The sequence below is a fragment of the Hypomesus nipponensis genome, chromosome 23 (assembly GCF_054491055.1).
Source record: "Hypomesus nipponensis isolate SF chromosome 23, ASM5449105v1, whole genome shotgun sequence".
NCBI lineage: Eukaryota > Metazoa > Chordata > Actinopteri > Osmeriformes > Osmeridae > Hypomesus > Hypomesus nipponensis.
The window spans coordinates 7,767,071-7,839,159 of NC_140383.1; the positions used below are offsets into that span (position 1 = coordinate 7,767,071).

Consider the following 72,089-nt stretch of genomic DNA (forward strand, 5'->3'; position numbering starts at 1 on the left):
TTATTTGTGGTTTTTCTCCTTTTAAATGTCATGCATTCTAACAGTGGCAACATTTTCTAAAATAATATAAATTAGCAGTGAGGCTTTTTTTTATTTTATTGCCTTATTTAGGTTTTCAATTCTTAAATGACTTTCATTTTACAGCATTCAGATGTTCACATCAAAGAACCTTTATTGTCCAGCACTGTATCAATCGCCAAGACTATTACTTTCAGTGCTGCCTACCCAACTCAGTAATGGCCTCTGTACAACAGCAGTCACTTCTGATGCCCCTGGATCTCGATTAATGCCCGGGATCAAATAATTGACTTTCTATCAAACCCCAGAGGGCTTGTCATCCCTTTCTTAGGCTCTTTGGAGGTTTCCCCAGGCAGTTAGACACTATTCACTGATGAAAAAATTGTGACGTGGTTCCCCATTGTCACTATTCTGTAAACAAGCCAAACATGAAGTATGCATTGTGTAAATATGGAAGGAAGAAACAATTTTTTTTTCACATTTATGTACAGATTTAGTGTTTTTCTCTCTGTAGTGGAAGGGATTTGTATGTTGTGTGTCTGCTTTAAGGCAACGGTAACCAGAGTTGACCTCTTCAGCCGCGCCACAGTGGAGTGACCTCATCGTCCTCAACATCCTCATCCATCACCCGGGGAGTTGAAGTCCATCCCTCTCCCTCCCAACGCTCATGTCCCCTTGGGGCTGTCATCCACCCCTTTGAATCTGGCTCCTTCTCCCCAGCCTAGTCTCTGGACTGCTCCTCCTAACAGAAAGGGATGAACTGTGAATAAACTGGCCGATTTTCCGGAGTGCTCTACTGGAATAGACAAATGTTACTTTTCAATTGAAAATTCAATTAAAAGTTTATATGAATATTGGCTTGGCTCTTAATATATGTTTATGATATCCTTGAGCTAGATAGGTTGGCACTGACTCAGTGGTAATAGAAAGTGTGGCCAGATCTATTAGGGTGTAGTTGCTGATTTAGTGCTTAATGTACAGTAAAGACATCACCAGCATGGATGTTCAGTTGATGCCTGTAGGCAGACACAGAGGATTTATTGGTCTGCATAAGTGTGTGCTTTATTAGGTATGGATGTAAAGTGTGCAAGAGAATACCTGATATTTCTGTGTGTGGTCTGTCAGACACAAACATTTCTTGTCATCTGCAAGGTTGTTACTGTCAACTGTAAAAGTTGCTGGCTCAGTTCACACCAACACACACACACACGTTCCCAACTTGGGGGATGCTTCTTGTTTGAGGCCAGTGTTTAACACCCATAGCAGGGCTGTGGTGGATGGTAATCTTTTATAATCCATCACTAGTCCCTTAGCCGTTATCACTCCTGCTTGATAAATAGTATCCAACCCATTAGCCTTCTGGTTGAATAGTCTTACTTTAAGCAGTTATATATTTTGGTGATGTTGCAGATCTCTAAAATATCTGAAAGCCCCTTCATTCCATTGGCAAGAGATTCCCACTTAAAACCATGTCTATGTACTTACCGTCATAAACCACATGGGAGCAGCATTGTCCCTGATATTGTTCAGAGCACCCCGTCTGCGCTGCAGTAGGTTTCCCACCCTGTCACAGTCCCTTACTGTGTTACTGTCACTACCTTGATCTCTGGTGACTGGGCGGGTTAAAATGTCCATGTGCTCCTCCTCCATGTGCTTCTGCGTTCTGCAGCTAGGATCCCACTTGACCTTGAGGCTAATGAGTCCTTTAGTGCTGCCCAGGGGTTAAGAGGCACAAGCTGAGGGGTTATTGAGCCGGAGGAAGAGGAGGAGGAAGAGGAGGAGGAGTCGTATGGCGCCTGTGGGTGATGTGTTGTGACCAGCACTGACTTGGCCGTGGGCTACCTTGATGAAGCCTAACCAGCTACAAGGCCAGGAGGGTGTCATGGGAAGTTGTGGCACAGACACTAGAAAGGATTTATATTTATGATTTGGAATGTACATTGATAATAAACTGTATTTACATTCATGAAAAATAAAGTTATCTTGCAAACATTTACGAGGGCTTTTCACATTTGTGAAAAATAAATAAAACAACAACAGTATTCTGGAATGAATCCAAGAGACAGCCATCATGTAACCCGGTGTGGTTATCAATGTACACCATCAAGTATAAAAGGGAGAAAAAGAGAGAAAGAAAAAAAAAAGGTTATCCCAAAAAAGAAATGTTGATGGACAAAGCCTACAATTTGTGGGATCAGAGCATAAAGCAAACAAAAGGCAGCTTTTGTAAGGAGTAATGCCTGTCAGCCGTGTCCTCAGCCCACCACAGCTTTGAACACCGCTGGGGATGAACCTTCCTTGCCTGTGTATGTCGCACTGCTAAATAAAAGCCAGTGGCCTCAAAGAGAAAAGCCTCAACTATTCAACAGTGACTTGTGGGGCTCTAATTATGGGAAGTGCGGGCAGGAAAAGTGGCTTTGGGTTTTTCGATCCGGCGACTAAGCCCTTCTGTTATATAGGACGAGCTGCTGTTTATGCTGAATGCCTTTGGGTACTAAACACAGTCGGCTGTATGTATCTTTGTCTCTCCCACCTCAAACATTTATTTATTTCTGACCCAATTTTGTCGTCTAATGAGGCATTTTGTTGTTTAAAAGGGACTGTTGCCTCGCTGTGCTTCCCACATCCTCAGGAAGGGGTGGCTGGAGGCCAGAGTGAGACAAACAATGATGCAGACCACCTATCTTGAGGAAAAACAGAGTCATGGACAGCATGTCAGGCAATGTCAAGTCAGCAAAGCTATCGTCTCTTACGATGACTTCCAATCCATGTCCATACAAAACATGGCTGTTTAGCTCTTATTAGTCATAAAAGATCAATCTGACTTTCCCCGTCAATTTGCATATTGGACAGCAAACACACGAAACCCCCACCCGTTTACTGTCACTTGCCATCGTTGTCATGGTATTGGCAGCATCCCAGCAGGTCACTTCTGAAAATTCTCCAGCTGCCGGACCATATGAATGGGGCCATATTAGTACTGATTCAAAATTGTACGTGAATATGAAATGCTGTAAATATGGATGTAGGGTCTGGATGTGTGTGTGTGTGTGTGTGTGTGTGGGGGGGGTTATGATGCATATGAGTGGTGAAAGCAGTCTTTGTGTGTGAACGGAGCCCTCTGGCGGGCCCGCCCCTCCTGTCGGCGTGGGTGCGGGCCGGGGCCCTGTAGAGGAGGATCACAGTTAATAACTGTGCGGTGGGCTGTCAGGAGCACTTAGACTGACGCTGGGCAGGAGGGGCCCATGAACAGAGCCTCCTCTGGCCGCTCAAGCAGCCAGGCATGGAGAGGCATGGCAGAGACTGACCTGGGACCTGGCTGGACTTCGCAGGGACAGAGGAAGAGGGTAAAAGAACAAAGGTCAAAATGAGTTGATAGCTTTTTATCGATCTTTTTTATAAATGTTATGTCCGGTGTTGTGCCATTTTTGTTCATTAATTGACGTCATTTCTGAATGCATTGAATATGTAATATGTAATATATGTAATATATAATAAGTCAGCTTGACTGTTGCCCCTCCGCTCACCTGGATGTGAATCAGTGACTGGTCATACATAGTATCCTTTAAAAAGACTATTTGGCTTCCCCCACGGAATCACATCTGATGTGAGTGCAGCAGGGAACTTCCCCACCATAACCGTCTCAGACCATCAGTTCCAGACCCTAATTGACCTTTTTCAAAGCACCCACAGGGCCTATAATTAACCCTTATCTGTACCTTCTCATAAAGCCTGGCCCTCAAGATGGAGGATTGTCAGTGGATCCAACCAATGAAGAAGTCTCATCTTGAGTGGACTTTTATTTCCAGTTAAACAAGACCCATGGCATCAACCTGATCTCCTGTGTCTCAAAGTCCATCTCGGCCCTGTTGACTAGATTAGATAACCCTTTTTAAAAGCAAGGATCAGTGTGTTGACTCAGGCCATGAGCTCCACCCTAATAGCATCTGATCTAATGGGAGATTGCAGGGTGGTGATCTCTGGGCCTTGTTGACACGAGTTGACCAATATAAAGTGCCATGGCAATGGCAGTGCTTTCAACAACAATAGTCAACAAAGCCCAGATCTACCGAGAGGGAGAAGGGAAGAGAGAATGAGTGTGTGTGTGTCGATGAGGAAGAGAAAGAAAGAGAGAGAGAGAGAGAGAGAGAGAGAGAGAGAGAGAGAGAGAGAGAGAGAGAGAGACTGATTAATTGTTAACTGTGAGTGAATCTCTTTTTGTGTTGCACAAAATTGACGGATGTCAGTCAGGCACTAATAGCAGAAAATTAGACACTAAGTGGATGGGAGACGCCTAAGTGGGATGACGCAAAGCTTACCTTTTCCCTTAAACCCACACAGCGCTTTATTGCTGTTACGGTTTCAACCGTGAACGAGAGAACCCAGTTTGGCCAGTTCTGTTGCAGGCGTCTCTGGTGCTCTGTTTAAATCATCACTTCCTGCTCTCAATCCCCAAGTCTGCTTATCCCTCATTTCCACACTAGTGCACACATGCACACACACTCACCCACACGTACAGATACACACAAACTCCCTTGCCTGCCCCTGGCCAGGCTATGGAACTTCATCCAGAGAAGGGGTCTGTCTGCCGAGCGGGTGGGCGCCGTTCTGAGGGGCCCCAAGCTCCTATTCCAGCCTCCCATGGGAAGTGGGTGGGTGAAAGGGGCTTCTCCCTTAAGACCCCCATCAAATTAGGCCTAATCAGTTAGCCCAAGAGCAGAGGCTTGCAGGCAGACCCCCAGGCCAGTAGCCACAAGCCACCTTTGCCTGCAAACCCCCCCCCCTCCCCCCACCCCAGCCACCCGGTCTGTAGCTGGCCGCACAAAGCAAACCTAGCTTGGCCTTGTCCTTGACAAGACCCCCGCTCCCCACCGCCAATCCAGTACACACACTCTCACAGGCACACTGAAATAAACCAGGTGCAACTTTACTTAGAAAAAGTGTTGGCTGCTCTTATTCTTACCTTCAGGGTCTCACGTTCCCACTACTCTGCCTCTACATCCCCTTTCTCTCTCTCTCTCTCTCTCTCTCTCTCTCTCTCTCTCTCTCTCTCTCTCTCTCTCTCTCTCTCTTTCTGTTCCTTCCCCTTTCCCTTCTTTTACTCAGTGTGGTTTCACCCAAAGCCACCCTCAGACTTCTCAGAGTGTTGCTAGGTTGGTTAGCCTCTCTGAGGAGTGAAGCTGTTGGATCAGACAGGCCAGGAGAGGAAGAGAAGTTGTGGTTTGGAGGATGATGTTCCCTGGGGCTTGTTCTCTCCACAAAGGTTTGTTTTTTACAAGTTTGAAATCAGACAGTAAAAGAAGAGAGGGTTTTTTGTTCTATAAAGTCTCATTTCCCTCTCAAACATATCCTTTTGTGGAAGTTATTGCTATTATATCACATTTTATTTGGTTTCTTCAAAGCTTTTGTAAGCGTGATCACTCACCAATTCGTTGAGCTCATCAAACAGGTTGAAGTTCAGAAATACACACAGAATATCAATGGACATCATTGTCAGTCTTGCATACAAAAATGTCCAGTTCACAAAAAGCCCTTACCATTTAAGCTGCCTTTAAATTGTCTGTCATGAATCTAAACATTTGTGCCTCTCAAACCCTCCATTCATGACATGTCACCTCAATTAATACATTGCAACCTAGTTACCCATGAGCACATGTAGATTTCTAGAACACCTATTCCCTCACCAGTTCTCTTCCATAATTTACCTTGTGCTTCCCTCCTCCCCTCCATTTCTAAATTTCTCCAGACCAGACCTTGCACGATCATACTAATGCTTCTGTTCCTCTCTAAGTAGCTTCATCGATCATGTAATTTTACTCAGTCAGGATTGCCATTTGTTTTCATTTTACAAACTTCTTTCGACTCCCTGCTCCTGTTTCTCTATCCATCCATATACATACATCTCTCTCTCTCTCTCTCTCTCTCTCTCTCTCTCTCTCATTCTCCCTCCTACTCACTCACTAGTCATATACAGTCTGTTTCTCTGTTCCCTCTCTTTCTTCATTCATTATTTCTATCAATTTTGTCTCCATTCCTTTTTCCCCATCTCACCCCCTCAGGTGAGAACTATTGTTGATGTTTCATCATGTATTCCAAGTCAAGTCAAGTGAAATCAAGTGGTTTTATTTGTCATTTCAATCATATTTTGTTGTACACAATGATTTGCTGTTTGTTTTTGTTGTCTGGTGATGCTGAGAGGGACGAGGCGACGCAAGGATGGAGACAGGAGAGCAGAGGACCTGAGTAGTGAAGTGGGGAGGGTGGACAGAGGAAGACAAGATGGGAGGGGTGAGAGCTCTGATGAATATATCTGTATGTGATTATTTTGACAGCAGTTATAAACCCATAAGGCCTGGCTCCAGTTCCTGCTCATGTTGATTTAAACCTTCCAGTCCCATAAATAATGGCTGATTAAGTGGCTGTGCTTGGCCTCTCAGCCCGATCTGATGCCTGCCTGGCTGGTCTGGGCACTGGACGCCAATGTGTTCCATATTAGCAGGACCATGGAGGGCTTTGAAGAACGAGAGGTCGGGTGGTGGTGGGGGTTAGACTATCAGCAGACTCAAAAGAGTCCCCATGGCTGGAAGGAACCTTTACGCCTGACGCACACATACTAATCCTCTGACACTTTTTGCATACCTCTGCTGGCATGCTATGCTGTCGTTCATCTGACAGCTGCTCCAGATATCACAAGTATGCTTGGTGAGATGCAAGAGGTGCTCATATTTACTGAATTGTATATTTTAGAGGATATGTCAGTGGGTTGGCTGATCTGGAGTGCAGATCCATGAACAGTGGGGGATCAGGTCAATGTGTGGCAGGGTCTTTTCCTCCCTGTACTGGGATAACATTTCATCAGTTTAGATAAACTGCCCTAGGTCCTTTCAACAAAAATCTACTCCCCACTGTGTGTGTGTGTGTGTGTGTGTGTACTCTGTGAGCCACCAGGCAATGCTGTGTTAACCTGTCCAAGGGCAGCATAGCAATAACAAATACAAGATCACAGCGCTGCGGCCACCTCTGACCCTGGCTTCTCCACACAGCCAGATAGATTACTATCACAGTCGCACAGGAATCAGTCACAACACATACACTCCTTCTCTCTATCTCTGTCTCACACGGTTACGTCTACACGTTCTCACATGTCAGAGTGTGTTCAGGCTGTTTGGAACTACACTACGCTCCACCAATGACATAGTCTTGGCTGAAACTTGCAAGCTGAAATATTTTGATTCAAAGGGGTTGTCTCTTTGTCAAGGTATCTATTGATACAGCATTTCACAAAATAGGTTTCCTTCAGTATGCATTTAATGATTTACCCCTTTTAAACCAAATAAAAGGGACAACAGCTTCTTCCTTGGTATCTAATAGTCAATGATTGACATGCTTCAAGTCGGATCCACCCACTCACGGGGGATCCACAAAGTGAAACTTCTTCCTGTCGCCATTGTTTACCTTGAATCTCCCATTTGACTTTTGAGAAGCGGGACCACGAGACCTGAAGTTAAAGGACGTGGGTACTGGAAACTTGGAGGACCATGCAATCCCAGAAGCCTCCAGGAAGTGAGGTTGCTGATGGTAAGAAGACAAGTCAACTGAGTGTGTGAGTGTGGACCTTGACCTTTATCTGTCTCCCTCTGTTTAAATGCCAACAGCATCAGTAGCTACAGTAAAACCACATGCACTACTTTTCAAGCCACCACCTCCATTCTCTCCTTTTTTTCTCTATCCACTGCACATACATAGGGCTAACTTTGTAATGCAATTGAAATATTGTTAAATGAATGTTTATTAGAGGATGAGGGTGAGTGTGGGTTACTAGCAGCATTGATGGAACTTAACATACACCACTGGTTTGTCTTCTAGGTAGGCATGCATAATAGGCTTTTATTTTAGATGGTTCAGAAACCAGTTAGTCTCATTTTGTCAGTGATTTGTTGCACACCTGTATAAATGTAGGCTATTATCGGCAAGATTACTTGCCTTCTTAATTATTCAATAGAAAAAGAAAAGAAAAAAAAAAGTATATATATAGTACAGTTTAGTACAGTTTCAATACAGTTTGCTGGCAACCTTGGACATATTTTCATTGATTGAACTAGAACTGTATATATATATATATATATATATATATATATATATATATATATATATATATATATATATATATATATATATATATATATGTATTGAAACTGTACTAAATAGTTCAAACTCCATCCTCCCTCTTATATTTTCTAATTGTTGGAAGACGTTAGTGAGAATGGAAATGGCTGAGCTCTAAGTGATGAGCGGGACACGGGGCTGTTTTAGTAGGACAATCAGTGTGGCAGGTCAAGTAGGTTAGATTCTGGCCTTAACATTGGACATGCGCTCCAACCTCATTACGCTTTTAGTTGTTAAGTAGACCGATCAAATTCTTCAAGAAACCCCCGCCCTTTCAAACACGAATTGAATTTCTTTTCCGTCTGTTTATGTTATCATTTGTAAATCTTACCAGAAGTGGACCGTGAGGCACAAGGGGTAACTCATACACAGTTTAATGAAGTATTTACAGATAATTCCAACTGTCAAATACTTCTACCCTATGACATAGTGCAGAGTGCTGACGCTAACAACTCTTTTTCTCCCTCCAACTTTTCTCTCTCCATGTCTTAGGTCAGACGGATTTGATTTCAGGTAAATACTTATACTCGGGGAAAAGAGGCGGTGGGACTGCCAGGGGTGTGCCATTCACCCAATGGAAAACAATACTTTTTGTTTCATATCATATCTCTTAAAGGACTGCACTTCGAAACAAGCGTAAGAAGATTAGTGTTGGTTCTGATCAACTTGAAAATGCCGGAAGATGCCTAAAATATCGAAATTGTTTGGCTACAAATCTCACCTATTCCACAGAGATATAGATGAATACAATGCGCTGTAAAGACAGTTTGCGGGATTTAACATTTTTATAAATTCAGCCAAGCCTACAGGGCTCAACACAATCCTTTCTTTGCTGCGCCTTTTACTGAGTTTGATTTTTAAATCAGAATGACTAATGGTATATTATTTGAACGAACTGTTAATAATACAATTACCAATATAATAATATTCTAATAACAGGGATGTTAATAATAACAGTAGGCCTGTTATAGCCTACTATTAGAGATAGTCTAGCATTTATAATAGTAGGCCTTAGACTATGACAACATATATGTAACAATGACAGGGTATAATACTTTTCGACCTAAATTGCCTAATAAAAACAACAACAAAAACAATTAGCCTATATTATTATTGTTAAAAAAAGTATTATTATTATTGTTATTGTGTTTTAATTGTTTTATTAACATAATTTTTGCAATGCATATACAGCCTATGTTTTTATTTTCACCAATGCGTTCCATCCATTTCACGGTGGAAATGCCATCTTGACAGGAACGCTTGTCTAAAGTAAAAGCGATTAGTGAAAAATGGTGCAACGGAGCAATAATGAAGTCGTGACCTCTGAATGGAAGCAATTTAGAAATGGTTGAAGGTGCGCTCAAACTGCCACTGGGCCTATTAGAATATCGTTTAAAAGACAAATTAATCGTTACCCGCAACGAGATACATCTTTTAAAAACACATCATCTGACCGCACTCCTGGCAATGTTATTTTTAGTTTTCTTCGCGCTGTCTATTTCGTGAAGCCTATACGTCAGACCACTGTCCCATTTGACTAATGGTGTGCATGGTAGCCCATAGGCCGATTTATGACATACATGAGTACTAGATTTTATGTTTCAATGATATTGTTCATTTATCAATACATGGCACACGGAACTGTGCCATTAATCCGAACCATTTTATTTATAGGCTACGAGAGTAAATATGTCTTCTTGGGTCGTTTGGGGGCGAATAAAACTTAAGCCATACAGCTAACAAACTATACATGAATGTAGCCTATACCATTGACGTAAGTTAAAAATTTGGTGTAGGAAGAGTGGTCTTTTTGAAGAAAAAACAACAACAACAAAGGCCTATTTCGTTTTATTTCATAGAATTTGTCTGTTTTGTATTGTAAACGTCAAACATTTGTTATGCGTTAGTCTCAATCCGATTCAATTAAATGTGATTATAGACATGCCTCATCGACCACAAGGTTTGTTGATTGACAATTAACAAATTAATTTAACTTTTTCTTATTTCTGCATTTAAAATAGGCTATATGATAGAATAAATTGTTATAATGTTAATTATAATGGAAGTCTAAGAAGTAGGCTATAGATTACTTAAATAATGTTACAAACAGAAATACCAACAACAATATTAATACATAAATTAACAGAGATCATAGTAATAACAGTAGCCAATGGCCTTTCTCTTCAATGATTCCGTCTTCTTAAAACAGTGCAATGCTTCTGATCTAAACTACAGCCCATTTGTGGCTATTTTTTAGGGAATGGGTCTTTGTAAATGTGTCATTGGTTTGTTGCTATACCAACTAATCTCAATTTATCCGCGAACCTTCCCTTTGGTTTGGTCAATAATTACTTTTGTTTTGTTTTATTTTTGGGAGGGTGAGGGGTAATTGGGGAGGTTGTTTGTTTGCAATCGCAACAAACACATTGAATGGTAATATGCCAATACTCCCCAACGTCTAAACCGAGACAAGAACTATTATTGATGTAGGCTATAGAGCATATATACATAAAGTATTAAGATACATTTTTATAAGGCCACCTTATATGGTCTTGGGCTAATACAGCCTATTTCTAAAAAGTTAAACCATAAGTTGCGCGTTTATTTCTAAACCATACAGGCACGTATTAAGGGCGCGTGCTGTCCCACCAACCGCCACATAGTTGTGCTATTTCCACATGAAGTGATATCACCTGCCGAAGTGACAGCATCCCGACTGAAACCACACCGTATTTCGGCCAGCCCCGTTGAGCAAGTACCACCCCACACTGCCAACTATTGAATTCACATCATAAAGTTAGTCTAATATAGGCCTATGATCAGCAGTGTATTTGCAGTCTACATTATTGTCTCAACATATGTTGGGGCATGACTAAACAGTCATCCCATGTAGGCCTCTTAATTGGGCATTGAATTGATGCATTATCTACTTGCTTCTTGAATTTAAACGAGTTAGTGACAATTGGTCTGCGTAAAATCACCGGTTGAAGTCTTATACATGATCAAGGTCCTGGATATAAATAAAAGCACGTTATTCTAATTTGGGACTGAGTGAGGCAGGAGCCAGAGGGACTAGCGATGACATGCGGCAACTATTTAGCCTCTTAAAGGTCGCCAATAGCTCTGTCCTTTTTATGTAGGATACGCAGGCCTCCCAGCTTTCTCTCCTCTTATCACATTGCTTTGGCAACCCCCCAAAACGGCACAGACATGTTCCAACTTACCTGAGGATGTTGTGGTGGGCTCAATATTCTTAACTGCTTCATAATTACTATCTTGCTTTACAGGCTTTAGAGATATTCTTCATTTCAATTATTTACATGAGTCTTTCAATTTGTTTTCTAATGGGGCTATATTGTAAGGATAAATGTTTTATTGTTTCACGGCATTCTGAAGTTTCACGCTTGTACGAGTTCATGCGCGAAGTTCCTGCTATTTCCCTACTTGCATTTAAGCAGTCCCATAATTTAGATTTCCAGATTCCCAAGAAATTGAAAATAAATACGGGACTGAGAGCGACAGAGATGCAAAGGCAAAAGAGTCCCTGGCCAGCCGTGAATTATTAAAACGTACCCGAAAAGCTGAGGAATGCTTCCGCACGCTGAGGTGCAAACCACATCAGTTAGCACAACATTTCCTTGAATAAATACACTGTTCTGATGTTCAAAATCCACAAGACGCATAGTTTGTTTAGGACTTTAGCAGATTTATTTACTATTATAATACGAAACGGCAAAATCATTAAAATCCAGAAATGAATTACCTGCATGCATGATATAGACTATATTTATTGTCTAACATGTGATACAATTATATTGTTTGGACTTATGGACATTTACATTTCTGAAATATCGGCCAATTATAAACTCCATTATTGGATTTCGTAATTACACCTATTGAAAAAGAGTTGGCTATTTGGTGAATTGCAATATGAAAAATAACGACATACCGCACATTTGCTCAAATCATTATATTTGATGATATGATGACCAGTATATCAAGAAAGTTATTTCCTTGAAAAGAGTCAAAAAATCGAAGCAGTTATCTTTGCCTTCTGAGTCGGAAGAAATATTTGTCAATTTGTTCTGATTCATTGTGTTCTATGGCAATCAGTGTGGATAGATGGAAGCATGTCAAGCCAAACTTCTGTTTGGTTTGGTGCGAAAAATTACGCATTAGGCTACAGTCAAGGTTGATTTACAAATATGCGTCAAAACAACCAAGTATCTTACTTAATATTTACATACACATTTTAATATTGTTAATGTTAACCTATGGCCCCAATAAATCCGGTTTTGATTGCAATGTCTGGGCTACATAAAAAGGCATTTCGATTGCATTTGGCAAATATACCTATTTAAAATGTCCTATTGTTAAAATCTGATATTTTTTAGGAATTCAAGTGTTTGCCGCGATAGCAGGTCTAAATATTTGACATAGGAAATATAGGCCTATTGATGCGACTTGGCACTATGATATGCTTCTTGTTGCCAAATGTCTATTCAAGATATGCTTCTGGTTCCCCCCCCCCCCCCCCCCCCACACACACACACATTAAGCGCGCGCACACACACACACTCACACGTACACAATAATTCATTTAAAACATCACAGAATTGGACCATGCATAATGGCCATCCTAGGGACCGTAATCGTCAGAGCAGTCTGGTCGCCGAAGTAGCCAACTGTAGCTGCACACCGTCATCATTATCATATCTAATATTATTGACGAATGAGGTGCCCGGAGCAGACAGCGCTCCGCCACTGTCTCCTTTAGCACGCACGCACCTCAGAGCGTTTCTCATGCAGTAATTCTGAACACTGAGAACCGTCAATCGCCGAGCGTCCATCCGTTATAAAAGAGCCCTTCAACAGGGTAAGTTGCCTGAAAGCGGAGACCCGCACTGTTGCTTCTGAATAGCGAAATGTGTTCTCTAGAACGTCCTCGGTTTAACAAATTGTCTTAGTGAGAAGTCAAAATGTGTCATCTAAACAAGTTGTCTGATCTCCGGCATATATACAGACTGCAATCTGTCATAGTTCATTCATACTTCTTTCACTGTTGAAAAATGTATTCATGTGAACATTTAAGAACAGATTGCTTTTCAAAAGTAATCTAAAAAGAAGCGAATTAATGTTAACCGAACATACACGCGTTCTGTTCAAGAATAAGTTTGCTTCTTGCTGCGTGCGCCACAAAACGCATAGGCTACACAGGCTAACCAGCACGCATCTTGACAATTTGCGCTAACACAGGCACATGGACCGAATTTGGGTTTTTCAAAAATAATAGTCTATTCCCTCCGTTATTTGGTCTGTAACAACATTACGACAAAAGCGTCTGGACTGGGAACTAGCCTACATGCTTTACTTAGCCTACTCCACTAGTGAGCACTGTGGCATTCGTGGTGTTTTGGGGGTGTTTTTCAAAACATATAGCCCTGCCACAGTCCCTTTCCAAATGTTACAAAACGTTGCATGACATAATTCTGTTTACTTCAACTATCCTTTGACCCATGTTGCGCATGCTCGGGTCAGAAAAGGTGCATTTCAAAATGTCTTCGTTATTGTACTCAGAGAGGTTTTGGGGTTTGAAGTAGGCTACAGAGGCAGGCACATCTCGACATCTGGTATACTTTATCAACTGAAAAGAAAGTAGACGAACCAATACATTTTGTTCAGTAAGACATCAAGAACTAGCCTATGCTATCCTTGACAACTTTTTTCATATAGGCTATTTACGGTTCATGCTTTGTGTTCTTATTAGTCACATCAATGTAACACCATTTGACCTGTTAATTCAGACTTGGCCCCATTATTTATTAAAGGTCTGTGACATCTGTCTATCAAGAATGTAGTTTATCATTAACAGAATTCACCTGACAGTGCACTCCTGTTGTATTGACATAAGACATCTAGGCTAATAACACAGCCAGAGTTGCCAGCTCAGAGACAGCAACCGTTTATTAGGCTACTGATAAACGATCCGCTCTATCGCCACTGTCGTTTTTGAGTTTAGACTCAACACTTGGTGTTCTTATGTAGGTTATAACGGATACGTTGACCCAGCCACATCAACTTTTTGTCAATTATCGGGACACGCTTCTTAATAATACCAATAGAGATTTTAGAAAACCATAATTTACTCAAAGCATAATCAAGTTACTATCAGATTCAATCCATTGATTAGGAAATGCTACCCATTCAAAATCGATCTGACCAAAAGCGGTCAATTACTTTTGAAGCCCCCACCCACCCCCCCTCTTTTGCTTTCTTTTCTCTCCACCCCTATTTGCCTCTCGCCTCCCTCTCTCGTGAACTCACTGTCAGTCAACGCGCCCGTTGGCACGGGAGAGATTGAAAGTGACACACTCAGATTGTTCCCTGTGAGAGCTTACCGAAATATCATGATCACTCATGTTAGCATTGTCTAGTTGTCGAAGTCAGGCGTCGCCAATTCGGTCCACTCTTGTTTGAGGAACTAGATTTTAGTTCTTGGACATTTTCTTGGTAATGATGTGTAGGCTAATGCATCTTCTTTCTTTTCGCCGATGAAGCCCGGAGTTCAGCGGAGGACAGATTTTCATGCCAGTATTTGAACGAGACTACGGACCGAACGTGCAACCAAAAGACTCCATCAGCTGGTCCGCTGTCAAGTTTTTATTTTGCGTTGGAAACGCTGCGTCTAGTGCTCCGGCAGGATCCCCAAGCAAGCAAGCCCCGGCTAACTATTTCAGTGAAGACTCGATCTTTTCTTCTTCTCTCTACATATTACTTGCACAACTCACTCTCACAAAATCACCCTCTCCCTCACCTCAGCCTCCAACGAGAAGCACGTGCACGTATTATCTTTTCTACCATCGCTCTCTTTCTCTGACTCTGCCTCAACAACGCTTTGGGCAACGAACTCCTGTCAAGAACCGACTCCAGACGATTTCAGACAGTCCCGGAGCAGACGCAGCCTAGCCCTGGATTCAATACTTTTGATCAATGGACAGAGCCTCCTCAACGGTCAGCAGAGGTACAGACACGCCATAAGCAGTGAGTACATCAAGCCAGATAGCCTATGTCACCCATTTAAGCTCAAACTTTCAATGGAATTTGTCTACAAAATGAGGCATTGAGGCAGATATATAATTTCCACAAATACAACAGCAGCAAAGCAGTCAAGGTGTACAGAACTGACATTCATACATCACGTGTAGCCTATGAAAGTGAATATTGTCAAAAGGCCCATATAACTGTAAGGCTATGTAAGTCACTTTGTTGACGAAAAGTCTGCGATTGTGGATCATGAAACAACAATAGATTAATAAGGCAAACTAAACTGTGCTCAAGTTTGAGGTAGATAAATATCAAACTGAATTAATTGAATGGACAAAATATATCTAATAAAGCATTATAATATCGATATTATTATTACTGTAGGCTACTTATTGAATATTTGTAGCCTACATCATTATTAATTACGTAATTATTATGACTGTTAATCTATTTATATTAGTAGTCTACTAATAAAATTAAAGGCGTATTCATCCTGTTAGCCTTCTTTTTGCCTGCCTACTTAATCACATCTTAGTTATTTTAGCCTACTAATTATAGGATACTATAGCCTAGTATTATTCTTGATAATTGAGTTGACCTTAACATGAATATATACCTGTTATTTAATAAATACATCCCAATGAGTAACCCTTGAGTTTAAAGGACAACACATGTTTTATATTACTTTCTACATCTTATTATGGCAAAACTAACTACGTTTTTTATCTAAATTAAGACCACTTAGCCCATACGTCGATGTTAATTTAAAGACTGACACGTTTCATATAAGATATCTAATAAAAACAATTCCTGAAACATCAACACTCTAAACATTTATTAGTTTGTGAATATGATGTCCAAGAATTGAGTGGGCTCAAGTGGCCTTCTTTGGCGTCACGTCTTCGAGTTGCCTGTGGGCTATAGCCTACATTGTAACTTGTAAGTGTATGAAGATATTCAAATGTTCAAATATCACTTACAGATTGCTAGAGGCTGCTTCATTTTTAGATTGGGATTATTGTTATTATTTAGTATTAGAGTAGGCTTAGATCTCATGACTGGATAGCTTGAACAAAATTGGCAACAGCTAAACTTGCTGGTGCAGTCAATCGACCTTTAGATAGCTATAGTTCTAGTCCTTAGAAGATTGACCAAAAGCTTGTTTTTATACATGACCTGAGCAGGTTAAGGTCATGTTGGTTTATTTTGTATTTTTTTATGAACATTTACAGGGGGAACATCTCATACCGCGTGCGTCCTTTTGCACGTTCCCACTTCTTAGTCAAAATGTGTATTTTTTCTTTAATAATCTGGTTATGTTTAAATAACACACGTAGAAATATAATTACATAATACTTTATTTTTGATTGGTTTAAAATTAGTTTTTTTTAAAGCTGTTTACATTTGCAATGAAAGTAACAGCCAGCCTTTGCCATAATTAATTATGCGAATGTAGGCTATTCAGTTATATTCCTAGAGGCTACTTTTTGTTGTTGTTACAATACAACTTTCAAACGGTTTAATATAATATGGTAACATGACGTAACTTTTGGATTGAAATATGTTAAAGACATTAATTGCTAATAAACACATATTGACACAATTGAAAATAATTTATGTAGGTTGCGTTTTTAAGTTGACGTTTTTGCGGATTGTGAGGATTGGTTTTAATACACAAATTGGTTCATTATTTAGATCTTACATGCAGCCATGGGGGGTAATAGTGGGGGTTAGAGAAGTTTACAATAGGTTACTAAACTGAGCAATGGTCATTTCAGACCTCGTTTTTCATGATCAAAGATTATAGGCTTATTCAAAGCATCTAGACGTCTTTTTGTATGTGGTTTAACAGCCTACTTGACGGTTTAGGGTAGGACGAGAACTTAATTTGAAGTTTTGGTGGGGTGTGTATTAGATAAGTAGCGCATATAAATTGCAGCGTACTTAAAACTAGAGTTTAGACTTCATGGAACTAAAGTTTTGACGCACTCAAATCTAGGCAGGTATCGGAGACATCGTTCTCAGTGTGCCGCTCTCTTCATAAAATATCAGGAGCGAATCTGGCAAAATTCGAGGCCTCTATGTAGCCTATTGTAGGCTGTCTGCAACCATTATTTTATCGAAAATGCCATCAGCAACGTTACATAAACGCGTCTCTTTCTTTCTGTATGTGTTTGAATAAACAGTGCCCCTCGAAGAATTCCGAGCAAGTTGTGGAAGTTGGGCTATGCCAAGCCTAAGAAAAATGAATTTGTTTCAGGTCGTGTGATGGAGCCTCGTTTATACCAGATCTTGTTCTGATAAAATATTACCATAGTGCTGAGAGTTAGCACTTAGCGCTGTAGGGATTCACCTAACGGTTACATAAAAATAGTTGTTTTTCATGGTGATTATCTTTATTTTCCCAGTTGACTTACATTTTGCCCTCTGCAGTAGGCCTTTTTGTAATCAGTATTCCCCTATAAAGAATATGTTAGCTCCACATGACCATGTCTCTTCACAATGTCTATTTTAAAGCAATGACAAATATAAGTTTTTTCTTTTTGGATTAATTTAAGTATAGCACTCACAGCAATCTCAGCACACACTATGCTCAGGGTAATTATTCATTAGCCTTCAATAGGCTACCCTAAAATAGTGGGTAACAGGCTTTCCAGTTTACACTGGTAAGTTCATTACAATTTTAATTGGTGCCACAGAAAGCCTGTGATGACACAATGAGTCACGTGTCATAAGAAATGTTTAGCCTACAAGATTCTTGTGAAAGCCATGAATCTGAGACATCTGGTAGTCTGTCGATTCTCTACTTCTGTTGAATATTTCTGAGTTTTAGTCCCCTTTTTCCCCTTCACTCAAATGTTTTCTGTTGCTCTATCCTTATCACATTTGAATCAGAGATCAACCTAATTTGTGAATGAGCTCTCCAGTTAATCTTGTCTCTCAGAGCCCAAACATGCATCAATGTTCCCTCTCTTTGCTTCTCTCTGTATGTCTGTGCAGTCCCTTCACCTATCCTTTTTTACTTGTGTGAAGCAAGCTATCTGTGCGCACACATCAAGGGTGTGGCTGCCTTATTTAACAGCAGATCAGTGTGTGTGTGTGGGGGGGTCCTGCTCCAGTCCAGCTGGTGCTCATGGTTGGTCTATCTGTGCCACAGGTTCACAATCCGGTAAAGCTGGTGTGAGCTGTTGCAGACTGACTTGGCTAAAGATTTGGCATTGGTATGTGCCAGCCGGGGTTGATGTGGCAAACTTGTAACAGTATCGTTTATCTAGTGGCTGTTCCCATGTCTGAACTGCCAGGACGCGTTTGTGTGTTTTTTGTAAGACTTGTACGCATGGCTCAGAGTGCTTGGCTCTCATGTGTGTGACCAGGCTGTGAGTCAGTGTGTGGTCCCTGCAAGTGTCAGAGAAGCTAGTCTGAGAAGTTAGCTGGCTGTGGTTTTTGTGGTTGTGTGTGTGTGTGTGTGTGTGTGTATGCCTGTTTGCATGCATGTGTGCCCAAGCTTCAGGGGTGGGGTTACAAAGCCCTGTTGTTAACTCTTTATCTTTTATTATCAAATGAGATGTTTATGAGAGAGCTAAACATGTTCCCCAGAAGGTTCCTCGCCCCCTCTCCTCAACTTCACCCATTTGTACTACTCCACATCACTCCACAACTCTCGGTCTAACACATCATAAATACCTTGTGCAAGAAAATTCAATTATATAATCCTCCAGGGTATAATTCAAATACTTATTTATTGAACTCATTTGAATAATAGTTTTTGGTGGGGATTTCTGTTTGTTTGTGAAGGCTTTATTTGCGTGTATCAGTGTCTAGCTGTGTAGTACTGTATTGATGTGGTGTAGTCCAGTATAGAGAAGGACAGGCAGGAAGTGTTGTTAGGGAAAGCTATTATTTAATGTTCACTGATAAGCAGCTATCAGCCCATCCCTTCTCCACAGCAGATCTGTGTTCGTGAGTATATGTTTCTCAGTGTGTATGTCTGTGTACTTGTCTGTTGCATGCACAGTATGTGTGTTTGTAAGGTAAGAGAGAGTGCGTGTGGGCGTGTGTGTTTGAGACAGAGCAATATCAATTACTTCTAATGTATCTCTCCTTGCCCATCTTTTATCTGTGCTATGAGGTCAATATTAGCCAATATAGCAGAGATAATCCTGCAGTAAAAGTAAATCCTCAGCAGGAAACATTTCCCAGGCTGTGTTGTCTCCATGAGGCAACCCTCATATCATGGTCAATACTGTCCACACAGACACGACTGTGCATCTGTGGCATGTACAGTGCACAGTTATTGTACCAGACAGGTACAGGACAGGTACAGAGCAGTTACAAGACAGGTACATGGCAGTTACAGAACAGGTACAAAACAGTTAAAGGGCAGTTAAAGAGCAGTTACAGGACAGGCAAAGGGTTGTTACAAGCCAGGAACAGGGCCATTAGAGGGCTGTTACAGGGCAGTGAAATCGGCCCTTGAGATTTCCTACCATATTCTAAGTATACAGCACATAATTATACTGAATGAGTGACAGGGGTGAAACAGAGTGATTTGTGAAATACAGAGCATTTTGGAGTAGTGTAAATGTATGTGTGTTTACGTCTGTGTTTGATGGTGTTTAGCAGTATTTCTCTCAGGGTGTGTCTGTACTTTTCCTCAGCAGTGCTCTGCCTCTGTCTGAGCTTGTGTTGTGTCTTTATAATAGTGTGAAATTCAGATTGTACCTTGGCATCCAATATACATCAAAAGCAGTGAATGTCTTTCATTGTGGCCTTTTCAGCATTAAGTGCAGCAACATATTGAGAAATAGGGTCGCATCTATACATATAGTTAGTTCTCCAGGCTATTAACAGCCACTTCTATCTCTGAGCTTATCACTCAACACTATGAGAAAGTAGATGATGTCTTGTGAACTTGATAAGGCTCAGAGATTTACGTAGAACGAGTATCTGCTTTGTTAGATATATCACTTTATTGGCCATTACACTTGTTGATATGCCATTGTGTCATTAGATTAGCAATTAACTTTTGTTCACACATAAGTCTACACTCATGGTATGTGTCCTTGATAGCAAAAATTACAAATAGGTTATCAGCACAACAAGTAAGACAATCAGTGTACTGCTGGAGAACCAGAAGATGAGAAAAAGGTCTCATAAAAAATTTATACATTTATGATACAGTAAATCAAGTACTGGGTCTAGGCACCTGCACTGTGATATAATTTGGGCAAACTAAAGAATGCATTGACACATGGCAAAAAATCCCTGTCCAGACCACTTCAGTTGGCTTGCCACTCTAGTTAAAATGCTTTGGAGCCTTTAGCAAATTACTAGCTAACACTTCTGCTCTCCCAGACAAGTAGCCGTAGCTAGCGAATGCAACCCGGACTCCCAGTGACATCCAAGCCCAGGTTGTCCTGCGAGGAAGGAAGACAAGACTATAGAACAGGCCTCTGCACTGATTGTCTCCCTGCTCCACAGGCGTCTGGGACACAGCAGCTTGCTCAGAGGTTAATATTTCATATGACCGCCACATTCTTACAAGGTATCCATTATTCAGAGGGATAATGTTAAGATGCTTCACCTGATCTCTCGAGTTTGACTGAAAAGAGAATGCGGTGGTGTGAAGGAACAGAGAAAGGATTGTTGTACAGTGAACTGTCACCTGGAACCCACATTCTGTGCTGTGTGAATGTGTGTGCATGTATATCTTTGCATCTACGTATATCTGTGTTTCTGTGCATGCGCGTGTGTGAGTGTATGCCGGTCTCTGTGTGGGTATTATGTCTGTGTGTGTGCACGTGTGTGTGTGTGTGCCTGCGTGTGTGCTACATGTTGGCAGAGATGTGTGGTGAGATGTTGGTCTTGATTGGCATCGGCTGCAGTGGTAAGCCATCCTGGGGTCTGTGCCTGAGCATGTTGGAGGAAGAGATGGAAGGAGCCAGAGGCAGGGAGCAGAGGAAGAGAGGACATTGAGACTGAGCCCAGACAAGCATGGTTGGTTCTGGGTTCATGTTGTAAACTACTGTGACTCCCCTCCTCAAATATACACTGTTATCTGAGGCCAAGGTGGGGCCAATGTGGTTCAGGACTCTCTTGGCTGCATATAGGCTCTTTGGTAAATTAGCTGGCCTTTTTCCATTATTTAAATGCAGTCAAACTGATCATCACTGATAGGGATGAGAGACCATCCGACACAATACAGTTCACATTGATAGCATGCTGTGCAATGCTTCTTGCATATGTGTCTATTGTAATAGAACATACCGTTTGTTTGTTAGCACTTGCATTCTGCCTTGGTGAGCTGCACAGTGTTTTGAATTATGAGCCTTACTACCGCACTAGCACTTTAACACATCTCTTTCCACTTAAAGCTCGTTAACGTTTTAAGTTTTTGGTTTATTTTTAAGCTAGGCATATTAAACGTGTAGAATCCAGCCACTTGCTTTTGGCTCATGCTAGGTTCTTAATCACGCCAAGGCTAATGTTTTGAATTTATTATTTATTTCGAAATGTCACCCATCCTCGTAATTCCTCTCAGATCAGAGCTGGATGTGTTTTGTGTCTGTGGTGTTTTTCTTTTTAGAAGTATAGAAATGAGAGGCAAAATCCCGTGTGAGAGGAAGAGACGGGAGAAAAGAGGGTGAACGGAAGGAGGGGAGGAGGAAAGGGAAGAGAGAGACAGAAGTGTGGATTTGTCAGAATCACAGCAGTGACCAGGGAGGTCACAAACGATGAACCGAGGGCTTCGGCAGAGAGGATACGGGACTTGATTGCCTTTCTCAAACATGAATTACGCCCTTGCTCCCTTTGTGTCTGTTTATGTGTTTACGTGTCTGTTCGTTCGAGAAAGGTTTGTCTATCTTTTGATCTTTTGGTCAATAAAATGTCTTCCATGCTTTGAACATGAAAGAGGAAACTCTCCATACATAGGTGGTACTCAGTTGAACCCTCCTCATTCTCTCTTTCCTCCTCTGTCCATTATTTTACCCCCCTCTTTGTGTCTCTCAGACCCAGGTCACACACGTTAGCTGAGGGTACCGAGGGAGCAGCAATGCTGCCAGTTCATTTGGCTTTTGTGGGAGAGCTCTCTGCTCTTTGATACTTGGCAGTGCCTTCTGGCAGGGTAGCTTCTCTGATGGGCATTACCAATATTACAGCACCGGCTGGCAGGCGGTGAACAGAAGCAGTGCATCCCTGTCGCACGCAAACGTATGTGCCGGCCGGAGATGGTTCCGGAGTTGACATCGCAGACACTATGGTGGCCACCAACCACCACCTACCACCCCATTCTCCTAACCACACAGCCCAAGTTTACATACCCCACACTTTGGAGCAGAGAAAGCTCACTCTCCCTCCACCCCTCTCTTTCTCTCACTCCCTCTTTCTCTCTGTCTTACTCTCTCTCTCTCTCTCTCTCACTCTCCTCTTACTCTCATTTGCTCTCCTTTTCTCTCTGTTTCTCTTTCTCTGTCTCTCTTTCTCAGTTTTTCAAATTTTCTGTAAAGTTTTCTCACTCTATTTTCTTCTCATTTTCTCTCTCTCGCTCCCTGCACTAAACTTACTGTTTGTTGATTATGCAGATAAGTTGCCAGGCTTGTCAAAGACAAGATGGCGGAATCTGGAATATAAGAGTGTCCGTTGCACACGCACTGGTCTGTCCGTGGCTGTGGGTCTGTCAGAGCTATGTGAAAGAGTGCTGTGTGAAAGAGGGCATACTGACTGTGTGCCTATCTGAATATAGATGTTGTATTCCCTTTCTTGGCCATAGATTTTTTGGCTATTTGTATATCAATGTGGAAGGATACATTTTGTGCACAGTTTCACAGTTTTCTACCCCCCCCCCCTCTCTCTCTCTCTCTCTCTCTCTCTCTCTCTCTCTCTTTCTTCCTTTCTGTCAGACCCTTATCCTCTGACTGGAGTCATCCCAGGTGGTTGGAGGGGGATGGAGAGAGGCGGGGAGAGCCCCCGCATGCAGGACAGTCCTGAGAGGAGGGGGGCCAGCCCGGACCTCTGCGGACCCCCGCCCGGCAAGATAGGACGTCTGGAGCTCAATGGAAGTCCCCCCGGACCACGCCTCCGACTCAACGGCGCCCCCCAAAGGCCCCTGGCAGGTAGTGCACCCTAAAACCATTGTACACCCCCCCCCCCCCCCCAAATCATAGTATATGCTGTATGTATAGCATGTCATATGTTTTATGGTCCAGAACTCTGGACAACTTCACCCCCTCATTACACCCCCTCAGGAATCTCATGTACAGATGTATGTGTAGATTAACTGAGTCATTCAACAGCATCATTGCAACACTAGGAAACCCTGCAATGAGTGCGGTTAGGTTCACTTCGAGATTGTGGAACCATTGGCGTTTTAGTGTACACGCTAACATCTGAACGTTCTTTTTGTGTATTGTGGAACTCTGACAGTTGTAGTCAATTCTTATTGTATGTGTTTTATTTTGTATTTGTCTTTCTTTTGCTATGTTTCGTTAGCCTGACGTTGTCATACTCATAATTCTAGTCAGAATATGAGTCTGATACCGCTCCGTCGGGCTGTGAGTATGGGGCGTGTTTCAACCGAACCCGTAAAAAAATGCCTCTTCACTCAATTGGATAGACCTACAAACAATCAGAGCAACGTAGTCTGTTGTTTGTTGAAATTGAAATCAACCCAAGCGCTCTTTGGTGACTTGGTTGACTACGTTACTGTTTATCATCTGTCCATCATTGTATAAAGCCCACCCTGACAATTTGATTGGTCCGAACAGCTCTTGTTCGGACATAGTTTGTACCCAACCGAACGACCCCAGACCCATCTTCCCGACCACATTTTTGTGTGGGCGGGGCTAAGTTCGGCTGGCACCCAGGCTAATGTTTCGTAGTGTGCTATGGACCGTTTTTTGTGTGTCCGGAATAAAGAAATAATAATAATACAGAGCGATACATGAATTCAACTAATAAATACAATCAGTAGAGCATCTATATGCTGTTTTCTACAGCACCTTGTTGTGGCATACATTCTCAGTTCTTACAGTGGGGCCCAGTGCAGTGTTTTACAGCACTGTATAATGAGCCTAATCCAGGCCGTTGAGTGTAGATCAATCTAATCCTATACTGGGCCAAGCTTCTGAGATACAGCATAGCTAGAGGGGTGCCGTGGGAACAATATAACACTGAGTTACCAAAGAAAGTTCACTTGATTTATAATCTACAGCTACAGGTTATCGATTGTTGCATTCATAATTTTTTGAATGGGTCTGTTGGTGTGTGTGTGTAGGTGAGTGAGTGTGTTTGTGTGTATCAGTGGGCGTGTGTGTGTGTCGGGGGGAAGGGGACAAGGAAAGGAAGGAAAGGAAAGAAGGAGAGGGAAGAAGGAGAGGGAAGAAGGAGAGGGAGGGGCTTCTCTCCTCTTCCTGCCCCGTGGGGTTTGTCTGTAATGAGGGGTCGTCTTTGACTCCTCTGAACCATAGAGCCATGAGGAGTGGGCCACACACACACACACACACACACACATGTAAATGCACAGGCACAGGCACGAGCACAAGCACTAGCACTAGGACTAGGACTAGCAGTAGCACACACATACTAAATACGTACACTGCCACCCTTACACCTCACTTACTCTGCATACTTACAAACATACATATTGTTAAAATGTATCAGAGCAGAGAATTGGAAAGGCTCTCATAACATGTGGATGCTGCTGTTGTTCCAAAACTCTTGTAGGCTTCAGATAATGGCAACACAGCAACATACTAGTATATACGAGTATATATTATGATATTCCACAACGCAAAACCCAATACACAGCAAATATAATTTGAGAAAACATCCACAAGTAAAGAACATGTAAGAGAGATAGAGAAGGAGAGAGAGAGAAAGCGAGGGGGAAGAGAAAGAGAGAGGGAGATGGAGCGAGCGAGAGGGAAGGAGAGAAAGTGAAAGTGAGAGAACTGCTTGGAGCTGCTCTGTGTTGACAGTTATATTTCCCTGTTGGGGGAAATTCACTTACTTGAATTGGCTCAGAGCTCCAGTGTGTAATTCACTCCATAAGAGCCCAGAGAACTGGAAGCTGCGTGATTAATGGGAAGGAAATAGAAATATAGGAATTGACTGATTAAAACAAGGGGAGGGAGAAGCAGGTCTAATGCTGATGCACATCATGTGTATTCATGGAGAGTGTGCATGTGTATATGGGTAGGGGGCATGGCTGTGTGTGGTGATACAGTATGACTGGAATGTGTGTGTGTGTGTGTAAGTGTGTATGTGTGTGTGTGTGTGACTTTGCATACTGCCATGCTCTTATTATTAGTGCTGGGACGTTGCCTAATGCTCTCAGTTCATCATTTCTTTTCAGGGCCTTAATTAATTGCCAGGCGACAGGTGGCCCAAACCAAAAACCTTTTAGGAAAAAGCCTGATATTGGTGAATGGGGAATGCTGCTGGCACCGTGTGACAGAAGCACAGCATATATGATTGTGGGGTAGAACTCTGGAAAAGTGATGATTATGGAAATAAGCACTGGAGTGGGGTGGGACGTCTTTGACTCCATTTTTCCGTCACCTGTCTACACACAATACCCCCAGGCTGAAGCTCAAACATGTTTTTGGTATTTGTAGACAGTTTCTCATTTCTACAAAATATGTGCGAGTCTGAGGGGATCGACCGTAAGGCAGTTAGGCGTGATACTTTGTGTACTTACGTTGCACGCATTGAGCTCTTAACGCTTGTGAAACATAAGCACCAATCATCTTGGTACTCGGTGCTGTCACTCTTTCAAGCTTTTACTGAAAACAATGTGTCTCTATGGCTTTGTAAATTGGAAGCTGAAAAGTGTTCTGGCTCTAGCCTTTCAAATGCTCCCCCCTCTGTCTTCGCAGGACGCTAGGCTACCCTCTAGCAACCTCACTGACAGTTACAGAGAACTTACTGTTCAGTACCACAACTGTGTAATACATTTGCATGTTCAATTCGTGATAAGTAACGGCAAGGTACTTTTATAACCTGTTTGAATCCCAATCAACCAACCCTTGTAGTTTGAATTTCCTGTGAATGTCAGCATGGCCAGATTGAATGACTCGTACACAATTATTACATTGTTTTAGGAATTGTTAAAACTTTGAAGTTTAGACAATTGGTAATGATATCAGATATCATTGGTGCCAGGTTTATTTCAGCATTGGCAATGTTTCAATATAGTCAATAAAACCTTTGAATAATGTCTTTGCATGTCCGTTGTGATAACAATTGTTCTCCGCTATCTCACTTTACTCAGAGCCAACGTAGCACATTAATGAACACAATTGCAATATCTGACAAAAAAAAACAGTTTAAGATAACATTCACTGTGGCAGGCCTTCATCAGAACCTTATCGTGCAGGAAAGTTATCATGCAGGAAAGTTATCACACGGATGGTAGGTCATTTATCCCGAAATAAACAGAACCTCAGTCCAACTGTCATGTCTTAACATTGTCATCCCCCCACCCCCACCCCCAGGTCTGATGATCCCAGTCTTCTGCGTGGTGGAGCAGAGCGGTGACAGTGGCGTGCAGGTGGAGGCGGAGGGTCGTGAGGAGCATGCCGAGTTTGTCCTGGTGAGGAAGGACATCCTGTTCTCCCAGCTGGTGGAGACGGCTCTGTTGGCGTTGGGGTACTCACACAGCTCTGCAGCCCAGGCCCACGGTGAGTCCCACGCTGCTTCTGGAACCAGCAGAGTTAGCAGCTGATCTAGAGCCAGCTCACAGCATGACTCAGTGGATTCATCTCACCAGCCATAAAGGCTTCGGCTTCTGCTCAGTTACCATCTGATCTAGGACAAGCTTGTAGAAGGCAACCTAATGATCGTAGCCATTGCTCAGTTGGACACTGTTCCAGTATGTTCTTAAGCTGCCATGGAAGGCCTGGAGACGAAAGCATTTTTAAACAGTCTGAAAAAGTCATTAAAGTCAGAACAAAGAGTTGAGGAATGAGTTTCGTTCCTTCAACAGCTAAAAATACCATTTGTGTGAGCCAGTGCCTGTGTTAATGTGTGTATGGAAGAGCATCAGTGTATGAGTGAGAATGTTTATAGCGCTGAGGGCTATGCAAGCAGCCAAATAACACAGTATCTCACAAATGGTTATCTTCACAAGGACAGTTTACTTCTGTAAAGTATGCAGACAGGTCTAACTGGAGAACTACCGCATGTTCGTCAATGGCGACTCGAGAAACAAGTGAAGCTAGCAGTATACACTTGCATAACTCGTCCACTTTTAGCCACCCTTACATTTGTATATGAGTTAGTCTTCTGAAAACTCCATTTTGGATATATAGATAGGCCCTTTAGGGGCAAAGGCCTAATGTGATACGTGAAGACACGTTTGTAATGGTGCTTCCATGCTGTGATAATGTGTGTCTGTGTGTGTCTGCGTATTCGTGTACAGGTAATCCCACTTTACTGCTTCAAGGTCAACAAGTCTTATCTCTCCTCAGTCACACTCCTCCTTTCCCCCTCTGCTCTGCCAGGCTACCTGAAACATACCCTGTACCCTGTGACCCCTAATTCCATTCATCTACATGACTCTTTCAGAGCCTCCAATTAACCTGTGCACAACTGGCTGACCCCAGGGGTATTGATAAGGATCGCAAGGAAATAAATCTTAATCATCAGGATGAACTATGTTCACACCCTGAAAGAAACTCTAACATTAGAAACTTGTTATAGGTGTCAGTTAGCCTGTGGGCTATTTTCCATTTAATTCTTATTTCCTTTTACTGCTTTCCAATGATACCATGCAAATAAGAATCATTTGAATGATTCTCTCTCTCTCTCTCTCTCTCTCTCTCTCTCTCTCTCTCTCTCTCTCTCTCTCTCTCTCTCTCTCTCTCTCTCTCTCTCTCTCTCTCTCTCTCTCTCTCTCTCTCTCTCTCTCTCTCTCTCTCTCTCTCTCTCTCTCTCTCTCTCTCTCTCTCTCTCTCTCTCTCTCTCTCTCTCTCTCTCTCTTTCTCTCTCTCATAGCAGTTCATTATGATCACCTGTCCACACCAATCCAATTGTCCTTATCAAAGCCAGACTAAATGATCAGAACCTGGGCAAACAGTCAGTAACCAACAGATACAGCTACTCACCTTGGTCCCTGTCAAACTGTCACAAACAAATGCACACACACACGCACACACACACACGTTTTAATAGTGTACAGCAGCACACACACACTCTGGTAAAATCCCCTGGCCCCCCTCAGCTTCATGAAAATGAATGCTTTTTGTTTTTTAAAACAAGCGTTTATGTTAAATGAATAATTTCTGGCTTAAATTATACATTTTTTCCTCTGCGGTCCACAACCAAAATTACACAGTCCTTCTATTTTCTCCCTGTTTGAATTGTGCCCTGCATACTTGTGTCCCAGCGGTATATTTAAACTGCCCTGGGAGGACCACGGCCTTTCTTTAATTAGCCCAGTCAGCAATTAACTGGAGATATTGTTTATTTCAATTATAAGGGTCTGAAGGCTTTTATAGAATGGTATGGAGCAGACCTGTACTTTTCGTTTTTTCAGACAGTTAACAGTGGTCATCATCGGACAGAGGAAAACAGAGAGGCTGGATGTGTGTTTCTGCCACGTCTTCCAGGGTCACAGAGACAGCCATACCATGTCAACATGTTAGTGACCATCCAACTGAACACATATAGGCCTACTGTGAACAGCATTCTTGGCTCTCACACAGTACCATTCATATTGTGATGGGCCACTGACCTCTCCTCGTTGTCTCTCCCCATGAAGATGGGCTATGGTCGGTCACACAGCAGTGGACAACTGCATCCGGGTCATGAAACGTGGGTCTCTGTGTCCTATAATGGATGGTCCCACCTCTGCAGTGGATGGTGACAGGCCAAAACTGGAGATGGCAAAATAAATATCTATTAGAGTGGCGTTTTATGATGCAGCGGAGACCAGTTGTGTGACTCGAAGATGACGGGCTTCCCTTGGACAGCGCCAGGGAAGAACCTGGAACCAGTTTGGAACCGACCCTGCGTGTGTGTGTGCAGGCTGGGGTATCCATTATGACTCCCATTGAACAAATGTGTGTGAGAAAAGAGAGAAATTGAGAAATAGAGAGAGAGAGCAATAAAGAGAGAGAAGGGGGGAGGGAGAGCGGTGTGTGTTTTTGTATGGTTTTGCGTTTGTGTGGATGGGCACACAGAGACACAGGCCAAACCACGAGTTAGCCACATGAAAGACCATCTCAAGGAGAGAGAATTTTAATGTGGAAATGGGAACAATGATTTCTACTTTTAAATATGGACAAGAGGCAGGCTCCTCATAACAAAGAACTAGAAATGATGAACCCATTAATAATGCATTCACCACTGCTGTGTGTGTGTGTGTGTGTGCATGTCTGTGGGTGTGTATCTGATCGCTGGCATGTGTTTGTCTGCATCTTTTGTAGTGCACGTCTGCCGTCTGGCCGTCTATGCGTTTCATCCTGACCTGTACAATGTCTTTGAGGGGCAGAACTTCTTATGTCCTCATCGTTTTCATTGCTTCCTATTCCATTCCTTCCTTTTGGGTTCCACGGTTCAGTCAGGATTTGTCTATGGTTCCTCTGCTCCCCCAGGGCCCAGTTAGTCTGCGGTAGCCTGGATTCTGTACTGCACAAGCAGACAACAAGGAGAACCGCCTGGCCTGTCTGAAATCAAAGCCAACCAAGCTCTATAAACACTCACAGACAGGAGAGAGAGAATAGGATCTGAGAGGCTAGAGAGGAGGAAGGGGGAGGAGGAGGAGGAAAACTGATACACTTAAATTGTCTTCATCTGTGTTCTCCGCTTTTTTTTCTACTCAACGATTTTGTATCTGGTTAGTAGAACACGAGTTGTCTTGGATTTGTATAGCGAACATCACACTTTCTTCGAAAAGTTTGATTAGATGCGATGTGTTAGCCTATATTGTGTGAGGGAGCCATAGATCTCACAGAGAAGGAAAGCTGAAGGGTGAGAGAGCGATGGAGGGAGGAGGTTGTCCAGACCCCGTCTGGCTCTCATTTAGAGGATAGTAATGAGATTAGCATTGTTTACGTTTCACAGCTCCAGCCTGAGTCCAGTGTGTATGTGTGTATGAGTGTATATGTGTAAGTGTGTGTATTTGTGTGTGCTCATTGCTCATAAATGTACTGTATACTATACAACTTTATGAGGTATTCTTAGTGTTTACATGGCTGCTTTGCCCCAAAAAAGAGTCCCTTAGTCTTCTTTCTCTATTCTGCTCATATTGGTTCTATTTGAAGGATCTGTTTGACAGTTATAAGCAACATGAAAGAACAGCCATAAACTACAAAGAACCTCTTTTTAACAATCAGCAAGGAAGCATTCATAAGAAAATGTTTTAGTCTTGCAGAAAATGGGTGAAGCTAGCTGCTGGCATGGCTCTTGGGCGGCGTGTCATTTCATCAGCTGACGTCACTTTCACAATCACTGCAGGTGTGTTAATTGAAGGTGTAGGCCCTCCGCTTTAGGGGACTTAAATACTGTATGCGTCTGCATGTGACTTTACTATTTATTTCGTGAAATGCTCTTTAATGTATTGGGGAAAAGGCTCCACTTATAATCTTTCTGCATCACCAACTGTCTCTGGAGGGGATTCCTCACTCAATGACTCCCCCTTCTCAGAAGAAGAGAAGACAAAGAGATGAGAGCAAACTCAGGGGGGAGTTTGCTTCCATCTCTTTGTCTTCTCTTCTTCTGAGGTTTTAGGTTGCTTATTGATACTGATCTGTTGGTCTCTGTGGAGCCTTTGACTTTGCTTGTTAAAAAGGCTGTGCTGTACACTAAGCTTGATTTTATTTCCTGTTCTCCCAGTGGATTCATATACAATGCTCTCTGCCTTGCTATTGGATGTAGGTGAGCTGTGCTAGCTGCTCCAAGGCAGGCTGTTTTTTGCTCCTTAGAGAGAACCACCACCACCTAAGACAAACCTATTTCAATTGTAATAAATGTTTAAGTCGATATGTGACGGAACAGTCATGACGAGGCAGTGAGATTCCTTAAGACACTATCTGGTGTGCTCATTGTTTTTGGCAGTGTTGGTACAAGGACATTAGTGGCAGCTGTGGACCTGTCTAACAGCCCACCTCCTCCACAGCAAGGCATTCCTGAAACCACACTGGCCTGCTTTACTGCATCCTATTAGGCTTGATCACATAATGATTAACCAGTTTTATGGAGGGTGTATTAGCAGATGAGTGGTTGTGTGGACGACCCAGACCCACCACAGCGTTGTGTGTGTCTCAGATGTGTGTATCTGTGTTTGTTAAGGAGGCCTACTGGGTGGGTGCCTCGTCTGAGACAGATAGCTCTCTAATAGATAAGGTGTGGCTCCCTCTTGTCTGTTTTATGGCCCAGGATGAAACCGTTCCGCTAGGAGAGAGAAGAAGAGAAAGAGACCTTCAGACACACAGACCGATATCTACGGACAAATCAACACAAATAGACAGCGAACACACACGCACACACTCAGTCACATGCCAACTTGCACGTTAGCACCTTGAAGTTAAACACCCTAGACAACAAACACACATGCACACACACGCATGAACACACACGCAAACACACGGTAATCCCTGTGTTTCCACCGTGTTTGTGCTGGGTGTGTACTGTAAGGAGATTGAGGCTGTTCAGCCAGTGGATGGGGCATGGTGCCGTGGGGCTGGGCGCCTGGGCTCCCTCAGCATCTCTATTTCATGGAGGATTTATTCTGGGCAGCATGGCAGGCATCAGCATGACCAGGGGTTAAGCACTGTGGTGATGTCATGGAACGAGACTGTGGTTGTGTTCTGAGGGGGGGGGGATCAACAGCGGATAATGAAGTTTACCTTTCTCTGTTACCTCCAGACCGTCTTGTTTTCACTCAGCCTCACAGTGTGTGTGTGTGTGTGTGTTTGTGTGTGTGTGTGTGTGTGTGTGTTGATAAAGATGATACGTTTCTCACAAATAGGAACCATTATTCACTGTCCCTCTTTCTCCCCTTCTCCCCCCCCCCCCCCCTTTCTCAGGCATCATCAAGGTGGGACGCTGGAACCCTCTGCCCATTCACTTCCTGACAGATGCTCCAGAGGCCACAGTAGCCGACATGCTGATGGAGGTTTACCATATGGTCACCCTGCGCATCCAGCTGCAGAGGTTAGAGTCAGGGGTCACGGGTCAGGGGTCAAGGGCATGGTCAGACTTTTCTTGTGATTCTGCGAGAAGAAGTGTGGGGAAAAGAGAGGAAAGGTGGATAGTATTTGTGCAGTACACACAACACTGTAGAAACGGTCTTATTTGGGTTAGGCTACAATACAGATTTACCAATCGAGCTACATCCTTCTACTCCAGAGTGTCCAGTGCTTAATCTATAGAATTTACAGAGACACATTCCAACCCTGGAAACATTTGAGTTTGATAACATTAAACGGCTGTTCCTCTGAGTCTTTAATTGGGTAACTACACTGGCTCAGTGTAGACCCTCAGTGCCATATTTATAAAATATGGAACTGCAATATCTAGACAGTGAGTGGAAAGTTAGCCAGAGATAGACAGGCCAACAAGCTTAGATTTATCTCTTATCTGCTCCTATAACAGTATGTCACAGTCAGCACGGGTCCTGATAGACAAACACAGATAAAGTCAGATCAACGCCAGATGGTTGAAATGTGGTCTTCATTGTGTTGTGGCATTCCATTCAGGTTTGTTTACAGCGGTATCCCTGGTGATTGCGTATGTGTGGCACATAATCTCAGTTTTGTCTGATTTAATGTGGAACAACTAGAGAATGGGTCCGTGGGGGTGGGGCTCTGATTCGAATGCGAACGTTGAGTGTAACGAAGTGTGTTCTCTTGGTTCTGGCAGCTTCGCCAGGCTGGAGGACATCCCGTGTGAGCAGTGGAACCACGCCACGGTGAGGAATGCCCTCAAGGAGCTGCTGAAGGAGATGAACCAGAGCACTCTGGCCAAGGAGTGTCCCCTGTCACAGGTAACTAACACACTCTGTTTTACTGCTTTTATCCCTATACCCTGGCTTTGCGTGTCCTCTAGCCTGGCCAAAGATGTCAACCATGCCCTCGTACCTTCAATGCAAACCGTGTGGTTCCCCATGGAGGCGAGTGGCAGGTCTGAGGGATTGATGTGTGCCTGTGTATGGAGCTCCCTGTGCGGGTGTTGATCTCAGCATCAATTGAAAGCATGTGTGTCTGTGTGACTTGGGTCTGGAGGATCCCTCTGTGCCCTGGCTGGAGTTTCCCTGGGTGGCTTCCCACGATGATAAATGTGTTGTCGTTTTCAGTGTGTGTGTGCGTGGGGGGGTTGGGGGCGGGACTCTACATGTGTGTGCGAGGTCGAGTGTGACTTCTTACATTTCTCCCTCTCTCTCATACTGTCTCTCCCTCTCTCTTCCCCTCTCTCTCTCTCTCTCTCTCTCTCTCTCTCTCTCTTCTCTCTCTCTCTCTCTCTCTCTCTCTTTCTCTCTCTCCTTCTCGCTCTCATTACCTCCCCTCTCCAGAGCATGATCTCGTCAATAGTGAACAGCTCCTACTACGCCAATGTTTCCACGGCCAAATGCCAGGAGTTTGGACGCTGGTATAAGAAATATAAGAAGATCAAGGGTGAGTGCTCTGACATCCAATATATTGAAACCTACAACGGCCATTACTGTACTTATCAGACACATAATCAATCAGAAAAGCCCCATTGATTGCCAGCGGTTAGTTAGTTAGGCCCTGGGTTAACCTCAAGAGAGGGTAAAGGCAGAAGAAGAGCTTATGGTTACAGCTCTTTGCGTCTGTATTCATGCAACATTGAAAGCTTAGCACAGTTCTTATTAGAACCAACTGGTGTCCTTGGTTGTCACCACAGGGAGTTTTACAGACCACCACCCCCTTCCTCGGCCTCCCCATGTCCTCATGACCCAAAATGGCTGTGACAACCTCTCGCCTCTGTGGTTTATAACCCCATAGCCCTCCCCTCTTTGTCACACACACACACGCTCACACCCACACATACACAGACACACACCGACAAACACACACACACCGCCTTACCACAGCAGCCTAAAACCCTTTCCATATTACCCAAAAGCTAAAGATTACACAGCACAAATGCGGATCAAAACCCAAACACACGAGAGAAAGAGAAAGAGAGACAGTGAGAGAGACAGTTAGAGAGACAATGAGAGATACAAACAGAGAGAAAGAGGAGAATAAATGCAAGCCAAGGAGTATCAGGTTCCACACAACGTCTCTAATATTAGTTCTGCTCTCTGTCTGACAGAACACACTCTCCAGATGTAGACATTTAGAGTTGTGCCATTGGCTGTTTGACTTACCACCTACCAGTATCTCCGAAGTCCCTTTCTCTAACAAAGAGCTTTGATATGGGTTTCATATATTCTGGGATCCCTTTCTAACTGAAATTGTTTGGTTTGTCAGGTGACTACCTGGAGAAGATCTGGTGTGGAAGAGACAACTCGGAAATCAAAGGTGAGGAACCAGGCTCGTTTTATCAGTCTTTTTATGGATTTGATTTGATCAAAGCCACACTCATCACCGTTTGCCCTTTCCCTTGTGCCCTCAGTGGAGAGAGACAACCTGGCCGACTTCTGTGTCCTTGGTCAGAGACCTCCCCCTCACCTGGCCGGCCTGGCCCAGCTCAGCCACCTCGGGGGTGGGAGTAGTGGCCCCCTTCTCAAGGGAGGTTCTGGAGACTCCCAGGCCCCTCCTCAACCCTCCCAGCAGCAGCCCCAACAGCAGCCCTCTCCCCACAGCCAGCTCCACCACAGCCCCCCTCTCCGTGGCCAGGTGCCCCAACAACCCCCTCCCCCCGCCGGACTCCAGCCCCTGCTGGGACCAGGAGGGCTCCTCTCCCCCCAGCTCTCCCCGCAGTTGGTCAGGCAGCAGCTAGCCATGGCCCACCTCATCAACCAGCAGCTAGCCGTTAGCCGCCTGCTAGCCCACCAGCACCCCCAGGCCCTCAACCAGCAGTTTCTCAACCACCCTCCCATCCCGCGGCCCTGTAAGGGCGGGGCTCCAGGCGACCTGGGGAACAACCCGTCGGCGGCAGAGGTCTCCACTGACATCTACCAGCAGGTCAGAGATGAGCTGAAGAGGGCCAGTGTCTCCCAGGCAGTGTTCGCCCGCGTGGCCTTCAACCGCACACAGGTACTTCTAACGTCATGCTGGCTGGAGGGGTCTGGGGCACGGGAGGACATGGGGTATAGTGGGCAGGTGGTACAGTAGGGGCGTCTAGGGTATGGAACTGGAGGTGTGCTGTGATGAGTGTGTGCCGTGGGGTGGGATCAGATAGGCTGCGGAGCTGGAGGTGTGACGTCTGTGTGTTTGGGGTGGGGGGGTCGTCTAGAGTAGGAAACACTGGAGGTGCGGTGGGCGGTGGGTGGCGGCGAGGGACGATAAAGGCAGCATAAAGGAAGTGAACATAAGTGAGCGCGGCTACAGCGTCTGACGTGCCTGGGGCTGAATCAGTGCATCCGCAGGGCTATTCCTGTGGTCCCTCCCACGGGCTCCAGGGTCTGTCCGGGCAACTCCTCCGTGTGCTGGGGGGAGATAAGCAAGCGGAGCTGGCTGGCGGCGGCTTGCTGTGTCTGCTCGCCGCGGCTCCCTCTCCTCCCCCGCCCTCCCAGCAGCACGCGCACCTGGTGCATTGAGGCTCCGCCAGGCGCAGTCACGCCCCATTAGAGCTTCCATGGAGCCCACATCAGAGCACGGGGTGGGCGGTCACCTACCTATCTACTGCCGGGAGGGCAGGTGGTGTGGCGCCCGTGTGTGTGTCTGCGTTTTGCTCGTGTGCGATGGGAGCGCGCGCGTGTGTGCAAGCAGTCGGCTCATTCTAAATGTGTGCGTCTGCGGTGTGTGTGTGTGTGTGGCTGCCGGCCCTGTGTGTGTGTGTGTGTGTGTGTGTACACCAGGGCCTGCTGTCGGAGATCCTGCGGAAGGAGGAGGATCCTCGCTCGGCCTCTCAGTCTCTGCTGGTCAACCTGAAGGCCATGCAGAACTTCCTGAACCTCCCTGAGGGCGAGCGCGACCGTATTTACCAGGAGGAGCGCGAGCGCAGCATGAACCCCCCTGTGGGCCTGCCTGCTACCCCTACCTCCAGCCCCGGAGGCCCCCGCCTCTCACAGGTAGCAACTACCCTATCCCCCCCCCCCCCCCCCAAAAAAAAAATTGAGCCACTCTCCCCTGAAACTCACCTGCAGCAGGGCCTGTGTGTGTGTGTTTGGGTGCATGCGTGGGTGCATATGTTAGTGTGTGTGTGTCTGCGGACGTTTATGTGAGTGTGTGTTGTGGATGTGTGTTTGTGTAGGTTTGGTGTGGATGTAAGTGTGCATGACTGTTCATGGCAGTAAACCTGCCTGGTGTGTTGTTAGCTTTGTGTTTTTATTCCAGTCTTGACCAGCATGAAGAAGAATGACTGAATTTGTTTTGTGTTCTTTAGATCAATTAGATTTTGTGGAACCATAAAGCCATGATATTCCACCTACTGCATGTACAGCACACATATTCACTTAGTACCAATGTGAGGACAAATACAATTCAAACAATATCTGAAAAAAATCTAAAATTACGAGTGCATTCCCATGCAAAGAATGCAGTACATGGAAGAATGTTTTACAAGCCTGTGCTTGTTAGCTTACAGACAGAGATGTGATATTACAGAACTATGTTCAGACACAATGACACAAAGATTATTATAGTCTGACCTTGTTTCCGTTTGGTTCTGTACAGAAGGTCTGGGAGAGAACGCTGGATGAGCAGCTAACTCCAGATGCCTGGGCCTCTATTTGGAAAAATAAAACCAAAATCTCTAACTCGGTATGCATTATTTAACAATCTCTCTCTCTCTCTCTCTCTCTCTCTCTCTCTCTCTCTCTCTCTCTCTCTCTCTCTCTCTCTCTCTCTCTCTCTCTCTCTCTCTCTCTCTCTCTCTCTCTCTCTCTCTCTCTCTCTCTCTCTCTAACACACATACACACACATACACACACATACACTCTTATTCTCTGATGCAAGACCAAGCCGAACTCAGATCTAAATCAAAGATGCATTGTGTGTTATCATTATTATGTCTGTATACATTATCGTAGCATCGTTTATTCTGGGGGAATGTGAGATGGCTTGTCCCTGCATGCAACTTCAAACATTGTGTACAAAAGCTAAGTGAAATTCAGTACACACTAATTCAAACAGAAACTACAAAGCAGATGTAAGAGAAGGACATACTGACTTTCATCTATAAACATGGTCCATGTTGGAACATGGAAGGCAGTATAGATGTACATGCACTAACATTTTTCAAAACATTGACTGATCAGCTGATTGCCTGTCATGCTTACTTGATGGTGGACAACTGACTTTTATATTTAATTCCTCGTCCATCCCTACCACCTCTCCTTCCTCCTGTCTCCTTGATCCCTACCACCTCTCCTTCCTCTTGTCTCCTTATCCCTACCACCTCTCCTTCCTCCTCTCTCCTCGATCCCTACCACCTCTCCTTCCTCCTCTCTCCTTGATCCCAACCACCTCTCCTTCCTCCTCTCTCCTCGATCCCTACCACCTCTCCTTCCTCTTGTCTCCTTATCCCTACCACCTCTCCTTCCTCCTCTCTCCTCGATCCCCACTCTCTTTTTCCTGGTCTGTCCTTGACCCCACCTCCACTCCACTCCCACCCCTCCACTCCTCTCTCTAGCCAAAGCCACCAGGCCCGGCCTCGGACCTGCCCTTGAAGCTGGAGTCCCTGGTGAACATCACCTCCGGCATTTACGACGAGATCCAGCAGGAGATGAAGAGAGCCAAGGTGTCCCAGGCACTGTTTGCAAAAGTGGCCGCCAACAAGAGCCAGGTGAGAACCCAGTCTGACCCCTGACCCCTTGACTTGGTTCTGGTTCTAGACGGGTATGACTTGATAGGTCTGTTTGACTGTTTTCTGTCAGTGTGTGCTTTAGCGTGTGTGTGTGACTACGTGCGTTCATCAGTGCTTGTGTGTTCATGTGTGGGTGTGTTTGTGTGTAGGCAAACCTTCAGGTGTGTGTGTGCTTGTTCATGCATGTATGTGTGTGGCAGCTTGTGGTTAGCAAGGTCTCCCAGGTTGGAGGGTTCGGGGGTGGCTGGGGGTCATGGCTGACTGCACCCATCTGCTGCAGCTGGCCTGACGGAGCGAGGGATGCTGAGGGACGCAGGGAGAGGGGGATGGAGAGAGAAAGAGACAGAGAGACAGAGAGAGAGAGCTGATCAGGTTATTCACACTGCATGCAAGGGGAGGATGGATGCACACAACAGCTGGTGTCAAAGACTGGACTAGTCTAGCAGAGATAATCACATTTCTCTCTCTCTCTCTCCCTCCCTCCCTCTCTCTCTCTCTCTCTCTCTCTCTCTCTCTCTCTCTCTCTCTCTCTCTCTCTCTCTCTCTCTCCCAGGGCTGGCTGTGTGAGCTGCTGCGCTGGAAGGAGAACCCGAGCCCAGAGAACCGGACCTTGTGGGAGAACCTGTGCACCATCCGCCGGTTCCTGGCCCTGCCTCAGAACGACAGAGACCTGGTCTACGAGGAGGAGTCCCGGCACCACCACAGCGAGCGGCTGCACACTGTCCTGCACCTTCCTGCTGACCCACAGGTGAGAACACACTCAACCACTCAACCACTCGCACACTCAACCACTCACTCACTCACTCACTCACTGACTCAACCACTCACTCACTCACTCACTCACTCATTCGCTGTCTCATTCATTCATTTATTCACTTGCTCAGTCACTCACACTCTCACTAAGTTATTCACTCACTCGCTCACTCACTCTCCCAGACTTGTTTGTTCATTTATTTATTTATTGGAATAATGGAGTATATGTACACGTACACATCTGCACACACTAACAGGCACACACTCACACACATGTACATTTGATTAAATGGACTTTTGTTATTGCCAGCCAGGGTTGTTACTGAATTACTGTAAATGCACAGAGGACTCGCATGCATTTATGCATTACAAAACTAAACACACACGCACACACACACACTTTCACATAAGGCACACACTTCCCTACAGTCCTAGTAGCCTTTCAGAGCCAACATACTTCACGGTATCTGCAGAGGTTTATGTCCTCGCTGTTTACCTCTGACTCTGGGAAAGCCAGCATCATGGCGGCTTGTCTTTCACTTGATCCCCTCAACAGCCTCAGATCTGTGAGCGACATGCTGACGTTTAGGAACATGGCACGGGACTTGTGGATCAGAGATGAGGGTGGCATGGGTGAGGAAATGCCTTGTTAGACGAGGGAGGGGGTGAGGAAGGAGGAGGAGTGGGGACATGTGGGGGAGGACTGAGAGGAGTTAAAGAGAGGAGGGGCCGAAGACACACAGGCCGAAGTGCGCACCATCACACGCTCTCAAACACACGTCCTCTTGTGTCATCACCCTGTGTCTCATCCCAGAGCAGAGGGCAGGGTGCTTCAGGCCAGGAAGGAAGCTGTGGTGACTCCATGAACACATTCCACCTCTGCTCTGACACAGAACCCAGACCAGGCCAGAGCAGACTAAATATACGAGCCAGCCCCGTCTGGCCCTACCCGCTACTTCCATGTCTAATCACCCCTCCACGGAGGGAGTTTGGGCAGCCACACCTACCGTAGAAGAGAGTTGGAGGGGACAGAGAGAGCGATGGAGGGAATGTGTGGCGGAAAGATGATCATAGAGAAGATGGGGCGATTTATGGATGTTTTAATGGAATGCAAGGGTGTATACGGTCTATGGGAATATCCCACTGTGTGTGCATGTTCTGGTGTGGTGTGTGTGTGGTGTGTGTGTGTGTGGGTGTGTGTGTGTGTGTGTGTAGCAGCTGGGACACATGTGTGGTCTGTGGTGGCAGGCTGGCTGGAGCCTGGGGGTGCCGGGACTTGATCTGGGGAAAGGGCCGTCCTTACTGTGTCAAGACCACCGCAGCCACACACACAGTTCATTATGATGATGCTATACTCATACTGCACATGACATGGGTACATACTGACTGAATACGACTGATCGATAATAAACCTTTTCACGCCGCTTGTGTATCAATGTGTGGGTGATGGTTAGGCGGCTTGTGTGTTCGTGTGCGTGTGTGTAGTATGTCTACGTCAGCCTTTCTGCATGGGACACCATGCTGTTAGCGTGTGGCGTGTGCTGTGTCTGCGTGCTTGGGACTGTGGGAATCAACACAGTCAGCGGCAGTGCATGCCCATTAGCTTCACAGGTGGTGTGTATGTCCGTGTGTGTGTGTGTTTGTATGCATGTGTGTGTGTGTTTGTATGCCTGTGTGTGTGTGTTTGTATGCCTGTGTGTGTGTTTGTATGCCTGTGTGTGTGTGTTTGTATGCCTGTGTGTGTGTGTGTGTGTGTGTGTGTGTGTGTGTGTGTGTGTGCGAATCCACTGGCCCTGCTCTGCCTTGCTCTAGTCCCCTGGGGGACCAGCATCACATTTCTCCATGAGTGACCCTGTCCCGACACTGGCTGGCTGCATTCCCCTGGCCTATCAACAGCACATATTTATATGAGTTTAGCAGTAAGTGCATCCCTGTGCTAATTTGGCGGACCCTGCCCTTATGAATAATTTCTCTATTGTTTTTGCTAAATTGGATTCTGCTGCGTGCTGGTGATGGTAGATGTTCTTGAGACCCCAGTGTGGGCGTCAAGACCCCCAGAGTGCTAGACTAGAAAGGCCCCTGCCAAAAGACCCCTTCTCCTTAACTCCACTGCCCCCCCTTTTCTTTCATTCTTTCTTTCTTTCATTCTTTCTCTCCGTCTCTCTCTCTTTTCTCTCTCATTATTTCATTATAGTTGTTTTTACTGACTTTTACTGAAGCTCAGCAAGCCCCAATTAACTTAAAGCTTTAATTACAAATAAGTGGAATAAATACAAAACACACAATTCACCAAAAAACACACGCACTCTCTCTCTCACATACACACACAGAAGAAGGCTCACTCACGAATAGCGAACGGACACACTTCCTGTCCATACTGTCACAGTAACTTGACATTCGTACAACCCTTTATGATGCATCAGTGTACAACTAGTATGTGTACACACACACACACACACACAACAGAAAAAAACACATCTAAACTCATACCTTCCCTGGGCACACACACAAAAAGAGAGATGAAAGAACACTGATTAACAGGAAAGGTGAAGTCATGCAGAACATTGAGAGAAAAGTGAATTTTCCATCATTACATATTTATCTCCGTGTTAATGGTGTCTCTGGTGGTAACTGCCCACACACACACACATACACACAAAAACAAACACACACATGTATTCAACACACTGGCCCCTGGAGGACCAGCCCTCATTAAGGAGAGAATTAATATTTCATGTTATATAATTCTTTCATAGTTCCATGCTGTAATTTGCCTTGATTTGCATTTAAAATGAAACGTTTTTACTCCAAAGCAATGAACTCACAATCATGCTTTGGTTTGAATTGAGAAAAGAAAGTCAAATGATTCCATGAGAAGAACTGCCTCTTTTCAAAGATCCCAGTGATTTGTGGTTGTGGGCAAGGATCACTTTTGTGCAGCCATGAAATGGTGAACAAAATGGGGATTTACCATGGCTAAAAAGGGATGAGGAGGGGTTAGTGGAAGGCAACGGTGTAGAATCAGGGTCTCAAGGAGGCAGAGGGATGAAAGAAATGGGGAAAGGTGTGTTAAGGCAGACTGGAAGGGGAGGAAAGAAGGCGATATTAGAGTTGTGGTTGAGTCTGAGCTTGAGCAATGTTGGCTTGGCAGAAGCTCACTTCATTAGTGTCCCTCAGCATTACACAGGGGAAAGGATGGAGGAGGGCAGAAGTGACAGACAAACAGACTAGAGAAATAAGAAAGAAAGGCTGAGCAGATAGAGATGTATGAAAGGAGTAAGAGGAGGAAGAGGAGGAAGAGGAGAAAGAGGAGAGGAGGAGAAACACAACAGAAGAAAAGGGAAAGAGCTAGGAGGACAAAGACAAAGGAGAAACAGAGAGGAGAAAGAACGGGAGAGAAAACGAGAGCTATGAGGGTTTGGCTCTAATCTCTCTCCCTACCACGGACATCATCATTAGCGCATGAAGGAGAACAGGCCTGTGTGTGTATGTGTGTATTTGTGTCTGTGTGTGTGTGTGTGCATGTGACCGATCATTACAAAGGGTGGGGCTGTAAGCTCACTATGTCTTACCCTCAATTTATCTATTAAGAGTTTTATTGTTTTACTGGATATGGGTGTGCACATGTGTGTGTTTGTGTATACAGTACGCATGTGTGTGTGTGGTCCTTGCTAGGTCAGCAAACAGACAGCTATCAAACTCCTCTGTCTCCGTCTCTCCACCGCTGTCACCATTATTTCTCAATCTCCAGCTCTGTGTGGCTGATGTTAGTTTCACACGGTCGTGGACGAGCCCATAACTGACAGATAGAATTAGAGAGGGTGTGAGGGTAAAAAAAAATGCAACCCTACACTTTCTGTAAAGTATTCGGACCCAAAAGCCCCCACAAGCGAAATCAGAGCAATTTCATGGTCTGGTCTGGCCCTCGATATTATTTAAGTAATACCCTGTCATTATTGAAGAGGCAGAGAAAGGCGACTGACTATTATCTTTATGTGGGTCCTTTAATTTTAATGCACCACAGATTTATAGCTCTGTATTCCTGACTGGAGGAGCAGGGAGGATGGTGGTGGAGGGGCAGGGAAGGTGGTGGTGGAGGAGGAGGGGCAGGGAGGGAGGTGGTGGAGGGGCAGGGATGGTGGTGGTGGAGGGGCAGGGAAGATGGTGGTGGAGGAGGGGCAGGGAGGGTGGAGGAGGAAGGGCAGGGAGGGTGGTGTTGGAGGGGTTGGGAGGGTGGTGGTGGAGGAGGGGCAGAGAGGGTGGTGGTGGAGGGGCAGAGAGGGTGGTGGTGGAGGTGCAGAGAGGGTGGTGCCGGGAGAAGGTGTAGTCACAGAGACAGAAAACCAGTGAGAAGAATCAGAGTACCAATACCAAGACGGCACCTATAAACAAACAGTGTGGCACTGCATTTAAATTGTGAGCAAGGAACTGGCTGGAGCTGGGGTGGTTTGGGGGACACATCTCACTGTAAAGGGAGTTGGTTCAGGGTTTGGTGGTTTAGCTAAACAGTGATGGTGCTCTGTGTGAAATCACACAGCTGCTGGTTGGACTTTTACTATTAAAACTCGACTATTAAAACTCCAACCAAAGGTCAGAGCAGAGGGACATGAATGTGTTCAGGCAGGGCCTGTGAGCTATGAAGCTCTCGTTCACATGCATACATACACCTACAAACACACACACACACACAATGTGGTATCGAATTAGTTGATGAGGGGGTCACCACACCCCACTAACCAGTTCTACTGTCTTTCTCGCCAGGCGTTGCACAGACCACCCCCACAGACCCTGAAGGACCACCACCACTCCCCCATGAGGGAGGAGCCTCTGCCTGCCTCCTCCAACGACGACGGCCCGCAGACCGCCGGGTCAGGAGGTGGCGGCGGCGGCGGCCTCACAGGAAGCAGTGGCAGCACCTGCGCCAAGAAGCCTCGGTCACGCACCAAGATCTCCTTAGAGGCGCTGGGGATCCTGCAGAGCTTCATCCAGGACGTGGGGCTGTACCCGGACCAGGAGGCCATCCACACACTCTCCGCCCAGCTGGACCTGCCCAAACACACCATCATCAAGTTCTTCCAGAACCAGCGCTACCACGTCAAGCACCACGGCCGGCTGAAGGAGCTGGGGGAGGGTTTGGCCGTCGCTGGGGGCGTGGATGTCAGCGAGTACCGGGAAGAGGAGCTTCTCTCCGGTTCCGAGGACCCAGAGTCCAGCGAGGACGGCCACGAGGAGATGTACCCGTCCTCCGATGGAGGAGGAGCAGGCGGAGGGACGACCGCGGTCCCCACTAACCTAGCCCCGCCCTCTGGGAACAGCCAAACCCAGGACGAGGCCAAAGACCAGGGACACACTCACCCCCGAGGCCCCAGTAGCTCCTCCTCTTCCAGCCCCCGAGAGCAGGCCGACTACCAGAGATAAAGACCCCAGAGACCAACACGGAGAGAGAGAGAGAGAGAGAGAGAGAGAGAGAGAGGGGGGGGGGGGAGGGAAGGAGAGAGGGAAGGGAAGGAGAGAGGGATAGAGGACTGAGAGAGGTCAATGGCTGAGAATTGGTGGGAGGACTGAGTAGGAAGTGACAGGGATTCAAATGAGCAGACTCACACTGACAGACAGATAGACAAACAGGCGTGATTTGTAATCAACCTCTCTGACAAAGCCTTGTGGGCTATCAGAATGATAGCGTGAACATACACAGTTACCTCAGCAGCAAGGAGCAGGGATATTCTGTGAGACAACATTGGTTAGATATAGTTCTACACAGAGGAAGTATCAAACACACACACAAACACACCAGTCTGTGGACTACAACAGAGTAGGAACGTATCATCATGATCACGTATCATCTTCACCACTCTTTATATTAGTCGATCCCCAACATGCAGCTAGACCCAGTTGGAGTCTGACCTTCTCCTTCCAGTGACTGCTCTCCTTGTTGTCTCTACGACACCCACACACCAAACATGGGGTCACACCCACTAACCGACCTGAGACCAAATGCAGAGGAGCTCCAATTTCTCACGACGCAGACTGCAAACGCTATCCTGCTACTCCAGACTAACAATCCCTACAGGAAGTGGAGGTCCCTCCCTCACCCGCACACATCGACTTTCCTCCCCAAACTCCCATCTCCCCCCTTCCCTGTTCAGCACTCAACCCACACTAAAGGGGCGTGTACTCTCTCCTTTTCCCTCCACTCTCCACCAATCACACCCTAGTTCCTCTTGCCGTCCTCCAGGCCCCATGGGATTTAGCGACACACCTAAGAGACAGACGTTTGGCTGGAGGTGTAGAAGGTCCAGGAGGACATGGTGTGCAAGCACAGTGGATTCTGAGGCCCGTCCAGCCATGTTGTGTCTGCATGGAGACAAAGGGAGGGACAAAAAGGGAGACCCAACCAAACAGTCACTTTATGTGCAGTAACCCACCCATTCACTTCCTCTCCCTCTCTTTCTAACCCTAACCGTTCTCCACCACCACCCCACCCCCCCTCTCCCCCATTGGTGCCCACAGTGTCTTGTTTAACCACACCTACCCGCACTTAACTCCACCAACCCTATTTATTGCTACCTTTATCCATGATTATTATTATCATTATTGTTATTATCGTTGGTATTATGGTTGTTCTTGCTGTCATCGCTGTTATTTTGAGTTCTGTTTTGACGGTTTTAATATTGGCTTTCGTACACATGGCGGTTGGGGACAAGATTTATTTTTTATGAGAGCACACTGCCAAAAGAAAACGAAGGGGAAGAACAAGAGGAGAAAAGAAGCAGTTACTGAACGTCCTTGAGTAAAATATATTGTTTTTGTCGTTTTCCAAAGAGACACAGACTCAGCAAATCAGTGGGTTCCTCCAGTCGTATGATGCAGGAAACAAGGGGAATAAAGTCTGCTTTTGCCTGCATACGTTGACAATCTACTTTTTGAGCCGTTCAAAACATGGTTGTAAATGTGCCAACACATCCAATACTCAAGTGGCTCGTCATGTCCTCGTGAGATCTGTGTCTCCAGTCACTGCACATCCAGTGAGGGCTGACCTGCCTTGTCATCTTAATCGCAGCCATCGCACACTGTGTTGCAACGAGAAATAGGAATCAGAGGTGACGAACAACAGCTTGTCTCACAGCTTCCACTTCAAGGTTCCCAGTGCAGGCTACACACACACACACACACAGACAGAGAGAGACTGTGAGGCGAGCCCTGCATCACTCCAAGCCAATCAATTAGAGGGCTGTGTAAAGCCGGCGGGGCCGAGGTCCCTAATAAGAGGCAGCGCTTGGGGAGGGACAGTAATTCACGTTGAAACGCTTCCCACACTGGCAGGCCTGCGCTCTGCTCTGGGGCTCGGCCCCGCAGGGAGCAGCGCAGCACTCGACCAGCTCAGAGCTTATAGACGGTAGAACACAGAGCCGTTTGTCCTCGGAAGCCGAGACGGTTCTGGCTACAGGGAGAGTCCAAAGTTCCAAACCAAACCAACACACCATGGTCCATGTCTGTGGAAGGATTCTGTCGCAGAGCCTCTGGTGTTGCACACGCTTTCCTTCTCAGCCCTCCTGCAACACGCACAGATACAGCAGTAGCCGGCCCATCTCGTCCATCCAGCCAGAGATACCATTAGGATCTGTGATCAGTGATTGGTGCATCAATCAAGCTCCATTAGCTATCGCCGACCCATGAGGTCTTTGTGTAAATGAGTCGAGTGGAGTAGCTCACCAGCAGGGGTATTGTTTTCGCTCAGTGGGCCTCACGCCATGCCATACTCACACCTGTCAATCAGGAGTCCTGCTCTGCCCCAGTCATTATAGCTGCCGCACACACACATACACACATGTGCATGTGCACGTCCAAATACACACATACCATTACCTCTCTCCAGTCCAGTGACGAGTCTTAGCACTGATGAGAGGTGAAGGTCAACTTGAGATCAGTGTTTAACCTGCCACAGGGGGGGTTCACACAGTGTGTGTGTGTGTGTGTGTGTTTGTGTGTGTGTGAGAGAGAGAGAGAGAGAGAGAGAGGCACAGCATGTGGGTTTCTTTTACTCTTGCTACAGTGGTGTTACCGGAGAGGGACATTCTGCTAAACAATTGAGCCCAAATGTTCCTGATGAGTTGGAGATCTGGGGTCAGGCTGGTGTCCCCTCTCCTCCTCCCTGCGGGGAGATAATCACCTGCCCACGCTGGGACAGACAGAGGATGAAGAGCCCTGACGGACCCCCGTGAGGCTCATTCAATCGAGCCAGGCGGGGGGGGGGGGGGGGGGGACGACTAGCTTTGTCTGTCCGTGTGTCAGTATGTATCTAGCTTCAACATAGTCATAACTGCAAGTTGTGTCATGCAGATAGGTATGCTACCATGAATTCCGACTGCTTTAAGATATGGTTGTTGTTGTTCTTTTGTGGTATAAGGAGAGGGGGCACGTACTGCTGCGCCTCCTGATTAAGCACAATCCTCCACTGAACGTTCCGGAAGACCTCGTCAGATGGCTCACTTCCTAGCGGTCTTCTCCTCATCATCACCATCCTCGCCGACAATGTGAATCAGCACTTCTGTCTGATCCTCTGTATCCATTCTACAGTAATCCAGTTTGTTATCACTAAGTGATAATGAATCTTTTAACTTATGTGCATTGTTAGGCTCCCGCGTTTGTTATGTTTTCTTGGTTCGGTCGCTAGTTTTATTTTTTTCAAATTGATGTTGTTGTTTAAATAAAGTGCATCCAATGAATATGAGATCTGTCGTCCTCCTCTTTGTTCTGTGTGGGGTCCTTCCTATGCCAGACAGTGTGAGTCTCCTCTGAGAAACTTGTTATTTCTACAGTATTCTTCAAAGACGTCTCTAGCATTTCAAAGATCCCCGCTCTAGAACAATGCTGTGTTGTGTATAAAAGACTGGCCAAGCGGGGAGGAGGGTAGAATGGGCTGGGGCGAGGTGGGGAGAGCCAGTGGCGTGGCCACAGGAACCAAATACTGTTTCATTTGTCCAGAAAGACAATCAAAGCAAACCAGGACTGGGAAGAATTATTACTCAAGAGACCTTTCTGGGAGGAACTTACTGGAAACAGTTTGATGACAATGTAATGTTCCTTGTTTATCCAGTAAAATAATACTTTCGTTAAAAAACATTTAATGTCGCTTTGGGTGTTCCACGGAATTACAAACAAACTGTCGCCAGCCGACTCAAGATTGGCAAACACATTCCAGTTGACTTTACAATAAGCCACAAGCAAACCCACTGGAAAAGCTAACTGATGGAAAATGATGAACAGAAGGTTTTTAAGTGGCCACCAACACACTCCAATGCTATTCTCACCTGCATTAGGTGTGATGTGAACAGTTCAAATAAAGCCCTTGTTGTGTCTGACTGACAGTGTTGACTCCAACAGTGGTGCTGGGCCTCACTCCCCCAGCCCCTTCCAGATCTCTGGCTCCCCTCCTCAGGCCTCAAAAACGATTATGAATGAATTCATCATCAATAGGAATATACATTATGTCTCATGAAGTGAATTCTTGAAGAGGAGGAAATAAGGAGTTGCTCTCCTCCAAACACTTTAAAAGTGTGAGGCCATTTGTCTCTCTCCCTCTTGGTGATTCTCTCCCCAGCTCTGTGGTGAGAGGCTGTCCTCTGGTTTCCATCCACCTTCCCCACTACCCTCCTCCCTTCTTCTCCTAATTGAACTCATTATTCGCTCAATTGGCGGCTTTAACCCTTTGTGCCCCGGGTTGTGTAGGCTGGTTGTCATTAGTCGGAGGATTTGTGTTGGAGCCGAGCGGAGTGCGGTGTGGTGCAGAGCCGGAGGGGGGTGTCGGAGTGAAAACCTCACAGCCTCTAAAGATTTGTCGGCCAGTTTGGATCCTGCAGCTCTTGGACGCGAGTCTGAGCTGTTTGGGGGAGACAGCAGCGACGTGGCCAGACCACCCAGAGATCTGTGGTTCTGTTCCCCTCTCCTCTCCTGTCCCTTCCTCCCCTCTCCCCTACGCTCCTCGTCTCCCCTCTCCTGTCCCTTCCTCCCCTCTCCACTCCTCTCCTCTCCTGTCCCTTCCTCCCTTCTCCACTCCTCTTCTCTCCTCTCCTCTCTTGTCCCTTCCTCCCCTCACCCCTCCACTCCTCTCCTCTCCTCACCTCTACTTTGCACTATTCACGCGTGCACAAAACAGACTTTCCAACACTCAAAAACTCATACACACACACACACACACACAGACAAACACACTCTGACGCAGGCATCGTTTTTCTGTTCCTAATGAGCAGACCGCAGAAGCCTGTGTTTTAGGAACTATTGAGGGATCATGTGACCACTCCATCAGCAGCTTCCTCGTTCCAGTTGACAGAGCTTAGTGGGGGGGGGGGGGAGTGGGCGGGAGGGAGGGAGTGTGAGCCATAGATGAGAGGCAGTCTTATCACAATTTTGGACCAGAGTAAAACATAGGGTATGAGAGGTACGTGTGTGTGTGTGACGGCAGAGCAAGGCAGAGTGTGGGCAGTGAGATTGACAGGCATGGTGGTGCCCAGGGCCCCTCAGGCAGCTGGGAGGGCACTGCTGCTGGGTATTAGGGCTGATGGGAGAGTGATTAGAGGCCATTAGAGGTGACGGAGGAGGGGAGGGGGGGGGGCGCACAGGGGCACAGGTGCCATGCTAACTATTATTACCCACAATGCAGCAGCAGAGAGGCAGATCTCTGTGGAGCGATCACACACCTGTGGCCTCCCACTGACTGGTATAGCACACACACACACACATATAGATACCAACATCCTACCTGTTACTATTGATACCAGGAATTTTTTTTCTTCCAATGTATCAGACTGTATACAGACAATGCTGTAGCCCTCTTTTTTCTGTGGCTGTTGCTTCCCTTTTCCCAATTTGATTTAGGCTATTGTTTTCTATAAATGTACATTATTCTCTGTTATGTTCAAAAACAAATACAAATATTTCAATGACATACTCTCACATCTACATCTATACAACAAGCAGCAACATTTCTTCTACTGTCAGGTATCAGATTATGTTGAAGCTCACATTCATTTAAGTCACTACCTTTAGGACATCTATGGATGATGTTAATATACTAGCCTGGTTTGGTTTGAGTTGGAGTGTGTTTAACCCTGTCCTGTCTCCAGAGACCAGCTCTTTCAAGGACCAGAGGGAGCAGCAGCAGGGCTGGGCACAGAGGCGTGTCCCAGGACACATGTCCCTCAGCAGGGCAGCTGATTGGTGCATTCCAATACCATGTCAGCATACACTGGTCACCTGCACTGAAAAAGGAGATGGACACAGACATCCAAAACAACAACAACAAAAGAGCTGTAGCAATAAAACAATGACATGTAGGTCAATGTGTCTATTAGAATTCATCTGGTTCACTCTGATGTGATTCGGGGAGAGGAGATGTAAAGAGAAGTATGTCTTGGATATGAGTATATGTTTTAAGGTGAATTAATCTGATATGACTTGCATCAAGTCTGTGGAAACAAAGTCATGTTTTTCTTCAATCACTGAGTTCAAAACTGTTCAAATTGACTGAATAAAAAATGTGTTGGGTTACTCTGGTTTTGATTTGTCTAAACTAATCATAATCTTTGTCAAGTGCAATCTCCAATATAAGAAGGCAAACAGCTGCTGTGATTAAAAATATATCACACTCCGCATTCCTCTAAATCCTGGAATAACTAATCTGCCCTCTGCCATCAAATATACATGAGAGGAAATGTAATGATTTCATCCATCACAAGCCTTTCAACCAACAGTTCAACTTGATCCGCAGTACACATAGAACATTGTCTGCTCTGCGTGTCCACAATGACCTCAAAAATGAAGGGTTCATCATGGTTGATGACATGAAGAGTGTATTACTGTAAAGTCACACACAGGGTGACCTACCTCATCACCAGACTATGGTTTCACAGTCAAGTACCTCAGCTACAAAGCCCAACATGAACAATGTGTTCTCCACAAAGCAGTGGAGAAGAGATTGCTCATGAGTGTGTGGGGGTTCGAAGGATATCGTACCTGTCCCTGAACCAGATTTAGAGGGGTGCAGAAAGCTGCCAGAGGAGGGTGAGGGGGTGGAGGAGGAGGAAGGGATGGGTGGATGGGGGGAGAAATGGCATCACTGCCTCCCCAGGGTGCCCAGCACCCCTCAGGCTGCAGGGCTGCAGGGGTGAGGATGGCGAGGGGCAGGTGTGTGTGGGCAGGGGTGCCTGGGGCATTCCCAGCGTACCCACCTCTTCCCTGCCCACTCCTGATGATTCCAGACAGGACGGAACAACTTTAGGACTGAGGCGGGCTGCATCAGGACACTGCGGGCCATTGCTTCCTCTTAATTTTTGCACCGTTTTCCTTGCCTTCTTAGGTTGGTTTAGGAGCAGTTCCATGGGAACCTAATACTCTGAGACATACCTTGTGAAAAGGGTAAGACATACAATTTTATTTTAATAGTTTGGCAGGCCAAGCTTTAGTGACAGTTGGCTCGCACACATCAGTGCTTGAGGTGGAGTTGACCTGAGAAGACTGGATCATTCCAGTAGATCTGTATCCCTATGGTCTGAGAAAGACAAATCCACCATGTGAAACATTATCAGCCATGTTTTTGAATACTTGTATTGACATATTTTGGCCCAGCTTCACAGACTGTGATGATCTATGATTGATTCATTTGACATAATTAACTACATGAGACCATGTACAGGTATCCACTATCTAGTTATCGTGCATGCACAGTTGAGTGGATGCCTGCTACAGCTTCTCTCTCTAGGTATCATAATACCTGTTTTGAATGAAAGCACTGCCTTGCAGAAGCTACTAGGTGCACATGAAGATTTACTACAGCAAAAATAAGTAATGATTGTTCGTGTGCCATCACATTGAGCATCTGTTCACATACCAGCACCTACCCTCTTTCTCTCTCTCTCTCACACACACGCACACACACACACACACACACACACACATGTTAAGATGGGCATGCACACACTGTATTCAATATTCATTAGCACAAGCTGTCACATAATGGGCTGCTTCCGATGAAACAGTTTAACAGCTGACAGAGCAGTAGTTACACGCACACACACACACGCACACACACACACACCTACACGTTCTGTAGTAGAAGGGGGGGATGGACACTGAGGGTCTCAGTGTCAGCTACTGTGAGAAACAGAGTCTATGTACTCGCTTGATTCAAGCCAAGGTTAACATGAGTGTGCTCTCCAAGACTGTGTGGGGGAAAGAGGGAGGGGGGGGGCTTTATGGTATATTAGCTCACCTGTGCCCCAGCCCCAGACTGTCTCCTTGGTGGCATTGCCTGTCTGTCTCCAGATGGCTGGGGAGATAACATTCACAGGTACACACAACCTGCTACCTGCCTATCTTAGACAAGACGACGCACAACCCACCTCTGCTTCTCCCTAAACCCTGTGCACACACCAAACACACTCACACACAAACACATACAAATTCAACAGACACAGTTTGGGTAATGGGTAAAGTAATGGGATTCTTACCAAGTGACTGACACCAAGAGTTTGGGCTGACAGGAAGTGCTATAAAATCATTTCTGAATCTAGGATCACGACCCTTTGTATTGTATGAGTCATTCATGGCATGTCACATCCAGCAGTGTTTAAGTGCTCTGCCAAGCTCCAAGATCCCTGCTACAGAAGGCCTGGAAAAGCTGCCTGAGGGGCCAGATGACGTCATGTTCTTGAGTGAGGTGTTGTGATTAGAGACTAAAGGGTATAGTATTAGGAGTGACAAGAGATAACTGTCTAAAGGTGAGAGAGAAAAATACGGTGGTCGATTTTCACTGCTTTCCCAGTCTGACTGAATCACCAACTCCCCTCAACCCCTTCTCACCCATCTCACCAGAACTGTGACACCCTCCCTATTCTGACGCCCCCCCCCCCCAGCATCCCATTCATCCACCCACACAGGTAAGCCCCTCTCACCCACCTATAACAGCACACGCCCCATCACACTTCTCCTGGTCTTCCCTGCCCCATAACCATCTCTCCCACCCTCTGCTCTGTCCTGCCCAGCCCTTTCCAGATCTATAATTTGCCTCTGTAATGGCTGTGTGTTTGAAGACTATCTAGTGGGTAAACAGGGGGAGGAAGTCTTTAGGCTCGTAATCACTCGCCCTCCTTAACCCCCTCTGGGTACCCCCTCCACCAGCTACCCCCCTCCACTTGCTACCCCCTCCACCCCCTGCCCCTTCCCCCCCTGCTACCCCCTCCCCTCCCAGGGCCCAGCCCGAGCAGGCCCTGGCCTCCCAGACAACTGCAAACAATTAGGCAAATTAGTGGCTCCACCATCACCATCAAGAGGCTTGCTTGTTTATAATTTAATCGCAGCGCATGTCAAAACAGTCAGGACTTGAGAGAAACAAGATGCGTCGGCGAGATGAAATTCAAACTGCCAGCTAGCTCAAAATATTAGGAGTGTTTGTTTAATAGCGTGCGACCAACTGGGTAAGAGCTTGGGGTGGAGGGAGGGGAGGGGAGGGGGGGGGAGGGAGGGAAACCGAAAAAGAAAACCAGAAGGAAAGGACACATGTTGAGGACATTTGAATTTTTTCTTCTCTTCTTCTCTACATATCCACATTAGTTTTATTGCATTTTATTTATTTAGTCTGTCTCGCTCATGTTTGCTCTCCCTCCATTTCTGAGCAGTGCTCGGGGAATTTCAATGCCTGGAACGGTGCCGCCTCTTAAATTCATTATAGAAGCTTTTTGCTAACTAAATAGAGAGAGAAAAGCCCCTGCCCTGTCACATTCATCTCTGTGTGCCTCTGCCCCCCTGCCTTCCCCTGACAATATATAAATAAACTGGAGTGACCTGATTGAGATGTAAAAGGCTGGGACTTAGCGTGGGGACCCATACGTTATAGTTGTACATTAACAGTAGTCTGCTCAGCCAGCATCTGGCAGGATCTCGACCCTGGGGGTCTGATGGGGGTTAGAACTAATGCCCTTCTGGGCGCCTCGTAAGTTAAGAGCTGGTGCCTGAGGTGTTCATTCTGCCCTCAAACCCTTCTGTAAAAAGCCTGCTCAACTGAAAGTGACCCACTCCGGGCTGGATCCCTGGAGACACATGCTGGCTGTTTCGGGTGACTCTAAGTCTGCAGGCTACCTATGACACTTTGCCTTAACCAATAATAATATTTTATTGTTAATCATCTAGATTACGTTACTTGTGACAGACCATGGATATTCCTCCCTGGAGAACAATCTTATAAATGTAAGAATTTCCATCACACGTACAGTAGAACAACAACAAAGCAAAAAAAAGATTTGCATTAAGGTGCCATTCACTTCCCAGTAACTACATAATAATTCTCATACTGTAGTGCCCCTAAGTACAGTTGATTATGGTTTAAGTGTACAAGTTGCTGCATCAGTGAAACTTGATATGGGGAAGGTGAGTTTTTCTTGGGGTGGATGGATGATGATGATAATTGGTATCTTTTTTAAGTACCGACAATGCTTTTACTTCTATGTTACGTAGTTAATGTCACATTAATGTGAAGTTTAATTTGTTATTTATATTTCCTCTGCTCTGTAAATCGTTTTCAATTTTTAACAGTGAGACTAAACGATTTAGCAAGATATGACCACATTCAGGTGTTTACGAGTAGAGTAGACGGTATTTGACTGTGGATATGGCACTGGATTCTCAGGACTGTAATGCACCACAGCCTGATGGATGTGGGGCACTGCAGGTGAGCTAACCTGCTAACTGCTCCTGCTAACCCTGGCTAACCATCCCAGGCAGGCAGACAGACAGCCTCCGCCTATCAGTCGCCAGCCGGCCCAATCTGCCGCCCACTATCAAGCCTCTAATTGGATCAGCAGCACGAATGTGATTACGGCAGGCGTATTTATTTACATAATAATTATTACTGCCATCCCAGAGGAGCCAAGGGAGAGGTCTGGAGAGAGGGGAAAGAGATGGGTGGAGGGAGGGGTGGTGGTGTTGTGTGGGGTCTGGAAAAGAGGAAGAAGGGAGGAAGGAGTCAGTGAGGGGTAGAAAGCTGGGGGATGGAAGAGGAGAGGAGTAAATATTGCATAGTCTTTCCCATCCAGTGTTCAGACACAGAGCTACTCTGACGCCCTGGCAAATGTTATTATATTAGTGGTTCAGTGTGAAGTTCGTAATGAGCCTAACCAGATTAGCTAGCGGGCTAGCAGGACTGAATATGGTGGAACTAGGTTAGCGATTAGCATCGCAGCAGCTCGGGCCATGATTATTAGACATTGTCTGTCTGGGGACAGAGTTGGGGGTTGCGCCAACATACTTTACCTCTTCACACAATGTCTGGTATACAAACACACAAATCCACTTTTAAAGAAAGACAGTGTGTGATACATTGGGGCTGATTAGATTCACTTTACTCTCTCCATTCAGTCACTAGTGCAAAAAGAAATACACCTCACTGTGGTTCGACCCAGTCATCATGTTAAACTGTCTCCAGTCAATGCTTATGTCCTCCTTTCACACCCTGTCTATCTCTTCACTCTTAAAATCAGAAAACAATTTTTTTCTGTTTCTATCTATCACTCTCTCCATCCCGCCATCATCTACTCAGAGAGCCAGAGAGAAGAGCCAGAGAGAGAGAGAGAGCGAGAGAGAGAGAGAGAGAGAGAGCCAGAGAGAGAGAGAGAGCGAGAGAGAGAGAGAGAGAGAGAGAGAGAGAGAGAGAGAGAGAGGAGGCAGGCTTGCAGGGAGACTGGCTGTAAGAGAGAGAGAGAGAGAGAGAGAGAGAGAGAGAGAGAGAGAGAGAGAGAGAGAGAAGAGCCAGAGAGAGAGAGAGAGCGAGAGAGAGAGAGAGAGAGAGAGAGAGAGAGAGAGAGAGAGAGAGAGAGAGAGAGAGAGGAGGCAGGCTTGCAGGGAGACTGGCTGTAAGAGAGAGAGAGAGAATAAAAGACAGAAAGAGGGATTCGGGGGCCTCTAGGGACACGTTGCGTTTACGTTTAGCCCCATTGAAGTTGTCCATGGTCTGGGTTTGGTTCCTGCTAAATGGTGCTTAATCACGGAGCTCCTAAAACAGCCCATTATATCACCATCCAACTCTAGTGTTACACGCAGCCGCAGGGGCAGAACAAACCCACTATTGTTAATAACCCCCCATTAATCAGATCCATTACGGAAGCCACTGGACCAAAGGGCTGTATGCCGTTGATAAATACTTTCCTGAATGAAAAACTATTTACTCACCTCGTCTAAACCACCAGGCTAGAGTGCGTAACAATTGTTACATCTATAGAACAAGAGTGTAGACACAGCATGTGTGTGTGTGTGTCAGAATGTGTGTGTGTGTCTGTTATTAGCCAGGGGCTGGGCGGAACAGGAACCACGCGCCCTGACTAAAGAGGCCCAGAGGACTGGAAGCTGGGAGCTGGTGGTGGAGCCCCTGCAGACTGCAGAGCAGAGCAGGCTGGGACCTCAACTCCTCCCTCAGTGATGGACGGCCATGGGCTGCTCCCTGTCATCACAAAGGCTCCTTTGGGGCTAAACACCGTCCTCCCTAATGGAGGATAATCAAATATCTGGCAACCCTGCTGTCCTGAATGGCCTAAACATATCTGGCAACCCTGCTGGTGAGAATGGTTCTCAGACTTGCTGTGTAAGTACTTTAACCACCACCACTGTTATTGATATTTCAGATAAATTAACTGCACACTGAATTTAATCAAACATGTTTGAAATGATATTAATAGTTATGAATTGTTCCTTGGCTTGACGTCCATCTTTGTTTAGCATTCCTCTCCGGAGAACAGTGTTTCATAGTCTTCCCCCTTCTTCACTCCCAGACAGTCATTTGTACTGTCACATCCACTACTTCTCAACTCCTTCCACTAATTACAGAAGTATTCTTTTTAATCACCTCTGCCTCACGTCAATCTCTTTCTTCTGTTATCTCTGTCTGTCTCTCTTTCTCTCTGACTCTCTCTCTTTCTAAGTCTCTTTCCTCTCCCTTCCCATTCTATGTGTCTCTCTCCAGTCTGCCAGGGACAGAGATGGGGGGGGGGGGCTCTTCATAACAGATAAAGCAGCTAATGTCATTAATTATAAACCAATATGTTGGTGTGGGTCCTCTGGAGGCTGCTGGCCCTACACTGGCATCTGGTCCACTTTACCAGGCTGGGGGCCCGGGGACAGGGGAGAGAGGGAATAAGGGAGGGAGGGAGGGAGTTGGAAAGATGCAGAGAAGTGAACGTGTATGTGTGGTCACCAGGGAATGAAAGGCTGGCCAAGCACAATGAGTGGAAGAGTGGAACAGAAATGCTGTGATAGAGAGGTGGAGATGAAAGGAGAGGGTTGGGGATGGGGATGGAGGGAGTGTTGAGTGAGGGAGGGCTCATGGATGGATGTTGTCATGTGATTTGTTGACAGTTGCTGGCTGATGGGGGTGAGGACTGATCTGATGCTGTTTTGCTGGGAAGGTGCAAGGATTGATTACAATCCTCTAGCCTCCAGCTCAAGAAACGACAATATGTAGATCATTCGAATGAACCCTAATGCTCAGAAAACATAACAATTCCAAAACATAATCTGTGCTTGTAAAATCATTGCAGACTAGACTCCTGATTCTAATAATTCTTTACTCGACAACCCCTTGACAAGTGTGCAAAAGACCATACTCAACCTCATACTTTAAACTGGAAGGAAAAACATGTTCTTTCCCTTTTGCAAATTCATTGAAATGAGTATGTGTGCCTGCGTGTGAGTATGTTCATGTGTGTGTGTCTCTGCGTGCCGGCATGCTTGCATGTGTGTGCTTGCATGTGTGTGTGTGCGTGGGGGTGGGGGCGGGGGGCAAACAGGTGTGTCCCTCACGCTACACTGCCTTCCACCTCACACGACGGCAGCCAATCAGTTGCGCTTCATGTCCACACAGTGGCATTGTGGGAGATAAATAAGGGAGGCACATGTGTCTGTGGCATTAATAGTAATTGTGTGTGTAAACTGTTTCACACCAGACCCACTTCCTCTCACAGCTGCCCTGGAAATCAAAACGAGCAAGGCCCCTGATGAGCTCTCTGTGTGTGTGTGTGTGTGTGTGTGTGTGCGTGTGTGTGTCCAGAGAAACCTTAGAAAAGAGGACATGTTCCAGCTGTTGACCCAGGGATGATTGAAGTGGGGACCGGTTTTATCACAAATGGAATTCATTGGTCAAGTATTCCAGCAAGGCGGGTCTTTCAGTCCACTGAACTGAGGTGTGGATCTGCCTGACCAGGGCGGGGTCAGTTTCCAGAGGAGGAGGGGCGTCATGTGAAAGGCTCTATGTGGCTCCTGTGAGCACACTACTGCCAGGCTATGGATGGACGAGTCGGGTCGTTAAGCTGTGCTCTTAAACTAGTCGTTAAATGTTGGGTTAATGATGCGCAGAAAGACACAGCATGGCTAACCTTTGGACTCCGCACAGCGTCCTGACAATAATCCCTCGTCATAAATATCACCCTTTTTACCTTGCACATAAATATACACGCACACACACACACACACGTGATTGACGAAACGCACACACAAACGCACAAACAAACCCCAGTGAGGAACTCATGTTCCTCAATGCTGTTTTGTCCTGGGCTGTTCTGCCACATGTACAACCAGGATCGGGTCTGTAGTGGCTGTCACAGAGCCTGCATCCCCTGACCACACACACACGCACACACACACACACACACACAGACACCACTCTGCCCACAGACGCCCAGCCACCCCTCATGATTAGTGTTGCCTCTTCCCTTCTTTGTTTTCAGCCTTTGTTTGTTTGACTCTGAGCAGAAATATTTCTGTGGAATCTGGTGTGATTGCACTGTGCGGCAGCAACACCCATGTATTACCCCTACAAGAGCCTTCTATTTAGGCAGACTCCATGACAGCTATATTTATCAAGGCATGCCTAGCTGCTGCCAGAGCTCCTAACTGGGCTTTATGGTTGTCTTATGCCTTACATACATTATATCACCACCACAATTCTCTTCTTGGCCTGTCCAACGCTTATACCTAGTCTTCACGATTAGAAAAGACAGACAGAACAAACACAAACCAGTAAATGTTGAACGGTTCATCTTTTTGTGTAATTGGTGCATTGTTGAAAAGGAGTTGAGCCTGGGCCAAATATTGCCTGACACAACCATAGCCTCTTGTTTACTTGTGTTAGCGGACGCTGATTCTTTAAATTATGCAGAGGCACCTTGATAAGACAGGCCATGAGGGAGAGGTGAGAGGACAGAATGAGCAAATGCACACGAAAAAGAGGAAGGGAGCAGAGAGGTGAGTCAAGCAATTTATAATTTGGCCTTGAAACTCCCTCCTTCTCAGGTCATGAATAATTTGGCACCACAACACTAATTTTGCATTAGACTAACGATCCTCAACTTACGAATATTCATACACTCGTGGGGCTTTCCCGGTGTGTTTTCCCATTTACTAATGCTTTTCTGGCGAAAGAGGCGCGGGAAATGTAGGTCATAGCATTGCACGTTGTGGCGCTGATGAGGATAGCGGTGGCGTGGTCTCCAGGCGACAGTATGGGGAGTCCCGGCTGTATTCGTTGGCTCGCAGAAAGCATGGCTTTGCGGCGCGCTGCTATTAATACAGCCAGTGCTGCTTTAATATTTAATTGCGCTGATGGACTGCATCTGCGCTGCTCCGTGATGCAAACATTATTACAGCCTATATTCTAAGTGGCTTAATTGTAATTAGAGCTGAAAATTTAATTAAACCTAACAATAAAGGAGAACTATTTTCTTCTTCTTTTTTTTCCACCATCCCTGCTTTCAACCCTTTATGCTCTGCATTGATGTCCATATTTATGGGTAGGCCTCCTGTAGGCCTATGCTTTGTTAGTCTGGTCTAATATTTTGTGCTGGTTAAATATGATATGATGCTCTGGCCTATAAGTAGCATATTCAGATGTTTTCAAATTACTCTTTGACGCTCAGATAATGTGAGTCTCCTACCAGGTGTGTGATGAAGAATTATTAACACACTGTTGTAATCATGACGAAGGAGAAAACAATCATGGTACTATATAACTGATGTGAAACCACTAAATCACCTTTGTGCATTTATATGATGTATTATTTTGTATTATTGAAAAATCACCTTTGTGCATTTATACGCTATATTATTCTATAGTATGGATAACCAGATGCAATTGAGTAGATGGATTGAAAAGTAACATTAAACATAGAAGAAATAAGCCAGACATGGAAGCCCAGATAAGCAGAGTTTGAGAGCCGGAGGAAAACGTATGTGTGTAGGCCTCAACCATAAAAAAAACTACAAGGCCCAGATAGAGAGAACTACAAGCGACAGAGAACAAATTTATGGATTTGAACTCCAGGTGACCTGAACTACAAGCCTCGCGTGGCCACAGTGTTGGGGAATGGCCAGGCTATGCAAATTCTGTGACAATGTGACAACATGTACTGTGCCAATGAGAAATCATCAAAAATATTGAAGGAAAAATATAAAAGCAAATGTCCGGAGAAAAATTGCAGTCTGATCTCGAGACCATGCTCCCGTTTGTTGGAATCAATCCTCTGTGTTAGATTCGAATAAACACTTTGCATCATACTCTGCTCCCGTTTTCCGTGCTGTTTTGAACTTAGGTTTTGAAACGAATTTTTGGACTTAGGTTTTGAAACGAACTTAGGAACTTAGACTGAATTTGTGACCCAACATGTGCCTGTATTGGTCTGAAGTTCTTGAGTGACAGGTGTGCTGTAAAAGCACAGACAAGTCTCCAGTCCATAGACCTTTCGCCCACAGGGCACAGAAGATCTTCCTCATAGGATGAGACACAGTTTGATCCTAGCCAGTTACTGGACCAACACACACACCTTGATGCCCAGATCTGCATAGACCTCAGAAAGGACACACACTCACACACGCATACACAAACCAGCCACAACTCACCAGTATGTTTGGGCACACACACACACATACACAACCACAACACACACAGCCCTGGCCGTCTGTTTGGATCTATATTATTTATCAAGACTGAGACGTGTTGTTCGGCGTGCTGTTTGAGGTCTGGGCTGTAAACAGCGCTGTGTTGGATGACATGCTTTTGCACTTCCACAGTGAGGCCGGCAAGACAGGTCTGCCCATAGCTGAGCCGACAGGCTGTCTCATGCACACACACACACACACACACACACGCTGAATGAACCCTGTCCTGACGGAGTTACATTGACAGCCCAGCACCCACCCATAGTGACAAATCAACCCAGCACGCTTTAATGAATAAATAAGCACAAAACCAATCTGTCTCTCTTTGTCCTCTCTCCTCTGTGTTTCTGTACATCTCGCCACTTTCTCCTGTTCGTCCCCTTCAGTGCCCTAATAATTTGAGTCGAGCTGGATGTCAGTAATTGTCACTGTGAGGGTAGGGCCTTACTCATCCTCCTCTCTCTATGTATAGAACAGGTGGGTGGTGGTGACGACTTAATGCCACCAAACGGGGCCCCCAAGTGAGGGTTACAGCTCACTATAAGCTAGGGACAGTGCTGAGTGTGAAGATGGAGCCATGGGGTGCCTGTCCGCATCGACAGCATCCTGGATCGCATTCAACAAGACCGCCTTGTGATGGGGACATAGGGACATGGATGCCGTCCTCTCCCCCCCCCCCCCCATGTTCGGTCATTGTCTCTCCCTCGCTGCTCTGTGCCCCCTCTCACTCATGAAGCCAACGCAGGCGCACGCCTTCATGTTCAGATCAGCAGACAGATGTGAAGGGATCTGGCAGACAGACAGACAGACTGTGCATGTTGACTGTGTGTGTCTTTGTGTGGGACAGAGATAGAGGAAGGATGTGTGTGTGTGTGTTTGTGTTGGTGCGTGTGTGTGTGTTGGGGATGTGGTTGACTGTCACCAGGTTGTCATTAGGCCAGCATCTGCTCTCATCACACATTCCATTATGTGGCTGAGCAGCTCCCACCCGCCTGGAAGGGGCTCTCTCTGACTCCGACAGTCATTAAACTAAACAGGCAATCACTGTGGACGCCCACCAACCACGAGGACCCCTGCACGGCCCATCTCACACAAGGTACTGGAGTCCCTTTGTGCATCTGTCTGTCGGTACACGCTCAGGTCACGCTCTCCACGCCACAAAGAATCTCCGAGGTCTTTCTCTGATTTACTGTGGGAAGGTCATCAGAGGAGCGTGGATCGCTCTCATGCTTGTGAGCAGGACCAGAAACTGTTCCTCTTCCTATCCTCCTCTCTTTCATCCAGGAAGAGAGGATGAGGATGAAGAGAGGGAGACTGGATGAAGAGAGGGAGACTGGATGAAGAGAGGGAGACTGGATGAAAGAGAGGAGGATGGGAAGAGAGGATGAGGATGAAGAGAGGGAGACTGGATGAAAGAGAGGTGGATAGGAAGAGAGGATGAGGATGAAGCAGGAGTATGAAGGAGAATGTGAACTGGAGGGAAAGGGGAATACAAGGAGAGGGTAAATGGAGGGAGAAGGATGGAGAGAGGCCACAATCAATGCGGGGACAAACATATTCAATGCCCTCTCTGTTTACTGAGCGAAGCAGCACCCTGATAGTATCCAGACGTTTGGCTGCGATCGAATGAAAACTCCCCCCTTCACTCCCTCTCCTAATGGTCATGCATGAGGCCCTCCAGTCGTTCTGCCTGCCTCCCTGCCTCCCTGCCTGGATTACATTCTACAGGAAAAAGGTCTTCAAGTAGGGGAGAAAGTGTGTAATAAAGATTATAAACCTGTGTCTTGCAGACTCTAATCCATTTCAAGCCATTGGTGGTAACCACTGGATGTTTGTCAGGCTCACTTTAATAACACAAGGTGTGTCCAGAACAAGATCCATGTAATCAGAATGGATTCAGGAAGTAGCTACTTTTCTGGCATCATTAGTAAATTGGATCTGATATTGATTATCTATCAGTAATCAGTGATATACTGTATGTTTGTCATATTAGTTATATTAGGTTAAACAGCCAGGAGAGGTCATGTGGGACTTGGCCTTGCATGCAGTCATAAATTGAACTGTTATGTTTTTATTGAATTGGTCTTGTACAGTAAGTGTGTCTGTGGAGGAAGGCCAAATAGTGGTGGTTTGGTGAGGACAAACCTTAGCTCAGATCTGAAAACCTGCGCTAGTTTGCCAAACTGAAGCCTAACTATTGTAGCTGTTCTGTGGCATTTATAAGTGGTTTGTATCCCTAATTTGGTGCTGGTACCAGCTAAAGCTTGCTCAGCTTGCGGCCTGATTTAATCCAACAAGTTGACTAGACCTGTACACAAACACTGATAAAGGGTTTACTGAGCACTTTTGTGGAAACTGATTTCAACAAACGGTTGAAGAAATCCAACCTCTTAAATACATTTTGACAAATATATTAGTTGAATCAATCAATAAATTGTCTAAATTATTGTTCACTCAGATCGCTTAGATTACTTAAATAGTTTGAGGTCATCAGTTACCACAAAAGTTACAAGTATCCTGAACATACAGAGTTTATAGTGTAGATAGAACCTTTGTAAGGTCAGGGTTGTGCCAACCCAGTCATATGCCATAAATGTCCTGCCTGGTTAGAGGATTTAGAGGTGTATTATGTGTATGTAGAGGTTTAGTATACTGTATTGAATAGTGTATATTATTTGAATATGAAGAGGTTTACTATATTTTATCTTATCATAGATGTAATCTATGTTCTGTGTACTTATATGTTATGTTATGCCAGGTTGCTTTGCGTTGTCTTGTCCTAAGAATTTCTGTGCCCAGTCTGACCCTGTGTTGTTCTGTTCATCTGACAATAAAAGACTTGAACTTGAACACCACTAAACAAGGACACGGAATAGCTTGTTGTCTCTTTTTATTAGAGAAGGTTCAAAAAAATCTCGTAAAATATTGACGCTGATACCGATCTCGTAATTTCCTCCCTTTTTATTGGACAGTTCAAGGTTGTAACCTGCGTAATAGTTGCGTAGTCAGTGTTTTAGTTTGACGATAACATGGTGAGATGGATGGGCTCAGAACACTGCTCTGTGCTTAATGACAAGCCTACTTTATGAGGGGTGCCACTTGTCATGTTACACCATGTAACTACATTTACACTTTGACCCTCATATCACCTCTGGCAATGGCATGAATCAGCTAATATTCAATACTCAGCTTCATCAACATCACTCAGTGTGGGTTACTATGTTACTGTTCCCAATTAGTCGACAGAATCGGAGCTGTGAATGAATACAAATGTGGACCTGGTCAAAAGGACTTAATAAACGTTAGCTATGTTATGTTGATGTATCACATCGAGCTAATGCCATGATTACATTTTCAGTGGCCAGACCCCTTCCTGGGTTGTAATTACAGCAGGTTGAGGAGCGGCCAGGCCATGGGAATCTATTAGGTCATTTTCCACACAGAGGTCTGCTCGCATGCTAGAACCTGTCTGTCGACTGCTTAGGCTAGGACCCCATTAATCCTCAATGAGGTATGTGCCAGTCTCTGTGTGTGCGTGCGTGTGTGTGTGAGTGTGCGTGTGTGTGTCACCATGTGAACTCTCACCATATGAACTCTCCCCCTCTCTTATTGCTGACTTTCATACGCCTCATGTCTATAAAACAACATCTCCATCTACATAAAATACATAATAACTAACAGGTGCATTTTAAGTGTTTTACTGCATCATTGTTTTGAGGCTGAGGTGGGGCAGAGGTAATAGATAATAAAGATGATTTTTTTACGAGGGTCTTTCTAAGCATATAGCGGTTATAGATTTATAAACTGGCATCTTCTCACGCTATGGTTGGGTCCAACCTTATTGGTGCAGCCCTGAATGCATTTATCTTTTCAAGAAATCTTTATTTTGTACATGATTGTCACTTAGTTTATGTGTTACCCGTGCACTCTTTCACACTCACATTTACTATTAATTAAATGATCCCCTCCTAATCATGTATCAAGACAAGAAACTGTGTCTTGATTGTTACCCCGAGCAGAACCTTCAACTGGTTTATTCAGCCTGTCAGATATTCTGTGCTGCAGCTCTGAGAACGTGCTTGTCAATACAGCCTGTGATTGACCACACTGATTCAAAAGGAATGGGAGAGCAGTTTGAAAGCCAAGAGCTCCATTAGTGACGTTTATCCCCAAATATATATTTCAGAGAGAAGAGTTTTAACGGAGTAAATGAATAGCATTCGATCTGCATGAATTCATAAATGTACGAGCATCAGTGATCAAAAGTAAAATTCTAAGGGAATTAATTAATTGCTATTAACTAATTTAGATTAATTCATAATGTACAAAAACAGATGAAACATCAGGAATGCATATGATTAGTTATGAGGCTGATGGTTTTACTAATTGATGGTTGAGTGATGGATTGAGGAGAGAAAAAAAAAATCAGATTATCATCCAGACGGAGAGAATTGAGTTTGATCGGTGACTCTAGTACAGTAGGACCTCCTGTGGAGAAACAAGTCTGAGAGAGTCAAGGTGGAACTGAGGTGGTTGTGGGATGATGTAACCAAAGACTGCGCTTAGCTTTGTGTTAGAGGGTCAATGTTGCTGGCAACCCAACACATCACATTTATGTCACACCAGGCCAAATAAAACACTGCGGAATCAAATGTCAAGTGTGAAGTTGACACGTCAATAAAGTGATTTTTTTAAGTTACTCTTGAAATACTAGACAAAATCAACATGTAAGTTGACATAGCGGACTAGATGTAGAGAAAGACAGATAAATAGGGGTACAGATGAGTAATGGCGTTTATGGAATGAATAGATGGTTTGTGTGTGGGTGTGTAAACGTGTGTGTGTGTGTGTGGCGATGGTTTCCTTCGGCCCATTTCCAGCTGCGTGTGAGCAGATGCCAGGCAGCACTGTGGTTTCTCTCTTTCTCTGCATTTCTCTCTTTCTTACTCCTTCTCTTTCTCCCAACTCTTGTCTTCATCATGTCCAGTCTGGGAACTGGTGTCCAGTGTTTATTGGTCGTGCAGGAGTAGTGGAGCCCTGCATTGGTCCAGACGAGAGGCGCCTCACTGGGTCAGCTCTAGTTCTGCCTCCCCCTGACCACAGCTTCAGCCAGCAGGCTGACCAGGCCAGCCAGGCTGCACAGACTAGCAGGGGCCACTAGTCCCTGCAAGGAGGCCAGGAGGGTGACAGTCACGGGTGGAGGAAGGCGACAAGAGATATGGGGGAAGCAAGGGAGGCAGAGCAGGCACAGGGGAGGCAAGGGCGGGACAGGGGAGGCATGGGAAACATGGAGCAGGCAGGGTAGGCCTGGGAAGAGATGGGGGAGGCAGGGGTGACATAGGGGAGGCTAAGACACATAAGTGTGTGAGATCCTCTCTCCCCCCATCATTTTTCACAGTCTGTAAACTGTAACCACCATCACACCTTCCGTATCTGTTGCCGTTCGGTGAAAGTGAAATTTTAAGAAAAGATTCGTAGAGAAAGACGTGTCAAAGTCCAAGAGGCAAACTGTGACAAGTTACACACCAACTTACACACACACACACTCTCACAGACTCATGCAAACTCACGCAGGACACATATTTTAACACACTCACAAGATCGTAAAACCAAGCGTGGAGAGGGCCTCCTATACTTAGCAAGGTCATTACTGGTACTCCTTTACATGGACATATATTTTGATTAGACTATAATTTGGCAGGTCATCTGCTCTCTGTGGCTGAGAGAGGGTCTGTACATATGCAGTACACACACAATGGACACACACACACACATACACACACACTCACACACAGTTTGTGTGTGTCCATCAATTGCTTGTGTATCAAATCTGGAACTCTGTAAGCAGCACTGTTGAGAGATGCTTCACAGAAGCATTCTCTTCACAGGCCTTTTGCTCCAATCACACACACACACACCACCAAACACGCACACACACAGACGCACACATACTCGCACACAGGCACAGATACACGTACACATGTAACACTTGCAGCAGTCTGGAGAGTGCTAAGGAGACAGGTTGATTTGCTTCCAGAGCGATTGTGTGTGGTATAGAGTGCGATGGATCTGGTTTGCCACTCAGAATAGTGGAGCTCTTTATGAGGTCTCTACTGCCCCTTTTTGGCAGATTGTGGTAAGACTTTTGTTGGAGGAGTGGACTATTGCGTCAAAGGTAGACAAAGGACAGTTTGTGTGATTGTTGGTCAAATTTATGGAGCTGTTGCTATTTCTCCTGTGTAGATGGTCTGGACAGAAACCCAATAACTTGAACTTCACTGATATGTAGAGTGACATCTAACTGACTTCCATAAGCTGTTCGTCAGGCATTTCTCACATAAACTCTTGGTGTTGTTTGGTATTGTATATCCTGACTAGATTGAATAGTCATAATGGGCCATGATGCAGCCAAGCACCTCACATTCAAAAATACTGTGCACAGACACAGACAGAAAAACATGTTGAGAAGGAACAGAGAGAGAGAGAGAGAGAGAGAGAGAGAGAGAGAGAGAGAGAGAGAGAGAGAGAGAGAGAGAGAGAGAGAGAGAGTAATGAGTAGTGAGTAAAGGGGGATAAAGAGAAAAGAGGATGGCAGGATGGAGCGAGAGAGTCTGAGACATGTGTTCTTTATTTCCTGGGTAAACAGAGAAGAAGGCAGACATAATCAATAGGAAACTCCAGATTGTAAATAGACTACTCTAATAGCCTAAACACTAGCTGCTATAGTTACACAGGCACATCAGCAGCAGTTAGACTCCACAGAGATGGAGGAAGGGAGAGGTGGGAGAGGAGAGACGAAGGATAGGATACAAAATGAAAGAAAAAAAGAGGGAGTGGAAGAGAAAACAGTAAGAAGAGACAAGAGAGAGAGAGAGAGAGAGAGAGAGAGAGAGAGAGAGAGAGAGAGAGAGAGAGAGAGAGAGAGAGGGAGGGAGAGAGAGAGAGAGAGAGAGAGAGAGAGAGAGAGAGAGAGAGAGAGAGAGAAAGAGAGAGAGAGAGGGAGGGAGAGAGAGAGAGAGAGAGGGAGGGAGAGAGAGAGAGAGAGAGAGAGAGAGAGAGAGAGAGAGAGAGAGAGGGGCCAGAGACCAGCAGGGTGGACCACCCTTATTTACCAATAAAGGGGCCTGATGAGAAGATAAACACACAGGAGACAGACTGGGGATGTCGAGAGGGAGGGAGGCAGGGAGGGAGGAGGGGACAACCAGGGGGAGGTATCGCTTTGAGCTTTCATCCTTCACTTTGCGCCCACATATAAGCAATGTGTGTGTGTGTGGTTTGGTCCTGGGTTTGCGGTGTCAGAAGCCATCAGGGTGAGGCTCAGACGCGACCTCCTGACCCCCATCAGAGATCAGACACACGGCACTTAGCGGTCTCCCCCCCCCCAGCCCCCACCCACCCCCATTGCCCCCCCTTCCAAGCAGACAGACCTCTCTGGTTCCACTGCTGCAGCTAATAAAGCAGCCAGGAGGCTAATTCAAGCCAACAGGGAGAACAGAGGTTCAGCACAGTGACTCAGTCAGAGGCTCTTGTGTCACAGTACTTGGGGCTGAGTAAACATCTAAGTGATAAGAGGCATAATTCAGACAGATGTGGCTGGATTCAGAGAGGGGGCATTTAGAGAAAGGAACAAAAAAAGAAACTCCACGGGAGATCTTTGTTCTTCTATTTAGACAGACCTGTTCATTTCAAAGAGCTGTCGATTTGGATGAGTTACCAACAAGCGTCCCAGCCCCAGTCTGAAGGTAATAATGGGGACAAGAAAAGGACAAAGTGGAGACACAACACAGAAAGGACATGGGAGGAGGCTAGATCAGAGTGTCTGGGACAAATCCCACAAGATAAACACTCTTTCTGAGGTTGCTGACCATAACCATTAATTGCTGGTACTGTCCTCTGCTTTGGGACTTTGTTGTTCCTTACTCTCCATCGGAATGCCAGGTCCGTGATAGAGACAGACAAGCAAGGCTTGTCTGAGGACAAAAAGGATGATGGTAGGATAGAGTAAATGACAGGCCTTAGTCTAACCTCTGTTTAAGAGATGACCACAAGGGCTGGCCTAGCCCCTACCACTCTCTTCTAACCAGGGCTATCACAACCAAGTTTGGCCAGACACAATTAGTGGTAAGACACAGATACCTGTTTGTGTGTGTGTGTGTGTGTGTGTGTGTGTGTGTGTGTGTGTGTGTGTGTGTGTGCGCGTGCATGTGTGTGTCGTGTGTGTATGTGTGTGGGTGGGTGTGTGTGCGTGTGTCACAAAACCTCCATGCCACATTCTGTGCCTATGTTAGAATTATGGGTGTCAACTGAGAGACACTATAAACGTGTCACTAAAGGGTGACTGTTGGTTAACATGTCCTCTGGAGTGTGGACTGACATCTACTGGGCACACTACAGACCTACACCCCACTCAGTTGGAACTGAATGGAAACTAAATGACAGAATTGTTACCGTGACAAGATTCACTTGGTTTATTTGACCTTTGCTGAGAGTAGGGGGTCAGATGGCTGAGCGGTGAGGGAATGCCGATCAGAAGGTTGCCGGTTTGATTCCCAGCTGTACAAAATGTATTGTCTTTGGGCAAGGCACTTCACCCTACTTGCCTTGGGGGAATGTCCCTGTACTTTCTGTAAATTGCTCTGTTTAAGAGTGTCTGCTAAATGACTAAATGTAAATGAGTTTCACTGGTTCTCTCTTGGCAGTGTCTGGTATGAGATGTGAGCTCTGTACCAGTTACAGCATGAACATTTGCAGTTTTCCAGCTGTGTTCAGACTCTCTCCTACCTGTAGGCATTTCATTTCCCCTTTCTCTCTCTCAGTTCACCTCCGAAGCATAGGGTGTAGGCTCAAAACTTGTTTTTCCTTAAGAGACATGGAGATACTTGCTTGAGGAAGGAAGATCCTTGTGGACAATTGCACACAGCAGGAAGCTGCCTATTGCTGTGTGGAGAAGTGAGGGGGTGTGGGTTGGTGAGGGGCGGAGGGGGCTGTGTGTGTATGTGTGGGGGATATGAATGTGTGAGATAAATACAGAAAAAACAATGCATGCTTCATTTCAGTACCTCAGGAAAGTATACTCTTACAGCGAAATATTCCTATATATTCATTGGCATTGTTATACCGGACACTGATCCTACTGCACTATTGAAAAATGATTAACCATTAACAAACCGTCCAGAGCAATTTAATTTATATAGTTTGGTCCCTGACACTAACCCCTGGTGAAGTGGAGTATCATAAAATGTGTTGACTTCTTTTTCAATAAATGTTGTAAATAAATGGGGAATAAATAGTATACTGTATCTCATTTGTTTACTATGGACTTACAACAATGGCTTCTTTCCCTAAAGAGGTGGGTTTTATGTGGGGTCAATTTCAGCTTCTTAGTGAACCGTGTCCCACTTGGTGACAACATCTGCTTATCCTCAGTGTACCTGCCTCAGCCAAGAGTCTCACTGAGACCTCAAACACACAAACATCCATCCGTCTCTCTCTCTCCCCCCCCCTTCTCTCTCTCTTTCTCTCTCTTTCTCTCTCTCGCTCTCACTCCTTCTCTCTCGCTATCTCTCTCCCTCCCTCTCTTTCTCTCATACATACACACCCACACACACCTACATGCACACACACAAGCACATACAAGTATGGCAGCTATATTCAGACGCTTCACATTGTCCAGATGCCTTGGGTCAGAGACTGAAATGAATGGCTGTTTATATTTGAAGCCTGGTTTAATGAATTAGCTCCACTGCATCTCTGTGTCAGCACCAGGCTCATGCAGACCAGACCAGACCGACACCCCTCACCAGTCCCCCTTCCACAGACAGAGGGACACCCTGATTGCGTCCTCCGGGACAGGCGAACGCCTGACGCCCGACGCTCCTCTGAGGGTTCCTGGCTAATTGGAGGAGGGCATCTGGCAGGGCTACCCCAACACCAGGCCCGGTCCCACCCCATCCCCACATCTCACTGCAGGCCACAGGGGCCAGAGGCCTGCTTGTGTAACTGGGTGCATTATCCAGGTACTGGCACATGTTTGAACAATATGGCCCAATATGTTTACAACATTTAGCAGGGTCTGCCGTGCAGCCAGGCAGTCCTGTGGCTCAGAGGGGTCTGCTCTTTCTTTTCTCTGCCTGCTTTTTCTTTTGTGACTCGCCTCAGTGTTCTCACACTTGTTTTTCCTTTTCCTTGTGACCATTATTACCTTATCGTGTTCCTTCACAAGGCTGTACCCCGACCTGAGCCCTGCCCATGCCACATCATGTGCTGTACATCTCGAAATGGCCATCAAGAGTCAGGAACCTCAACTCATTCAGAGGATTTTGGGACATATATGGGTCATTCAAAGTAACTGAAAGTAACTGTTCTTTTTAACTAACCTTAAAAGACAGTTCATAATATGAATGTGTGTGTGTGTGTTCATGTGTGTGCAGTCGCTGTCAGCTCGTATCAGCGTTAACAGTGTTAAAAGACGAAACTCCTGACTCCCTGCCTCAGGATAGACAAGAGCAAACAGATGGAGAGAGAGAGGAGAGGAAGAGTGGTGGAGGGGCAGCAAATCAGAGCGAGACGGAGGAGAGATAGAGGCTGAATGACAGGCAGCAGAGATCTAACAGAAGGACCCCGAAGAACATTCAAAAACTAGGACGAGGAAGTTTCAGTGTTGTGGTTTGCGGCCAGCTTTCCAATCTATTAGCTTGTATTAGCCTGTCGTCTGCTTCTCTCAGTGGTCTTGATTCTACATCCGTCTCACACGGCACATGGGACTCCCAGTGTGCAGAGGGAAAGACACGTTTGCTTCACATCGTGTTCTTCTTCTGGTGGTCCTTTGTTGTCCCTTGCTGGGTTCATCTCTGTCTTCCTCAGTGCCGTCGCTTTAATTTCCCTGGCCTCCAGCTGAGCACAGGAGCCTCTTAAATTGCTTTTGTCTACGCTTGGGTCCAAGGACAAGACGGAAGTGTGTGTCAGTGTGTTTGTGTGTGTGTGTGTGTGTATGTGTGTGTGTTTGTGTGTGTGTGTTGAGGGTTAAAGCATGTGTGGGAGGCAGCATAGAGTCGGTGGGGGAGTAAGTGTGCCTGTTTGGGGGGGGGGGGGTTTGCTACGGGGCAGGAGGGGGGGTTAGATTGCCATAATCATGGAGTCGTACCTGTTCATTAAGCACACAGTCAGAGGCCGCTTTGCACCGTTTATGGACCAATTAAAGCAGTGCACGCCATTAACAACAACCACTACCTATCTCCTCCTAACAGAGGAAGGAAAAA

At 45.6% G+C, this 72,089-nt stretch overlaps 2 protein-coding genes across 5 annotated transcripts in view; both read left to right on the top strand.

Moving 5' to 3' along the window:
* The window catches only part of dnajb11 (DnaJ heat shock protein family (Hsp40) member B11), a 4,707-nt gene extending 3,837 nt beyond the window's left edge, over positions 1-870 (top strand). The window contains exon 10 of the mRNA XM_084688749.1: positions 1-870. This exon is cut by the window's left edge and continues 196 nt beyond it. The gene's annotated coding sequence lies outside the window, so the exon portion shown is untranslated.
* Positions 871-12,896: 12,026 nt separating this feature from the next.
* satb2 (SATB homeobox 2) lies at positions 12,897-44,317 on the top strand. Of its 4 annotated transcripts, none has more exons than XM_084689481.1 (14): positions 12,899-13,060; positions 14,742-15,205; positions 23,130-23,342; positions 26,724-26,909; positions 32,259-32,385; positions 33,094-33,217; positions 33,743-33,845; positions 34,668-34,718; positions 34,813-35,396; positions 36,161-36,373; positions 36,978-37,064; positions 37,936-38,088; positions 38,663-38,857; positions 43,603-44,317. In XM_084689481.1, the coding sequence occupies exons 2-14, from the start codon at positions 15,175-15,177 to the stop codon at positions 44,278-44,280; spliced, it is 2,745 nt and encodes a 914-aa protein (XP_084545607.1). In that variant the 5' UTR covers positions 12,899-13,060; positions 14,742-15,174; the 3' UTR covers positions 44,281-44,317. The 4 variants fall into 4 exon arrangements, with proteins under 4 accessions (XP_084545610.1, XP_084545607.1, XP_084545608.1 ...); XM_084689482.1 differs by having other exon boundaries at positions 12,903-13,060; positions 43,624-44,317; XM_084689484.1 differs by lacking the exon at positions 36,161-36,373 and having other exon boundaries at positions 12,897-13,060.
* Positions 44,318-72,089: the final 27,772 nt, after the last annotated feature.

Bases quoted from the DNA above. Each gene is read 5' to 3' on its own strand.
- satb2 (XM_084689481.1), top strand. From the start codon at position 15,175: ATGGACAGAGCCTCCTCAACGGTCAGCAGAG. The intron at 15,206-23,129 runs GTACAGACACGC...CCTTTCTGTCAG, and splicing joins CTCCTCAACGGTCAGCAGAG to ACCCTTATCCTCTGACTGGA. The intron at 36,374-36,977 runs GTAGCAACTACC...GGTTCTGTACAG, and splicing joins GAGGCCCCCGCCTCTCACAG to AAGGTCTGGGAGAGAACGCT.